Source organism: Zea mays, chromosome 4, assembly GCF_902167145.1.
Source record: "Zea mays cultivar B73 chromosome 4, Zm-B73-REFERENCE-NAM-5.0, whole genome shotgun sequence".
NCBI classification, from domain to species: domain Eukaryota; kingdom Viridiplantae; phylum Streptophyta; class Magnoliopsida; order Poales; family Poaceae; genus Zea; species Zea mays.
This window is the reverse complement of record NC_050099.1, coordinates 135946743-136018286: the sequence shown is the minus strand read 5'-3', so window position 1 is coordinate 136018286 and position 71544 is coordinate 135946743. Positions and strand designations below refer to the sequence as shown.

At 46.8% G+C, this 71544-nt stretch overlaps 3 protein-coding genes across 7 annotated transcripts; all 3 read left to right on the top strand.

Moving 5' to 3' along the window:
- Positions 1–22668: 22668 nt before the first annotated feature.
- Positions 22669–25898, top strand: LOC103653714 (uncharacterized). Of its 4 annotated transcripts, none has more exons than XM_035967341.1 (5): positions 22669–22984; positions 23079–23136; positions 23218–25302; positions 25364–25483; positions 25565–25893. In XM_035967341.1, exons 3-5 carry the CDS (start codon positions 24191–24193, stop codon positions 25683–25685), a joined length of 1353 nt encoding a protein of 450 aa, XP_035823234.1. In that variant the 5' UTR covers positions 22669–22984; positions 23079–23136; positions 23218–24190; the 3' UTR covers positions 25686–25893. The 4 variants fall into 4 exon arrangements, 3 of the variants coding, with proteins under 3 accessions (XP_035823234.1, XP_035823236.1, XP_035823235.1); XM_035967342.1 differs by having other exon boundaries at positions 22869–22984; positions 23082–23136; positions 25565–25843; XR_004857824.1 differs by having other exon boundaries at positions 23218–25483; positions 25565–25898.
- Positions 25899–26113: 215 nt separating this feature from the next.
- LOC100274026 (uncharacterized) lies at positions 26114–43061 on the top strand. 2 transcript variants are annotated; one of them, NM_001148411.1, is made up of 4 exons: positions 26114–26777; positions 36401–36640; positions 36995–37073; positions 42525–43049. In NM_001148411.1, exons 1-4 carry the CDS (start codon positions 26250–26252, stop codon positions 42797–42799), a joined length of 1122 nt encoding a protein of 373 aa, NP_001141883.1. In that variant the 5' UTR covers positions 26114–26249; the 3' UTR covers positions 42800–43049. The 2 variants fall into 2 exon arrangements, 1 of the variants encoding a protein (NP_001141883.1); XR_004857543.1 differs by lacking the exons at positions 26114–26777; positions 36401–36640; positions 36995–37073 and adding exons at positions 37702–39188; positions 39353–42370 and having other exon boundaries at positions 42525–43061.
- A 24500-nt stretch (positions 43062–67561) lies between these two features.
- Positions 67562–68442, top strand: LOC100277318 (uncharacterized). Its single transcript, NM_001150918.2, is given in 1 exon segment — positions 67562–68442. A coding segment is annotated over 1 exon segment (603 nt). The 5' UTR covers positions 67562–67703; the 3' UTR covers positions 68307–68442.
- The last annotated feature ends 3102 nt before the right edge of the window (positions 68443–71544 follow it).

Sequence of the window (71544 nt, the reverse complement as noted above, 5' to 3'; positions counted from 1 at the left end):
AAGGTAGGGGTGTTTTCTCCTTAGGATTATTTTCTTATGACTTTTCAAAGTTTTCTCTGTTTTTCATTAATAATTGTGAGTGCAATTTCCTTTCACTGGACTATGGTTCAACAGATTTTTCTTGTGAACTACATAACTTAGGCATGCTAGGAAAAATATGGTTGCCCTCTGGTTTCCATTTTCAATCCCTTTTCTTAATTTTCCTAAGTTTGAGCATAAACAAGCTTTAGTGAATAAACCTTCCTTTACCTTGTATACTGGGGTGTTTATTAATATTAAACAGTGTAACTATTAGGTTAGTGTCTCCACTATTTTTCTTAACCCTGGTCTAACAACATTTCTATTTTCCCTTTAATATTAAGGTTTGGACAGTTTTCTTATTTAAATCAAAACTCTGGAAAGTATTACATGAACTATGGGGTTTATCATTTTTTCCTGATAGTTTATATTTCACAAAGTCTAGCAAAATTGATTTGACTAATTTTGGATGATTATTTTTTAAGTTATGCATTTATTAAGTTTTCTGCAATATTTAAAAGAAAGGTAAATTCGAAATGGAAAAGAAATACAGATTTGCGCTGAAGTCCTTGGGTTTTCTTCCCCTTTTCTCTCACAAAACAGCCCTCGGTCTACTATTTGCATGAGTCACTGACCTTGCACAAAACCCCCTAGACTTAACATAAATCTAACACGCGATCTCTGGCTGGCTGAAACAGTAACTGTGGTAAAAATCACAGCGGCGAGGCTTACCGGCGGCAATAGAGCTCCGGCGGGGTGGTCAGTGACGTTGGGGAGGTCACGGCGGTCACGTCGGTGTGCGGATCGGCGTCAGAGGTGATCGGAGCTGCTCTGGCCACGAGCGCAGGCGGCGGAGGTCGTCGGCGGCTCCTGCTTCGGCCAAACCACGGCGGCGGGGTTCAATTAAAGTGCACGAGGAGCTCCACTGGGTGATGTAGAGGCCATGTGCGCAATGAATTGAGAAATGGTGCAGAGGGTTACCCGGTCCACGTGCTCCGACGGGGTTACGAACTCCGGCGAGCGCGATTGCACTATTCTGGTGGGGCTGGTCCTCGGCTCAAGCTCGGGCAAGCTTCACGGCCTCCGGGGGAAGCTATCCGAGGGCTCGGATCGAGCGGAGGTGGGCGGAAAAGGGTTTGGCCACGGTGGTTGCCCTCGGACGGCTCTGGCGGGTCACGGGGAGGTCACCGGGGCTGCGGGCAAGCTAGGGAGGGTTAGGCGCGGTGCGGGGGAGGCAACGGGGAAGATGGCCATGCACGAGGGTGGGCTTTATAGCCGTTCGCGGGCAAGGTACGGGCGTGGGCACGGGGGTGGCCGACCACGCGCGGGGGGCGCGCGCGGCAGCGGCCAGTGCGCGCTTGGCCGGTCAGACAAGGTATCGAGCACGTGGCAGCATTCATTCTGGTCACTTTCAAGCGTCGATTGGCCCGTGATCTCTTCGTATCTACCCAAAATCCCTGTATAAGATTTCTTCCTTGTAGTATACCCGTTGTATCTCATGCAGTGCTCAAGTGGATTTGACCTCGGGTTGGCAAGTTACGAGGAGGTAAAGTTGTGTCTGTCCGAGCTGTCCACACCGAGACAAAAGCCATGTCAGGTCGGGTCAAATGACTTAGGGTTGGGTTCAAACTTTTCCAAGGTGTTCTAGGGGTCTTTAGGCGCCATTTTGTCAATTGGGCCATAAGGTTTTGAGGTTGGGAACAAGGTGAACATGTTTGATCTTTGAAAGAGGGTCGGTTTTGAACTTGAGAAAAACCTGAATTTTCTTTTATGTCCTTCTCTTTGGTGACCTTTTTGGGGTTTTCTGAATTCTTTTTGGGGTCACTCTCTTTCTATTTTTTGTAGGGTATTAAGTGTACTACAACTTTTATAATTAGTCCAAGTCATGACAATGTGATTTACATATACTTTTTGCCATAATCCCCTCTAGGGCTCCATTTGCCTATAAGGGATTTGAATTAGGGTTTTAGTCATTCTCTTCTCTTTAGTGCATGATAAGGCCAAGGCATGACTTCCAAGATGGGTTACACCTACTTAGGATCTTGATCCCCAAGTTTGGTGTCTTGTGCTCAAACTAAACTACATGTGATGATGGGTTCAACAGTGCAGGCTTGAGTGAAAACCCTAAGTAACACCTGGGGTGTTACAGATATCTTTACCAAACCACTAGATGAGAAAACTTTTACCAAACTTAGGCATGAGCTAAATATTCTTGATTCTAGGAATTTTGATTGATATTTTGCAAACATAGCTCATGTATATACCTTTGATCATCTCTTTCATGTGCTATGACTAATGTGTTCTTCAAGTGCATTTTTATGCTAAGTCATAGATTGAAAGGGGAAATGGAGTCTTCGGTGAAGACAAGGCTTCCACTCCACTCCATCGAATTATTCATCATTCGTCGTCGCTCCACACCGCTCTCCAATTTGGTATAATCTTCACTCATATATTATTTGCCAAAGGGAGAGAAAGTAAAAGGGCTTATATTTCACTCATAAGTATCCGTTTTTGGCGATTCATGCCAAAGGGGAAGAAAGTATTAGCCCAAAGCAAAAGGACCGCACCACCACCAATTTCAAAAATGAAGTCTTTCAATTTTGTATTAAAAGAAAGTTTCTCAATTGGTATCTTATTTTGATTGAATTTTCAAATTGGTAAAACCCTCTTGAACACTAAGAGGAGAATTTCATTAAGGGGGAGTTTTGTTTAGTCAAAGGAAAAGCATTTGAAACAGGGGGAGAAAATTTTCAAATCTTGAAAATGCTTCTCAAAATTTTATTCATTTACCTTTGACTATTTGCAAAAAGACTTTGAAAAGAATTTCCAAAAGAGTTTGCAAAAACAAAACAAGTGGTGCAAGCATGGTCCAAAATGTTAAAATATGAAGAAAGCATCCATGCATATCTTATGAAATGTATATTGGTTTAATTCCAAGTAACTTTTGTACTTACCTTATGCAAACTAGTTCAATTATGCACTTATATATTTGCTTTGGTTTGTGTTGGCATCAATCACCAAAAAGGGGGAGATTGAAAGGGAAAAAGGCTTACACCTTTTCCTAATTGATTTTGGTGGTTGAATTGCCCAACACAAATAATTGGACTAACTAGTTTGCTCTAGATTATATGTTCTACAGGTGCCAAAGGTTCATCTACAACTATTCTAAATCGATTGTCCAGAATACCGTAGATTATTCCGGACAGGAGAAGCTTTTTGGAAAAATAGACTAAGCGCGGACCGTCCGGGCCCTTGCGGCGGACCGTCCGCGACACCAGGATGACCCTCGGACAGAACCAATGCAAAAACCCAAGTCTACACTACGAACCGTCTGGAGGGCAAGCAAGCACCGTCCGAGACCACGCGCGGACCGTCCGGCCTCAGGCGCGGACCGTCCGGTAGGTGAGGAACCAAAAAACCCGAAGGTGACGGGTTCGGTAAAATGAATTATAGCGTCCTCGCGGACCGTCCGGGGTGCACGACCGGACCATCTGCGACTGCCTTTATCTGACATCTAACGATGCATTAAATGCAAAATAGTCGTTGATATAGCCGTTACTGCTGACCGTTGCGTTTTCAGCCGTTGATGTGCAGGGGGCGGACCGTCCGGACTAGGGCGCGGACCGTCCGCGGTTGGCAGAGATGGAGCAACGGCTAGGAAGTGGTTGGTGGCTATAAATACAACCCCAACCACTTCCATTCACTTCACCCAAGCATTCCAATCTTCAACATTCAATACTATAGCTAGCAATCCATTCCAAGACACAATCAAAGCCTCCAATCTCTCCAAGTTCCACAATTGAGACAAGTGATCATTAGTGATTAGTGACTTGAGAGAGAGAGTGATTCGTGTGTTATTTGTCACTCTTGTCGCTTGGCTTTTGCAATCGTGCTTTCTTCTCTTCCCATTCTTATTCTCAAGACACTTGTAATCAAAGCAAGAGACACTAAGTTTGTAGTGGTCCTTGTGGGGTCTAAGTGACCCGTTTGATTAAGGAGAAAGCTCACTCGGTCTAAGTGACCGTTTGAGAGAGGGAAAGGGTTGAAAGAGACCCGGTCTTTGTGACCACCTCAACGGGGAGTAGGTTTGCAAGAACCGAACCTCGGTAAAACAAATCATCGTGTTATCCTCTTTATCTCTTTGTTGATTTGTTTTCCCTCTCTTTCGGACTCGAATTTAATTCTAACGCTAACCCCGGCTTGTAGTGTGTGCTTAAGTTTGTAAATTTCATATTCCGGCTATTCACCCCCCCTCTAGGCGACTTTCAGGAGGCCCTTCGCTACACGGCCCGGCTAAGAAGCGGTCGTGATTTGGTGGAAGAGTTCATCGTCTGCGGAGTGTGGCCGCTGGCGCACGAGTGGGGTTTGGGTGGAATTAGACCTCACCGGATGCGACACTAGGGGATAAGATGGTGCAGAGCCCAGCCTTCAATGTTGACTTGCGTGGGTGGGATGCGACCGCCTTCGTGTGAGAGGTGGAATCGGAGGCCATTAAGATTGTTGGAAGTATGTATCGAAGACTGGGATGCTAACAAGTTGGGATATCCGCGGTTCCAACGTCAGGTTGAACCATGTTTTTGAGTTGAATAGCTTGCCATACGATCCCTACCTAGAGGGGGACTCTACTGACGCCGACAATGATCGAGGAAAATAGGTGAAGACCCGGCCTGAAGAGGGCACCTCAAAGGGGAAGGTTGTGGTTGCAGCTCCCCGAAAAAGGAAAATAGATTTGCAAGGTACGGGGGATGATAAGACGGGGCCAAGGGCCTCTAGGATTTTTGTTGAGGAGTTAATGGGGATGTGTGTGGGTCCCGGGGAGGTGATGTCTTCGCCCGAGCTCCGGGAAACATCTCCGCATATGCTGAAGGTTACCGGGGGTTGATGGCATAGGAATGACCCTATACCCGGGCCACCGATGATGACTTACATCCTGTTTGGCTCGTGAGCTGAGAATCTTTCTTTACGAGAGAAATATTGGTGATGTTGTGTCAACAGTGATGGAGAAAGATCACCAAGATGCCCAGCGGAAGAAACGGAAGGCCCCTCTTCGGCTGGTGGACCCATGCCGAGATGCTAAGGTGGTGCGGCTCAATGTGAAGGGAGCTGCTCCGCCTGTGACGATGACTCCCCCCGCAGTGCTGGCCATCGCTATGAAACTGCCTTCGCCGCCGCGCGTGACTGAGACGACGGTGTCGGGGACCGAGGGGACGGGCCAGGAGTTGTCAATGGACGACTACCTGGTGGGCAGAGTCGCTATGTTTGATGCCCAGACTGGGCTGCCGCCTACTGGTGAGTTGAAAACTTATGCTTCTTAGTCAGGTGATTATATATTTTCTAACTTGTTTTTGATGTAGGGGCGGAGGCTGGGCAACTGGCGTTGGTACCGTTTACGGTGCCTGCTGACCTCGTGGGTACAGCGAAGGGTGACACAGGGACTTCATTGGACCCATGGTCAAAATTTTGCGCCACCACTGATGGCGGAGGCGAACTTGCCTCGGCGGTTGCCGCTTCTGGCGTAACTGGGTCTGTCGCGCGGCAGCTGCGATATGTGAGTTTTTTTGCTGAATTTGGAAAATTGAGATGTCAGGTGACGACCTTCGTGGACCAGGTTGCTTTGGGGGCACTGACCTTGCAGCTGATTTCTGAGAGGAAACGACTTGTGGGTGGGGTTGAGCTCATTCGGAGGCAGCATACCGAAGCAATCACGGACAAGTCGGCGGCCGAAAATAAGAGTCGAAACCTTCTCGAGAAGGTGACAGTGCTTGAGAAGGAAAAAGAGGACCTCAGCCAACGACTTAGTGATTAAAAAGAGGATGTAGAGAACATCCATGTGGAGGCCCAGCCTGCCCGCAAGCGTGTTGCTGACTTGAAGCTAGAATTGAATAATATGCGTGGCCACCGCGAGAAGACGGAGTCTGCCACCCGTGCTAGGGTGGATCGGGCGCACACGCTTTTTGTGGATGTGTACCGTGACCTCGGCGCGTAGACTGCCCCTTCGACAAATCAGTGAAAGAGGTGGGGACCCGCTTCTTGGGGTGGCTGTAGGATGAGCTAGAGTCGTTCCCGTCCATTGTGATGGGCCTCATGTCCTATGCGTCTCTTGTGACCTGTGAAGGGGCTTCGAATGCCTTGTCCCGCGAGGGATGTAGGAACTTTGAGGCCTTCGATTGAGTCAATGAGGACTTCGATGTTGGTGTTTTGCAGATCGAAGATGACGTGTTCAAGCGCTCTGCGGGGGCACTTTACGATAGGATGTGGGGCCCTCATGGACGCGGTGTCATCCGAGAGAGGGTCGACCGAGCGCGGGCACAAGTATGTTTTGGGTTTTGGTGAGGGTGGTGTGTGTGTTCGTTGTCTAAAACGTTATTGTGTTATCTTCGCAGGCGATGAGGGATGAAGAGGTGGAGGACCTCGCCGGCCTCGAGAGCTCGGTGGCTCGAAAGGATGCTGCGGTGGAGGCGGGAGCGGAGGAGCTATCCTTGCTTCAAGAAGGTGGCGCTGAGGGTCCTGCAGCGGCGGGTGCTTCTACGCAGGTTGAAAAAATGTAATAGGAATAGTTTGTTAGTGTTCGTTTTGTGCATGATACTGAAGGTCGGTTGCTGCGCAGGTTCCGGCGACTAGGCCTGTGCAAGCAAACCTTGATGATAACACGAATGATGATATGTTGGTGTGTGGAAATGTTGTGATTCTTAGTAGTGACGCATCTGAGGAATCTGATGTTGGGTCGTGGTCTTCGGAAGGTGAAGAACTAGGGAGCTTGTTTGCTTGGATAGATGACGAATCTTCGGAAGATGATTTAGATTATTTTGTGGCGCTAGATTTAGCTGTAGCGGAGTCTCCTTTGAAGGTCGCCCCCTTGAGGCAGCGACGACTTCGGTCAGGGTAGCCCCTGGTGAACCGCAGGGGTGAAAAAAGATTGGGGTATCGAAACAAAGTGTTGGGATGGTAGGAGAGTCTTCGCAAGGTGTTGGATTCTCCCGAAGACATCGCCGAATGGGGATGAAGAGGTCGCGCCTTCGCATTGGACCGCGGTTGGATCATGGGACCCGTCGTGTCATACTTGCGCCAACGGACGGGTCATGCTTCGGGGAGGGGGATCTACGGGATCTTTTTGATGACGAAGAGTTGAGATTGATGCTATTCAATTTCCGCGAAGCCGGTCTTATTCCGAAACAAGAGACAATGTAACAATGCATGTTGTCATCGTCGTTCTTTGGGTGATGATAAGCGAAAACGCTGCCCTCGCCTCCCTTCGCCAAAGGATGGCTGTGGGGACATGTATATGGACTATTTTATCATGCGCAGTGCGCATCTTGTAATTGAAATATGATGTGTCTTCCATTGTGGTGCATGTATATGCGCTAAGTTGCAAATGTAGATGTCTTCGCGCGCTTGGGTGTCGTTAATACATTTATATTGATACGGCTACAACGTCAGGCGACTGTTGGTAGGGTATTATCTTCTGTCTAGGCGATGACTTCGCCTTTTTGTGATGCGTCTGTTGTGTGAATCCAGCTGCACCCTTAGGCAACTTTTGTGTGGATAGAACTATGTGTCTCGGGGACGACTTCGCACCCATAGGTGTTGTCACGCACTTGTTGTGCTGATCTAGTTGCGCCCTTATGCAACTTTTGCTTGGATAGAAATATGCGTCTCTAGGACAACTTCGCACCATTGGGTGTTGTTTCGCACTTGTATTGATCTAGTTGCACACTTGGGCGACTTTTGCTTGGACTATGCCTGTCATACGCAACGACTGTTGAGACTGGTCGTTGCGGTGACTGTTTTAGCGTCGAATGTCGAAGACCGACTGCGCGGTCTTTTTCGACATCCCATTGTCATGGTGCCTCTTCTATTTTGTGGGGGGATTTTTGTGGCAATTTATTACATGGCTCCGCCTCGTTAAAAATCTCACCCCTACGAGGAAAAGAGTGTGGGCCCGACTAAAATAATGTCAGTGGAAGTTATAAAAGCACTAAGGCCTTGGGATTTGGTGTCTTAGACTTAAATTTTTCTTAGGTTGTCTACATTCCACGAATGCTCGAGGTCTTCGCCAGATTGTGATTGGAGTCTGTAGGCATTTGGGGATGTTTTCTTCTTAACAATGAAGGGCCCTTCCCATTTGGGCTTGAGTTTGCCTCGGGACTCTATTCTGGTTGTTTGATGAGGACAAGGTCCTCTTCGTCGAACTCTTTAGGACTAACAGTGTTGTCGCGCCATGCCTTTGTTTGCGCTTGGTATCGGTTCAATGCTTCGAGGGCGAGAACACGATCTCCATCGATAAAGTCCTTGGTGGTTGACTCATCGACATCTAGAGTACTCGTGGGATTTGATCATGGTGATCCATGCTTCAGTTCTTGTGGGGTCATTGCTTCAGATCCGTACATCAAGCGAAAAGGAGTGAACCCGATAGCTCTAGATTATGTTGTGTTCAGCGCCCATATGACTTTGGGAAGTTGGTCTGCCCATTTGCCCTTCTTGTTGTCAAGGAGTCTCTTCTTTATGGCGCTGAAAATCATACCGTTGGCACGTTCTACTACTCTGTTGGATTGTGGGTGGTAGACTGATGCGAACAATGCCTTCGTGCTGATAGAATTGCAAAATTCCCTAAAATCTTGATTGTCGAATTGCTTTCCATTGTCAACTATTAATTTTGAGGGGACTCCGAACTGACAAACAATATTTTGCCAGAAGAATTTTTGCGTTGTCTTTGATGTTATTGTCAACATAGGCTTCGATCCACTTGGTGAAATATTTAACGACAACGAAGGTGGATTTTAAATGGCCTTGCGCCGCTGGTAGTGGTCCAACGATGTCTAGTCCCCAACGCTGTAGTGGCCAGGTGTGTGCAATGAGCTTTGTGAGCTGCGAAGGGGCACCCGTTCGAGGTGAGAATTTTTGGCATGCTTCGCACTAACGGGTCATCCGGTTGGCCACACACACGATGGTTGGCCAATAGAAACCTTGGCGTATGACCTTGGCAGCGAGGGCTCTCGGTCCCGAATGTGATCCGCATATACCCCTATGGACTTCTCGAAGAAGCTCTATGCCTTCGGCTTCAGTTATGCATTTTAACATGGGTTGTCTTATCCCTTTCTTGTATAGTTGTCCGTCAATTATAACGAAGTCTCTACTTCTGTGTTTTAATCTTTTGGCTTCGCTTTGGTCGGAAGGATGGTAGTGGCCTTGGAGATAAAGGGTGATGGGTCCTCGCCAGTCTTTGGCCATTATTTGATTTACTATTAGGTGACCATCGGCGTCTTATGTTATATGCAGGCCCTCGGGGTTCCTTACAGCTGGTGTGCCGATTGTGTGAAAAAATACGTCAGATGGCAAGGGTTCACCCTTCGTTGCTGCTTTGGCTAACATGTCAGCCTCTTCGTTCTTGTTCTGCTCAATGTGTTGCAAGGTGAATCATTTGAATTGTTTTTTCTAGACTTCGTACATCAGAGAGATATTGCATGAGTATTGGCTCTTTGGCGAAGCAGCCTTCTTCGATTTGGCTGGCTACTACCTTAGAGTCAGTTTTGACGATGCATGTTGTCACTCCGAGGGCTCGCAGCTTGCGAAGGCCTAAGATGACTGTTTCGTATTCGGCAATGTTATTTGTGCATTTGTCTGAGTCTAGTGCGAAACGGAGACGCACGGCGTATCTGTATTTGAGTTCGGTGGGCGATGTAATGATTGCTATAGCGCCGGTGCCAACGTGACACCATGCTCCATCGCAGTGGATGGTCCAGATAGTTTCTGCATGAAACCTGGGATTTGATTGTTGTCCTGGGTTCGGAGGTGATGTTGTAACCAGAGAGTTCAGTGGCCCATTTAGCTATTCTGGCAGACGCCTCTGGTTTTCTGAATAACTCTCCAAGACCCCAATCTGAAGTGACTTCGTACTTTGTGTGCCACAAAATAATGTCTTAGCTTACGAGAAGCCATGATGACGGTGTACGCTATTTTTCTAACTCTGTCATGTTGCATTTGGAGGTGGTAAGTACTTCGGAGACAAAATATACCAGGCATTGGTGTGTCTTGCCCTCTCTGCTCCTTTCTTGGACCAAGGCTACGCTGACTGCGCTGAGTGATGTTGCAATGTAGAGTAGCAGGGGTAAGACTGGGTCTAGGCTAGTTAATGTTGCCAGATCAGACAGATATTATTTCAAAGACTCGAAGGCTGCGACTTGTTCTAGGCCCCAGGTGAAGTCCTTTGCACCGCACAACGTTTTAAGGAAAGGAAGGCTTCACTCGGCGAATCGCGAGATGAATCTGTTCAGTGCAACCAATCTGCCTGTCAGCCAATGTATGTCTTTTGTTGATTGTGACGGTGCCATGTCCATGATAGCCTGGATTTTGCTAGGGTTGTCTTAAGTTCCTCTATGCGATACGAGGTAGCCAAGTATCTTGCCTTGGCGGACACCAAAAATGCATTTTTCTGGATTCAGTCGGAGTCGGGCAGCACACATGTTGGTGAATGTTTCTGCGAGGTCTGATAAGTTGTCTTCTTTGTTTTTGCTTGTAACAACTATGTCATCAACATACGTGAAAACGTTGTGGCCCATCTGGTCTTCAAGGATTTTTTGGTGAGTCGGGAGAAAGTTGATTCGACGTTCTTGAGTCCTTCGGACATTTGCACAAAACAGTATGTGCCAAAGGTGTGATGAAACTTGCTGGCTTTGTCTTCTTATTTCAAGTAGATCTGATGATAGCCCGAGAAGCAATCTAGGAGAGACATGACTTTGCAGCCAGCTGCATGATCAACTATCTTGTCGATTCGTGGTAAAGGAAAATTATCCTATGGGCAGGCTTTTGTTGAGGTTTGTGAAATCGATGCACATTCTCCATTTCCCATTCTTCTTTTGCACCATGACGACATTGGTGAGTCAGGTGGGGTAAGCAATTGGCTCGATAATTTTCACTTATAATCGACGGTGCACTTCGGCTTTCGCAGCTTCTGTCTTTTCATCGGACATTTTTCGCAGTGTCTGTTTCTTTGGGCGCACGGAGGAGTCGATGTCCAGACTGTGCTCAATGATTGTGTGGCTGACCCTGACTAGGTATAAAGCAGACCATGTGAAGACATCCTTGTTGCGGTTAAGGCAGGAGAGAAGTCTTGCTTCTTCGTTTGGCAAGAGGTCTTCACTGATTAAAATTGTTTTCTTGGGGGTTGCAGGGTCGAGGGGGACTGTCTTGGTTCCAGTGTTACTCTGCAGTTGTGTGTTAACTTTTTTGTTTTTGGTTGTGCGAGGACTGTTGGTGTCTTCACATTCTGTCGTGAGGCAATGCACATTGCGCTGGCTTGGGACGAAGTCTCTTTCTATGTTCTTGGCTACGTGTTGATCTCCATATATTGTGATTACACCTTGAGGGCCTAGGACTTTAATGCATAGGTAGAGTCCGTGTATTGCTGCCTCGAACTTATTGATGGATCCTCGCCCCATTATGGCATTGTAAGGATAGACCATGTCAAGTATGTCGAAGGTGACTTGCTCACTTCGTGCATTGGGTGCAGTGTCGAAAGACAGTGGCAGCTCTATTTTGCCGATTGGAAATGTGCCTTTGCCTCCGAAACCGTATAAAGGGTTATCTGCAGACTTGAGTAGGTTGTGGCTGATGTCCATGCAGTCGAAGGCGTGCAAGAAGATGATGTCGGCCTGACTGCCATTGTCGATAAGTACCTTGTGTAAATCCCATCCTGTCACCCGACAGTTGATCACCATGACATATGCATGTGGCACACTGCGTAGGTCGACGTCTCTTGTGTCGAAGGTGATTGGTATATGAGACCATTTTGTCTGAACCACTGGCCCAGTGAGGGCTACATGATTGACTATTCGGTAGTGGTCTTTCTACTGCCGTTTAGTGTCAAAGTCTGCGCTCGAACCCCGGTAATCATGTGAATGACCCCATGAAAAGGTTGATCACCGAAGTCCTCTTGTTTCGGTACTGGTGGGAGTGGTGGAGTATTTTGGTGATGTGGTGGTGGAGGAAGGACTTGGATCTCTTGGTGTTGCTGGTACATATGGTTTTGCTGGTGGGGGTAGAATGGTTCATTGTGGAATTATTGCTGGTGGTATTGTTGGGGGTGGTAGGTGTGTGCAACGACTTGTTGGTTGTTAGCTAGTTGATTTTTGGCCATCCTATCTTTGGTAGCCTTGGTTTCAGGGTAGTCCCTGGTGGGGTGCGTGGAGTCTTCGTCGTGAAAAAGGCAGTAGAACCTTCGCGGTTGCGGGACTCGGCCTTTGCCTCTGCCTCTAGGGTTGCTGTCATGACCCTGTTGTGTGGGGTACTCTTGGCAATGAGCGGGTGTCTCCAGTCTGTTGTTGACTAGCAATGGTGTTGACTTGGGGCTAGTTGCGGTTTGGTCGACCGGAGTCGGACTGCGCTGATCTGACCCATGTCCTACTGGATTGCAGAGTGTCCTTGGGTTTCCGCTGTGATTCGACCTTTCACTGGTGGAGCTCTTCGGACCGGGCATGCTTTCAAATAACCGATACAACTCTTGCAAGTTTTTGGGTGGGTCGCTTAGGTAGTGACTGTATAAGATGTCGACGAGAAGGCCACTGATTGTGTAGTGGATGGCTATGTGGTCATCGACAGATGGCAGTTGTGACTTCAGCAGGAGGAACTTTTTGTAGTACTCCCGAAGGGTTTCTTTCTCCTGCTGTCTGCAAAATGATAATTCAGCCAGGGCATCTATGTCCAGCCTGTATCCTTGGAAGTTTAACAAGAACTTGTTGCAAAGTGTTTTCCATGACTCGATTGATAGTGTCGGCAGTCTAGTGTACCATGTCAGGGCTGGGCCTTCGAGTGCTATGATGAAGGATTTGGCCATGGTGGCGTCGTCCCCTCCGGATGATGCAATCGCAACCTGGTAGCTCATGATGTATTGTGTTGGGTCTATGCTACCGTTGTACTTGGGGTAAGCACCTGCTCTGAAGTTGTTGGGCCAAGGTGAGGCCTAGAGTTGTGGTGCAAGTGGGCTTCACTCGTTAAGGTAATTTATCCCCTGGAAAGTGGGTGGAGTGATGAGAAGGTTCTGCTACATGTGGTGTGAGCCTTCGCCTTGCATATATGCAATTTGTTGTTCTAGCTCTCTGGCCTTCTGTTCCTTATCTAGTATCATCTGCCTGACCTTGGCTTGCATGGTGATGCGCTGGCGCTTGGCTGCAAGTATTCTTTTTGTTTCTATAAATGATTGTTCTTGATGCGAAGGGCTCGCGGTTTGAGTTGGTCTTCGGCCGAAATGCCTAAGATTTTGTTGTCTTCGACGATGTCTTCTGCCTCTAGGGGTGAAACCTGGCAGGGGTGCCTGAGGTAGTCCCTTAGAGCTGCAGGTGTGTGTGGTGCCCTCTGGCGTAGGCAGATGGTCTTGGCATTGCCTTTTGTTGTTGACGACCTCATCGTCGAAAGCCTCCTGAGGGATGTCGTCCGCAATGGGAGCCTTGCCCTTCTTTTCAGCCAGAAGGGCCATCTTTGCTGCATCATCGATGGCAGTGGCAACCTTCGAAGTCGCTCTCTTGGGGGCCATCGCGGGAATGGTTTTTCGTAGCACAAACGGTGGGTGCCAAATGTTGGAACTTGCTAACTCGTGATCAGCCTAACTCAAACAGTGGGAGAACATGAAATAGTTTGATGCCGATTAACACAGAGTATTAGGGCAACAGTGATTTTTCCGTCCCTTGCAATGGTGTTGTACGGGGGTACTTATAGGTAACCAAGGGACAACTCTACCATGTCAAAGACAGTTGTGCCCTTGGTTACCTACGTTATCCCCAGAATATTCCCCCTTGGGGGGTTATGGCTCGTCATTACAACACGATTAATTACAGGCATAGATAGACACACTAACAACTCTGCCCTTACAGCGAATTACAAGTGGGACCCTATAGCGTGGGCCGGTTATACACAAGCCCCCTATTACAATAACGAGTGGGTTACAACACATGGTCTTCGTGTTCCACGTGCTCAGCCTTCGGAATCAGCGACAGCCTTTGTCCTGACCCGCCACGACAGAGGGAACACCCAAGCCTTCGCCCACTCTTTGCGCTCCCTCCGCAGTGGGACTCTCACTATTTAGTCTTCGCTTGAATCCCTTTCGACATGTTCCGCTTTTGTCGTGTCGTCGATCGAGCGAGGGGACGTTCTGCTTTCGCCCCAACAATTTGATATCCTCGTTGATACTTTTTTAATAGCGAGATTTTCTAGCTCTCTAGTGATGTGACTGATGACACTAGAATCCATGTACTAAATTAGATCAATCTGATGATAACCTATGATAGAGCCAACAAGTTTAAATCCAGAACAAAATTTTCATCAGACATATGCCAGTACTCAACAGTTGTGAGTTTTTTCTTGAAGCAAACTTGGTAGATGAGGTGCTTTCCCCATCTGTCACTATTGATTCGAGTTGCTAGGGCCACACCCCCTATTGTTACCATGCCCATAATCTCCACATCCACCACGACCACCTAGACATATTTTGAAACCACCTCATTCTTGTTAGCACCATGTTCTTGGGTCATGACATTGACAAATCTCCTATCAGAGGCGAGACCAGTATGGGTCTTGAAATATAGAAGCCAATTGAACAACTCACTAAATGTGATATACTCTTTCTTGTCACAAACAACAAATATTAGTGGAAGATAGTCATCATCGAGGCCTATGAGAATGTACTCCAACAATTCTTCATCTTTTAAAGGTTAGTCAACTGTTGTCATCTTACCACACAACGATTTCATGTTATTTGCTAGGGTCAATCATAAATTGACGATTCTTGCTCTTGTTTATGAAGAAAATGTGGCTTGGATCTTTGTTTAAGCTTAAACTATGATTTTGATATAAGAAACTTGAATTTGCATGTCATTTGATGTAGAGATGGCAATGGGTAAAAACTCACTAGGCATCTATTGCCTAAACCCATACCAACAAAGAAAATCAGCCCAATAAAAAAACACACTCTTGATAGGTATGAAATTTTGCCCAAACCCATGCCATGCGGGTTTCAGGTACTCAACGGGTTTCCTATACACACTAACATTAACATGAAAAATAATTCGTCGTGTAGATGACATTCAATATATTAATAACCAAGGATAAAAACAAGTGATGGCTAACTTTAGTTTAAACTTTTTACAAATGGTTCATTTCAACTAGAACATGTGCAATCAATAATCTTATGAGACATATTTGTAAGTTATGTTAATTTTAAGACATGTTTTCAAAACCCCTGGGTTTGCGGGAATGGGTATTGCAAGAACAAACCCATACCCATATATCTGTTGGATTTCCTTTTGAACCCATTAACAAACTCATGTCTAGAGAAATTAGCTCAAGTCCATTCCCTAATAGAGCTAAACCCTATTAGGTTTAAGGTATTGGGCATCGGGTACCCATTGCCATCTCTATTTTGATAGCAACAAGAGTATATAGCTTAGGACTTGTTGATCTCTAGCTTCCCAATCTTCATACTTTAGATTGTCTACCTCGATCTCTTCTTCATTGTCGCCCTTCTAGAAGATTTTGTCCACCGACACCTTGGTGTCACCGTCCAGCAAGCTAAGCAGCTTTGCACCGTGGAAAGCAGCCCTAACCTGCACCCATAGCGCATGGATAGACTTTGTCACCTTCTTAGAGACGGGTAGGCCAAAGAGAGGATTCACTAAGGTAGATGATGATAAACTCCCCATGGCTCTGATTACCATGTAAAAGTGCAGAGGCATTTGGACGGATCGCCAACAACTTAAACTCTAGTCTACATGTGTTGTGTGTTGATTTAGTGGATGAGGAACAATCCCTCATGGTGTTGTACATATATGTGAGCCAGTTATGAGAGTTCTAAATAAATACAATACAACTTTAAACTACATTCTAGTCTATCTAATCGGAACATCTAAAATATCTATAACACCCGATTACAACTCCTTATCATATGCAATATCTCTTAACAATGCCGATCTTGCATTCATATGCATTCCCATCTCCCGCCTCCCACGTGTCGACCCATCCTATCGCACACGATTGTTGTAAACATGGGTGCAATATAGCTACATACAAACTAGAGAAGTACAATTGCTAACATGCAAAAGCCTCAACTGCAACGTACGTTAGCAGCAGTTGCAAACATCCAAACAACACAAACTGCAAAAACAACCATTATCAGTAGTTGCAAAACTTATGTGCAAAGAAGTTGCAAACCCATACTCAATTCGGTTACAATACCTAGCCACGGTGCAGAACAGTCAACGAACTAAGGTCACTTCTAGTGAATTTTAGCATCACACCATAACAGAGATGGATGATTCTAAAACATTATAAAACATAACAAAATTGCATAGATACAATAGTTGTAACTTAGAAAATATAAATTGAAAAGAACCTTGATATTATAATGGATGAAATAAGTGCACACCACACAACAATTGCAACTGAAAAACACATAAATTACTTTACAAGTCAAAATATAATTGTCAAAGAGATAAAAGCAAAGAACCTTGATTGTATAATGAATAAAATATGTGCATACTATACCATAATTACAACTCGCAAAACATATAAATTGCAGTATATATCGAAACATAATCATCAAACAGACAAAACCAAATAAATCTTGATGTTGAATAAAATGAGTGCAAACCATATCATAACTGTAACTCGGTTAGAAATAGTCCCAATATACATAGGTCATATTACGTTATGTATTACAAGTAAACTCGGCTGTAATTTAGTTCCAACTCATGCTACCACTCCATAGTTACAACTTCCGTATATATGGATTACAATATTTCAGCATAACAAATTACAAGTATCACATAGAAACATAGTTGTAAAATCAAATATAGTCTAATAACAATTTCATGTATAAATTGCAACTACGTCCTCTACCTAACTTCGCTTTTTAGTTGACGTGTTCAATTTCTAAACCTGCCTGATAAAAAAATATGTAGTTATAAAAACTAATACGATACAGTCGTAACTATGCATCATAGTGCCCCATGTGACAACACACTAATCGGTCAACATATATATCGGTTGAGCCATTAATGAGCTAGCTCGTGAGCGATGAGTAGTGTCTAGTGTGTTTGGTTTCACTCAACTAAAGTTTAGTCCTTGTTATATTAAATGTTTGAATGATAATTAAAACATATACAACCTCATTCAATATGGGATCTCTTAAGGGATTTATAAGGAACTAAATGAAAAAAAATACAAGAGACAGATTCTTCACGAAGAGCTCGTCTCTTCACGACTTTCTATACACGTTGTCTCTTAGTTGCATTGACGATCCAAGGTCTACCATGCAATCTCTTAGGCCAACTCCAGCACTTCATCCAAAGTTTACCCATTAGCCCTGTTTTGCACTATTCTATACTGTAAATTGCACTGTTTCCATAGTGAAGTTTTAAATATGGATATAAGTACGAGTAAGAGGCTGGAGATAGTCTTATTTATCTTTTATATTTGAAAAACCAAACTGGTGTCTTATGGTTGTACTTATCCTTATGGATTTTTAAGTACAATATAATTATAAATTAATTACATATATAAATACTAAAAGATATATATACTGAAAGACGCGATAAATTTATTTAAACCAATTAAATCTATACTTAGGGGGTGTTTGAATGCACTAGAGATAATAGTTAATGTCTAAAATTAGCTATAGACATCCAAACACCCCTTCAACTGTTGGTTATTTTTAGTAAATTAGTTAATATTTAGCTAGCTATTTGTTAGAGCAACTCCTACATATCACTTAAAACACCCCGAAAAATATTTTTTTGGCAAAACTTCACGTTTTCTGTCCTCCAACAGTCTCTTCATTTTTCCCCCCAAAACCATGTCAACCCCGAATATGAGGTCCTCCTCCCCACATTTTTTCACCTCGACGATTCCTCCCCTATCGACCGTGCGCGCGCGAAATCAGACTCCCGCGAAAAGTTGCTCGCGCAAGGTTGTGTTACTGCACGTGGGTGCGGGAAGCGTCCATGTCGTCCGGCTTGAGTGGCAGAGGTGGTACCAGTGGGGGAGGATTGAGTGGCGGTGGAGGAGGAGGCCGAGGCGGTAGCGAGTATTGGCAGTTGGATATGCAACCTGCTGGATCTGCTCATCCGAATGAGCCGGTGAACTCCATAGGCGACAGATTCCCCCAAATGCATGTGACCGGCAGCGGTGAACTCGACCTCAACGGCGGGGATACCTTGCGTGGAGGTGGAGTAGCTTTCCACTCGTGTGTGCCTGGACAGGCGAGAGTCGTCGCAGATCCGTTAGATTCATCCTTGTTCGGCGGCAGGGAGTTCTTCGACCTAGGTACTAAAGCCAGAGGCGCCTCTATTGTGCGTGCTCTTGGAATCGACCTTTTGTGTGCTGATATGTCTGACGTCCACTTTATCTGTGATGAGTTATTGATTCCTTTCACTACATATGTACTACTTTATTTTGTTTCCTGGTATATGATGCTATCTGAAAGGGGCCCAATATAGTACATGTGCATGCAGAACATCTTCATCATCAAACTTGAAGAAGAGTACTGCATTTCATGTTTCTGAATACTTCTAGGGGTGAATCATTAATATTTAACTGCATGAGATCATTGGTGGGGCATTAGATATGACAAAATAAATAATGGTACACAATGGTTACAGGTGCTTTTGCTAATATATTAACTTCGATCATTTTTAGGCATCTTTGCTCTTACAGTTTAAGCATTAAATATATGACTCACTTTTCTATATTATTTTGGGATGGGCGCACTTCATATGAATCAAAATGAGACTCTACATAGAGTATATAAATCATTCTAGAGTATATAGTTGCGCATACTCTAGAAGACAGACCTTCAGAATTTCTCCTCTTTACTAGTCAAACAACAAGGAGTCCCACTAGATTGCCCAGACACCAACCTCTTGAAAGAACCATGATTCTTATAAATCATTCACAGGTCTTCAGAGTATGAATTTTATGGCTCCAGAATATTGGTTGTTCAGATTTGTCTGAATTTTGTTGGTCTCAAAATGAATCTGGTATGACCATGTTGTTGCTCCCAAAAAGATTTGTCTGAATATAGGCAGCATATATGCAGTATCAATTTATGCTTATTCTGTTCAGTGCTCACTGCTTAGTGGAACCTGCATATATGCAACATATTGTATTTTGTACCATACTGTGGTCTGTAACAATTTATACTTAGTGGAGCCTGCCTTGACTTTAGAATACCATTTGTTTACATGTAGTTTTAGGGAATGGATACTTTTCTAACATGATGACAGATAACGACATTGACGGCGAATTCGATATTAATAGCAATACATGTCCTGATAATCAGTCACAATCAAGGCAAGTTGGACCAACAACCCCCACATCAAGGCCAAACCATAAGCGATCAAAAAATTTCAGTGATCAAGAAGATGAAGTTTTGGTTTCGACATGGTTGAATATTAGTATGGATCCTGTGGTAGGTAAAGATCAAAAAGTTGGGAGGTATTGGTCTCGTATCTACGAGTATTTCAATGAACATAAACCATGCCAATCACAACGTACCGTTAATTCTCCAATGCACCGATGGGAGACAATTTAGAAATGTGTTAACAAGTTTTGTGGTTGTTTATCAAGGATCCAGTTAAGACGTCAGAGTGGTACTTCAATGCAAGACATGGTAATTAATCACCGTACATTATCATATTTTCTTGACTAGCTTTGGTATGTCTACTTAACACATGCAAATCTTTTGGCCAGGTTGCCCAGTCATGTGCGTTGTATAAGTCTGAAGATGAACATCAAAAAGCTTTTCAATTCATGCACTGCTGGAATAAGCTGAGAATTCAACCCAAATGGCTTGCTAAAGTTGATGATTTGTATGCTGCTAAAACTTCAAACAAGAGGCATAAGACCACTCGTGATGGTGATGCTAATGGAACACCACCAAATGGAACTAATGAATCTCAAGTTCAAGTAATAGAGAATAACCAATTGACAAGGCCAAATGGGAAGAAAAAAGCTAAAGCAACACTTTTACAAGAGAAGAAGAAAAGTGTGACTGCGGCAATAGAACATTTGTGGGCTGGAAAGAAAGAAAGTGATGCTGAGAAAGATCTGAAAAAAGAGGAGAGGTTCAATAAAGCGTTTGCACTTGAAGTCGACCGAGTTAACATGGAAAAGGCACTTCTCAAGGTGAGGAAAGAGGAGATTGAATTACAGAAGCAAAGTGACGAAGAGAGGATAATGGCTATGGATCTTGGTGCATTGACAGAAGAGCAAAAGACCTACTACATGAGGTTGCAGGCTAAGATTATGGGCTAGCTTTCAGATGCTTAGGTAAAAATGAATTGATTTTCAATAACTTCTTCCTTGTGACTGCAATTTAATTACACAAGTACCTATCTACTTGCAGGTTCCAGGTGGTATAGTGTCACTGCTAGTAGTTGAATTGTGAAGTTTAGGTGTGTCAGTGTCAGTTTGTGCTTTCATGTTGTGTTCGAACAGATTTAAGTTTGTGTTTTTTCTCGAAAATTAGTGTCACTGCTACCTGGTTCTTTACTGTTTTATGTCATGTTCGTAGGATCTCTTTGTTAGCTGTTGTGTTCTGTATGCTTTAATTATATCACATATATGACTTGAAAAGCATTTCTGATCTCATAGCACAAATAATTATCTGACTGCACACATAATGTGCACATAATTTTATTCATTGTATAATTCACCTTTGGAGCTTCACCATCTGCTAGGCATGCAAATAAAGACTATCGATGCAACACATTGATATCATTGTGTGAACCAGCCATCCCAAAGAAAGCATGCCAAACCTAAAGATCTTTATCGGCAACAGCTTCAAGTATAATTGTAGGTTCATGCACATGTCCGGTATACATACCTTGCCAAGCAGAAGGACAATTTTTCCACCTCCAATGCATACAATCAATAGAACCAAGCATACCCGGAAAGCCTCTGCTTTCTCCAATGGCCAGTAACCTTGCCGTATCATCTTCGTTAGGCGTTCTCAAATATTCATCTCCAAAAACCTCAACAACAGAACAAACAAATCTTCGTAGACTCTCAATTGTAGTACTCTCACCTATACGAACATAATCATCAGTAGCATCAACAGCTACCCCATAAGATAACATTCGAAATGCTGCAGTAATTTTTTGCAGACTAGAAAGGCCTAGAGTGCCAGCTGCGTTCCTTTTCTGAACAAAGTATTGATCATGTTGTTCTACGGCTTTCCAAATATGTACAAATAATGAACGTCTCATTCGAAACCTGCATGTGAAAATAAAAACACATATATGTACTATTAATATTTTTAAAGTATCATATAAATAAAATCAATAGAGTGACATACCGTCGTCGAAAATAATAATGCCCATACGTAGGATTGTCTGAAAAATAATCTTGATACAACCTCTGATATCTTGCTTGTCTATCTCGCTGAAGTACTCAGTGCCCCTTTATAGAACCACATTGTTTTGTTTCGTTATCTGACTCATCCGCATTCATGGCCATATGAGTACTAGAGAGAAAGAATTCGTCGTCGTCATCATTTGAAGATGAATCCAGCACCAATTGCATTGGCAGACTTCGTCGACTCATTGCAATCTGACTAACAGGACGTTCAAAGACCCGGAAAAAAAAACAAATCTACGAACATGCATGATCAATGAGGACTGACCAAGGAAATGAATGATATGCGATAATGTACTTCAATTATGGTTGTCTAGTTTTTCTACAATCTGCTGGAGGATGGCGGCGCATGCACATCTAGATGACGGTGCATGCATATCTGCTCCAAGATGATGGACGATGGCGGCGCATGCACATCTAGATGACGGTGCATGCACATCTGCTGGAGGTGCATGTCAAGAAAAAAGAAGAGCAACAAATGCTTTTGGGCTGCAAAACATGCCCGATTATGGTTACGTAGGCCCACGTTTGGTTGTTTCAAAAATTTAAAGATCAATGTTTTAGCAGTCTGCCGTGGGTTTGGATGTTTTTAGGAAAAAAAATTATAACATCCCTCAAAATGATGTTTTTGGCAACAAATTTTTAGCAATCTGTTGGAGTTACTCTTAGCTAGCTAATTTCACTGGCAATTTTTTAGTTAACTAATTATTAGTTCTAGTGTATTCAAACACCCCCTTAATACTATAATAAATACATTATAATTAATAGTTAGCCACTAAAATTAGTTGAGACATCAAACATATTTTTAGTAAATTAGTGAATAGTTAGTTAGTTATTTGTTAGCTAACTAATTTTACTAATAATTTTTAGTCGGCTAACTAATAGTTATAGGTCATTCAAACCCCTTAATATTTAGTCGAGCCAATGAGTTGGAGCCCAGCAGAACGCGGAAACGGGAAACCTGCCGGCCCGTTCTTCCCCTGGCCTTCTCGAGTCCTCTCCCTGCTCGCTGTCGCTGCCCCTGTCCCTGTCGAGTTTTTTACTATTTTGTCACCCTCAAATGAGTGGATTCTCTGTAATGTTATCTTCGTTATGGGCTTCTCTAAAACATCTCTCTTAAATGCTAGGCTTCTCTCAAATGTTCTAAACACATAATTTAGATTAGTTTTGTTTGTATTAATCTTATAAATTTTAAAAAAGACTAATCTACCCCTCCCAAAACTCATTTCTTGCCTGTTCTCCACGGGCCACTCCACGGGCTCACTTTTCACGCGTTTCTCCAAGCCGCTCGACTAGGGTTAGGAGACTGGCTCCATGGCGGCGGCCGGCGAGCAGGCGGCCAGCAAGCAGGCGGCGGCCGGCGAGCAGGCGGCGGCCGACGACCAGGCCACGGACCAGCGCGCGCGGGCAGGCATCGTGCGCGCGGCGAGGCACGAGCTGGCGGGCGCTGAGCGCGCGACCCCAGGCGAGTTTGCTGCAGGGCGTGCGTCCAGCGAGCTGGTGGCCACGGGCTTGCTGGCGACCGCGGGACAGCACGCCGCACCTGGTATTGGCTTATCTGATGCTTCAGGTTAGTGTGCATGACTGTGATTGTGACTGGTAAATTTGATTTGGGGTATAGGTTGATTAAATTTCAAATTTTGTTTACACCCTAAATGCTATAGTAGCCTTGGACGAAGAGGAACCTGTTGGAATCGATTGGAGTTACAATGACACTCACTGGTATGTTGCATTTTGCAGTTTAAATGTTCAAATAAAGTTTAACTTTCTTTTTCCTTCAATGATCGTTCAATGTTCAAATAGGCTTGGTATGGATGAGCATACTGGTTTAGCTGGGATAGATCTTTCTGCACTTCCGTTGGTGGATTGGGATTCATTAGAAATTCAAGAAGAAAAGGAAGAGGAAGGAATAATAGAAATCTGCAATGAGCAACAACTTTATGGGCTGCTGGGGTTAAAGAAAGATGGTGGTAGTACAACACAAATGGTTACTGAGTCATTCTCAAATTCAAGGGCTGCTACAACAGATGCTTCTGGAATGCTTAATATGCAGATTACCCAAGCAGTAGCTATAGATGTGACTGATCATATTTCAGAGGAGAGAACAATTGCATATGACGAGGATAGCCCATGTATGAAGTTAGGCACCCCGTATCCTTCTATGGAAAAATTCAGATTGGCTATGAGACAATATGGAATAAATAAAGAGTTTGAATTGGGTATTGAGGCAACTTGTCCAAACAGGTATAGAGGGTTTTGTAAGTCTGATGGTTGCCCTTGGACAATTGTTGGTCACAAACAAGCAGACAACATCACTGTCATGGTTACAGTGTTGAACGATGTCCATACATGCACATCTAGCAGCAGGAGAAAGACCACTACACCAACCTGCAAGTGGGTAGCTTCAAAAGCTGTCGTCATTCTTAGAGAGAATCCTCAGATGCGTTGTGTAGAACTGCAAAAAAAGTTAGAAAAAGATTACAAGTGCAAAATTGGCTATGACACAGTTTGGAGAGGTAGAGAAAAGGCATTGGATTTGTTGTGTGGCTCGTGGAAGGCAGAAATTTTAAAAAGGTCACCTGATAGTGTTGTTGAGATTGACTGTAAGGTGGTTAGTGGTAGGGTATATTTTCACCGATTTTTTTGTGCACTTGGTCCTTGTATTGAGGGGTTCAAATCTGGTTGTAGACCGTGGCTTGGTATTGACTCTACCGCCCTAAATGGTCGCTGGAATGGTCATCTAGCTGCAGCAACGGGCGTGGATGGTCATAACTAGATGTTTTCACTTGCATTTGGATTCATTGACTCTGAAACGACAGAGAATTGGGTTTGGTTTATGACTCAACTGAAAAAGGCTTTAGGAGAATGTCCTTTACTTGCTATTTGCACAGATGCTTGTAAAGGTCTTGAGATTGCTGTTGGGCAAGTGTTTCCACAAGCTGAACAAAGGGAATGTTTTAGACATCTAATGCAGAATTTTATAAAGAGATATAGTGGTGAAAGTGGTGGACATATGTGGCCTGCTGCAAGAGCATATGACAAAGAAGCTTATGAGAAACATTTGGATATTATTTATAGGGGTATTCCTGATGCTAAGTTGTGGTTGAAGAAGCATCATAAGTTAAAGTGGATGAGATCAGATTTCAATCCCAACATTAAGTGTGATTATGTCACAAATAATGTAGCTGAAGTTTTTAACAATTGGATCAAAGATATAAAGGACTTACCCGTGGCGGACCTTGCTGATAAGATTCGAGAGATGATTGGTCTTCTTATGTACCGGAGGAGAGAAATTGGAGAAAAACTCGATGGAAAGATACTACCGGCTGTCCTAGCAATATTGAGAGCCAAAACTAGAGGACTAGGACACTTATCTGTTGTTAAATACGACCACTTTACTGCTGAGGTATGGGATAATTGTAACCATCGGTTTGTGGTGAAGGCACAATTGCATGAGTGTTCATGTCTTGAGTGGCAGCACACTGGTAAGCCATGTCAACATGCTTTGGCCTTGATAACAGCTCAAAAGGCTAGAGATGTCAAAATGGAAGACTTTGTACATGAATATTACTCTGTGCAGAAGTTTAGAAATGCATATGCAAGAATGATTGAGCCAATTCCTCACAAGGACAAGTGGCCTAAATTAGACTTGCCAATTGAGATTGCTGCACCACTTAGTAAAAGGAGTGTTGGGAGGCAAAAGAAAAATAGGATAAAAGGTTGTCTCGAAGGTGGAAGTGGTGGATCAAAATCTGGTCCAAATATATCTGAGAATGAGAATGAGAAGACTAAAAAAATGATTAGAGGCAAAGCACGATGTTCTGGTTGTGGAGAGTTTGGACATAGGAAATCTAGCTACAAATGTTCGCTCAATGGAACTAAGAAAAGGTAACTTTTTCATTATTTTCTTAAGCTTGTTTATTTTTATTAAGTATTTCTACCAATGCAGGAAGAGAAAGATAAGAAAAAACACAACCAAAGGATGGACACCTAAAGATTTGTTACCAGGTAGTCCTGTTCCAACAAGGGAGCAAATCATGCAAGAGAGTCCTGGAATTGTGACAAGAGGGTAAGAAATTTTACTAGTTCTGTTCATGCATAATTAGTTTTCATGGGTACAACTTTGAAAGATAAAATGTTACATGTGTAGACGTCTTGCTTTGTTGATGGAAGAAGGAGCATCTCAGGATATTTCTCCTCCAACTGTACAACCTAGTACACTCACGAAGAAGATGACTCCAAAAAGAGCAAAAAGAAGCTTAGATATCTGACATGTTAGAAGTGAAACTAGTGTTGGTTCTTGACGTGTGAGGTTATTTTGTAACTATGATGTGCACTAAAGTGCATTTATTTTGCAACTCTGATGTGCACTCATGCAACTTGGATGTGCCCTTATTTTGTAATTATAATGCCCAATACACTCATATGGATGCTAATTATACTTATGATCAATGGATGAATGCTATGTAGTTGCCCAAATTCTATTTTTGTTGTTTTCAGCTCATTTTGTGTTAAATATATGACAGGTTGTATGTTAAATATTGTTTGAGAGAAGTCAGGGACAAAATAGACATTTTATGTACCTGTTGGTTCATTAGAAGCTGAGAGACAGTGTATAATGACATTTGAGAGAAGTCCAGCAGCTGAGAGAAACGTTTTAGAGAAGTATGTGGCGAACATGACATTACAGAGAAGCCATCGTTTCATAGTGACAAAATAGTAAAAAGCTCGTCCCTGTCTCGGGTATCGTCGCTGGTCGCTGCCGCAGCCTTCGTCCTCCCTCTCCCACTCCCGATCGCATCCACCCTGGAACCCTAGCGGCCCAGCCCGCGACCATGGCGCGGCGGTCGACCCCTCTCCTACGCCGCCTTCTCGCCCCGTCACCTTCCCTCCCCACTCCCCTAGCCGACGCCGTATCCCGCCGCACCGTCACCTACATGCCCCGCCCGGGGGACGGCGCTCCGCGCGGCGTCACCCTCATCCCGGGCGACGGCATCGGGCCCCTCGTCACGGGCGCCGTGCGGCAGGTGATGGAGGCGATGCACGCGCCGGTCTATTTCGAGACGTACGAGGTCCACGGCGACATGCCCACGGTCCCCGCCGAGGTCATCGAGTCCATCCGCCGCAACAAGGTCTGCCTCAAGGGCGGCCTCGCCACCCCCGTAGGCGGTGGTGTGTCCTCCCTCAACGTGCAGCTCCGGAAGGAGCTCGACCTCTACGCCGCGCTCGTCAACTGTTTCAACCTCCCTGGCCTGCCTACCAGGCACGACAACGTGGACATCGTCGTCATTCGGGAGAACAGTGAGGGCGAGTACTCGGGGCTCGAGCATGAGGTCGTTCCTGGCGTCGTGGAGAGTCTCAAGGTATGGAGAATTCCATGTATTGCTCTACAAGTAATAATGCAGTGTGTGGCACGCTGGCAGGCCAGCTAATATGTGCATACGGCTAAATGTGCTAAGCTTATAGATACTGTGACAACGTTACTGAACCTACTGGTCTAATTGCTGGTAGAGTTATACACACCCAGTCTCCAGACTAGCTGGTGAACACAAGCATGATGATCGAATTTCATCAGGATGTTGAATCTGCAATCTTATTTATTTTATTTGGGAAAATTAATCTGCAATCTTTTTGGGTGGCCATAGGTAGATTGACATGCTTAGTATACTTGTTTAGTGTTTCTGTTTGGCAGGTTGATGGTTGAATCTTGAAATATAGTAACTGGTGCATTTGGACATTCAGCTGAGAAACCAATGTGTTTCTGCATTTGTTATGGAAAAACCTGCTGCGTTTTTGTCAGTTCATTTATTATGTGTCCAGCAAGCTGATCTACCTGCTGTGAATATGAGGTTTAGATATTGGTGCCATTGGATAGTTGATAGTGATACAGCATTTCATGGTGACTTACTTAAGTGTAGCCCGAAGTCAAGTGAGAGACACTTATAGTTTATTTAGATCTTTTATAAAGCTATTGGATGTTTGTGAAGGGTGCATGTTATTGCTATCCCTGTCATTCTTAATGGTATGGAAACAGTGCAACAACAACAACATAGCCTTTTGTCCCAAACAAGTTGGGATAGGCTAGAGATGAAACCCACAACAAACAAGGATAGGAAAAAAGACCGAAAGGGTAAAATAAAGACAGTGGAGTTAAGGGTAAGTAGGGGAAAAAAGACAAAGATCATGGTTTGGGCACATTGATTGCTAGTCTCCAAGCGTCCCTATGCTTCCTTAAGATCTCTTTTAACCGCCTCGTCCCAAGTCATTTTAAGCCAAGCCCTGCCTCTTTTTACATTATCGACTCGCTCTAAAACCCCTCTACGTATTGGCGCCTCAGGAGATCTCCTTTGTACATGTCCAAACCATCTCAACCAATGTTGAATCAATTTCTCCTCAATTGGTGCCACCTCGACCCTATCTTGGATATCTTCGTTTCAGACTCTATCTCTTCTATAACATACGCATTTTTGCTACACTCAGTTGTTGGACATGTCGCCTTTTTGTCGGCCAACATTCAGCACCGTATAACATTGTCGGTCGAATCGCTGTCCTATATAACTTACCTTTTAAGCTTGTGTCACCCTCTTGTCATAGAGGACGCCAGAAGCATGACGCCATTTCAACCAACCTACTGAATTTTATGCCTAATATCTTCATCAATGTCACCGTCCTTTTGTATCATTGATCCTAAATATCGAAATGACTCCTTCCTAGCCACTAGTTGCCCATCAAGGGTAACATCTCCATCCTCATGTCTAGTCACGCTGAAAAGGCACATCATGTACTCGGTCTTGATCCTACTAAGTCTAAAACCTTTCGACTCCAACGTGTGCTTCCACAACTCTAGCTTCCTATTAACCCCTTCCCTACTCTCATCAACTAACACCACATCATCAGCAAAGAGCATACACCAAGGGATGTCCCCTCATATGCCCCTTGTGATCGGTCGGAAAGGGTCGGAAACGATATCGTCTATATGAAAACGATTGCTGGTCGGTCAAAAATTTTTGGTTTCGGTTTTCATCTCTTCATCCATCACCAAAGAAAATAAATAAGCACTCCATGTTGATCCCTAATGTAGTCCTATTTTAATTGGAAAGTCACTAGTGTCACCGTCACATGTTTGGACAAAAGTCATCGCATCCTTGTACGTATCCTTGATGAGAGTAATGGTATGGAAACAGTGAAAGTGGTATATTTTTCTCAAGAAATACTAATCATTATTACTAATCTTTGATTAATCTGTACATAAAGAGATTTTGTATGAATGATAATGTAGTTAACGGTACTATAGTAGCAATAGTATTTGTGGTTCATTTGTAAATATTGTTGTAGTGTCTGTTTCAAAAAGTGGTGTTAGGCACCAGGTATAACAGCATCACCTCGCTTAGCATGTAGGAGTTTTGCGTAGTATTTTTAGAGTGAGTTTGGTATTGATCTATAAAAAATGAAGTATTGGAGATGGAGGAAGATGAATCATGGCCTTGGAACGCATAGATGTGTAATAATGTCAATGTCTTTCTTCTATTATTCCTTATTTTCTCTATTTAACATGATATCACTCTAATTGATCGGAAAAAATCCAATCTCTCAGGATCGCTTAGGCAGTGCCTAGTGTTTTTTTTTGAAACATTGGATACTATAGTAATAGGAAAATTTAATGCCTATTAGTCTATTACTCTTTGTTAATGATATCTTGACACCTGAGCTCATAACTTGCATGTTATAGTTTAAAGATAACTTGCATCACCTTATTCTCTAAGTTCTCCATGTCATGCTAATCAAAATACAATTTTAACTTGCTACCAAGCATGGAGTAGTGAATGCAATTTTCACTAATAAAATATAGTAAAATTCAAAGGGGTGTTAAGTATCATTCATTCATCCAGCCCCCCCCCCCCCCCAAGCTAACTGTCAGTAATGTAGAAACATATAGGGACTGGAGTTCCTAGTATGTAGCCCAATTTATGGCCTAGTTGATGTAACATTAGAAAATTGGCAAAAATATCACAGTATTGTGCAACATATTTTGTTAACTTGATTTTTTTAATTTGTTTCATGACATTTTTCTTTGATGTAACAAATGGTGGACCTAAAGTCCAAGTATTGATTTAACTTTTGATGTTTTGTAATGCTGTCGTTATGACTATGCCACTATGATACCCTGTTTTGACTTGACACTTGGCAGTGAATACTCCCTTTAGGTTATTTGTAACTGAATTTATTAAAATTCTCCAAAGAATTTGAATTGCAATACCTTCTAATAAGGATTTCCTTACGTGGAAGCTACATTTCCTAAAATAAACATGTTCCTAATAAACATTAAATAAAATGATTTCTATTTAGTCATCTATTTGTTGAATCATATATTTGAGTTAAAAACATTTCTTGAAATAAAATTATACATTTATTTATTCCAAAATAACAATGGATATTTATCCTTGAATTAACTTTTGATTTTGTAACACATTCAAGGTACTACTTATTTAGAGGGAATAATATTTCATATTTTGAGGCATTTGACTAAAATAAATAATTGATATGTAAAATAAAATAAACCATGCATTTCATGCTGAGCTCTTCTTTGATTGTGCATCTAATTTGGTGATCAAACTGTATTTGAATTTAAATTCAAAATAAAGGAAAAAATTAAAACAAGAAAAAGAAAACATGAAAAAAATATGAAAAGAGCCGCCCTGGGCCAAGATCGCCACCGGCCCAACTCCCACCGTGGTCTGACAACCAGCACGGCCCACTCTCTTCCCCTCTCTTTTCTTTATTCTGGAGTAGACCTGATCATAGGTCGGGTCAGGCGGGTTTTGGGTCGGGCCGTGTAAAACCCGACAGAAATAAACTTGGCCCGTACCCGCCTGTGGCCTGGCTGAAAAACGAAAATCAAGGCCCGCGCCCGCCCGTGGGCCGACCCGACAGGTCACGGGCCGACCCGATGACCCGCCCAACATGACAATTTTATATAATCATACTCAGATCAGTCTCAAAAAATACTTATAATCATATTGAGATGCCACACAGTCAGAATTTCGCCATCACATAACAGTCACAGGACAGATATGAGTTCATTTCATGACATTAAATTAAGAATGGGAGCACATAACATATAGATCACACATTAAGTATCACATTACAGATTTGACCTTAATCACATGTCACAAAGCCAAAATTACAATCATTGAACCAGACAGTCAGACACTTATAAGTGATGTACGTAGCACATGAGATGACTCGTGACGAATAGGTGAAATCTTGGTGAACCTTCATGTTCTGGAAAATATTCAAAATTGAGTAAAATATAAAATGAGTCCATGTCAAAATGAGAACAAAAAGCTATAAACAAAGATGTGAATTCAGTAGGAACAAGTGAATTGACTTGTAGTGCTCATATTCAGAACCTGAGCCATCTTCATCAACAGGCGTAACCCATTTCCATTTTTAATATTTTCAGTTCCTTCTGTGCTAGTGAAAGCTACAAAGACAATTATTAGTAGCAAAATTAGACAACAAATGAACTAAATAGATAGATCTTTGTTTTAACATTTACCTTCATCCATTTTTTCACGGTGCCAATCCTGTAAACACATCAAAGCTTCAATAGTTGTAGAATCAAGAGAACTCCGAGTATGGGTTATAACTTTGCGGCTTAAGCTGAATGCCGACTCTGATGCAACAGAAGACACTGGAACAGCAAGAATATCACGAGCCTTTAAGGCAAGCTCTGGATAGCGTGCTGATGTCTTGCTCCAATAATCTAAAACATCCAATTTCTCATGTATATATTTTGTTGGCTCAGCCAAATGAAGTTCCAGCTGTGTTTTCTCTTCATGAGTTCGACGAGTACTCAAAAAGTTACCATAATCACTGGACATATCACCATCTACACCCACACCAGAAGCCTTGTTTGAGGTGTCATTATCAGAAGAATAAATAATACCAGGATTGTATTTTTGACAATCAGATTTCCAATTATCATAAGTGAAACTCACTCTACCAGGACTGTTACAAAGCGCTTCAATGACCTCCTTCCTTTCTTGTTCAAACATAGCCATAATGTCCCTTTTTATAGTGTGTCGACCAACATGCTTACACTGAGGACAAGCTAAACTGAGCAAATTTTTTAAAACCATGCTCTTCTACCACAGTAAATGGATGTGCGCCACCAAGAAGAAAAAGAGGCACTGCAGTTCTAACAGAGGCCAAATCAATCTTGTAGTTTCTAAGAGCAACTGAGCCACCATCATTCTTCTCAGTTTTTAAGAAATAGTTGCCTATTTCAGCCCTAACAGTGAGATGTTTTGTTTTAAGATGCCTCAGCATAGATGTCCCATTATTTGACCAAGCACAAACTTTTTTCTTACAATGCAAGCACTCAGCTACTTCAGGTCCACCTTCTGGTGAAACGATCTTGAAGTCTTTCCATACCTCAGACTTGCGAGAACTTGCTGGGTTTGTAGATGAATCAACATCTGATCTTGATCTTTTTTGCCCACGTTGTTGTGCTCTTGCTCCAGCTGCAACGCTTTGCCTCTGTTCTTCTTCAGTTTCTTGTTGACCAGCTCCTTGTATTTGCTCCTGCTGTGTGGGATTTCCTCCACCATCAATTTCTTGAAGCTCTACCTTATCTTCACTTGTAGCCATAGGGCTCCGCGGGCTTGCCATGGTGGGATTATGATCTGAACTTGAAGTATTTATTTTATAAGAACACATAAAATAAGTGAGAAGGAGAAAGAATAGTAGAATACGTACTAGAATAGGATGTATGGATTTACCTGGAGTTCTAGAGTCTAGACTAGTAGAAATTTCAGCCTTGAGTCCGTGACCGTGAGGATGGCCACCAGCCTACCTACTTCACCTTGAGGCCTGTTGTGCCCCCATCTGAGTTATCGAGAGGTCAAAACGAGTAGACGACCATGGATCTGGAATCTGTAGGTTGTCTCCCCGATGGTGGACTGGTGGTGGACGGGTGTCTGGTTTTGCGACGTCTGTTGAATGAGGGAGGATATTTGTAGGGTTAGAGATGAGAACCGAGAGAATATATATACATACTTATTTTCTGTCGGACCGTCGAGTCAGCCCGCGGGTAAAAATGGCGGCCTGGGTCCGGCACAGACTTTTTTGCCGGTTTGGAAAATATGGCCAGAGCCCGCTCGTCGACATGGCCCGACCTAACCGGGTCGGGTAAATTTTGGGCAGGTCGGGTCGGGTCAACCGGGTTGGGCGGCCCATGAATAGGTCTATTCTGGAGTCACTTCCATACGACCCTGCATGTCTGTCGGTATCCACACACGCCCTAGATGGTGGATGAGCGTCGACATCTAGGCCCTGCAACTCATCCACTCTCTCTTCCCACTCACAACTCAGGTGTACACATAGGTCCGCCTCATCAGACTCACGAACCCGGCAACCGTGTGAGCTCGCTGATGCGTGGGACCCATACCTCTGCCCTCATACCACGCGCCTATATTCCTTTGCAGGAGCCGCTGCCTAGTGGCCCTGGGCATCCAGATGTTAAGGCCCATAAAACCCATATATGCTTGTCTGCCTATATATATGCTACAGTTTCCGAGGGGGTATCTATCTCGCCTAATCAAGGTTAGTTACACTAGGACCGTCTTCAACGAAGCCAAGCCTGCCTGCTCGCAAGTTGCAACCATGAATCACCCTTCGTAACAACCTCCGTTGAATCCGGGGTTCGGTTACCTTTACCAGGGCTATAAAGTCGTGCGGCGGACCCCTCTCTCCCCATCCCAGCTCCATAGACCGTCGTGAGTCGCCATTGTGATAGGGAGAGGCTGAGGGCCGAGCAGGAGCGCCACCGAGTGCCGCCATCATCGACCCACGCTTGCGTTGATGCTCGAAGTCCAGGGAGTAGTCGAGGGTGGTCGTAGGAGTATGTGTATCGTGTGCGAACAAGTTTTTGGGCACGAAGGCCCTTGGTGGCGCCGCGATTTCTCGCTGGAGTCGGGGCGCCACCGTGGTGCACCACCATGCCATGGTCAACCATCCAATCGCCATCCCTGTCTCAGGTAAGGTTTCTGGATCGTTTCGCTATGTCTCCCGCAACGTGTAGAACGTATATTACCATGGTTTAGGGCTCTGGAGCGCCGAGTGAACGCTCGCCGGCATGTCGCCGCCGCGGGCGTTGTCGCTCAAGCCATCGTGGGAGGTGAGGATGTCCTCTGGACGTCAGATCGTTGATGGAGGGCTGAGATTAGACTAGGCGTACCGATTCAACCGATTGAATCTGTGCCGCGGAATAGATGGGGTAGATGAGATCGATCTTCATAAAATCTAGGCTGCTGGTTTCACAAGGATCTCGATCTAACCTAGGCTGTCGGATCAAGATCAGACGACTAGAACAAGCCTCAGTTCATTCAGTCGTGGTAAACTTCTTTAAGAACCCCTGTAGTTTTATCAAATCAACCCGCCGTCCACTTATGTTTACAGATCATTACGGTTAGGTCCCATATTTAGCAAGTTTGACCCTTATCTGTTCCAGAATTGAACCCGCAGTCCAAGGAATATCCGAAATTATATGATAAATCTAGAAAATGATTTCTAATAGAAAAAATAAATATAAAAACTTAGAAAATCCATATCTAATCCATTTTAACTCCGAATTTAGTGGTTCTCGAACCTATGATCTCGTAGCGACGCGTAGAATATTATTACGCAATTTGTTCTCATGTTTGGTGTAATGTTATTTTCATTGTCTAGCTGTATGTATTTACGATAGAACGAGGTTACGACGAAGAACCTAAAGCCCAACTTTTGGATCAGCATCTGGACAACAAGGTTATCACAAGTATATGGCAAGTTGTGTCCTTGATCACATTCTTTTACCTAATAATGTTCATGATAATCACCGTGACATGCTTAGGTTAAGTTGATGGGACCTAATAGGTTACCTAATTTTGTTTACCCTACCCCTTGCAAACAAATGAATTATTGGGTAGTCTTGCTATTATTCCACCTGGTTTTTGGATTAATGATATATATGAATTATGATCATGCTTATTTATTATTGTCAATGGAATTATTTATTGTCCATGATAGGATTATTTTGTTAATTGGAACATAGAGCTTAACCTGAGAAAACAGTGCTACCACAAAGGTGGAATGTGACACCCTTGACCAATTAATTAGGAAAGCTAGTGAGAGATTACCTTACTCGAAAGGGGTAAGCGGGGAGGCATCACTGCAGAGTATAGTTGTCGGGTACCCGAGAACAAGGTGCCCGAAGAAGGCCCAAAAGTCCTCCCAAGGACGGCCCACTAACCGACCGACCCACTTGCCGAGCAACCCGGCGGGGCGGGTATGCCGACCAACCCGCCCGCCGAACAACCCGGCGGGGAGGGACAACCGACCAACCAGCCTGACAAGCAACCCGGCAAGGCGGAATTGCCGACCAACCCGCTCGCCGAGCAACCCAGCGAGGCAGGGTTGCCGATCAGCTTGCCTGCCGAGCAACCCGGCAAGGCGGGGCAACCGATCAACTTGCCTACCGGGCAACCCAGCAAGACGACAACCGGCTCTCGGATGAACACCTCTACAGGGGGGAAGAGACGACCTAGTACTATCAAGCCACGACGACACGATGAAACAGATCATCAACAAGCTGTGTCTATACCGTGGGAGCAGTACCAGAGGGTCTCTATCAAGCACGACGCTAGGTGCGTATCCCCGCTGACTCGTGGGACCAGTCAACCCCAGTCGCAGGGACCTCAGCATCGGGGTCTCTACAGTGACGCATACACCAGAAGGGACGGGGAAATACGCGGTACCAGGCATACACCTATGCATGATGAAAGATGACGCTAAGGGGATGGAAAAGGGCCTATACTTCCTTCGTCCTGAAACTGTAGCGGGTTTTCTCAAGCTAGTGGAACTTTGTAAAGGCATCACAGTGGATCCCTAGCCATTCACCTTGGAAGTGTCTAAGGGTCTAACTAACTCTGGCTTCACGGGAAACACTTCTTATGGGTAAAGATGTGCAACCTCTGCAGAGTGTACCGTGCTCACGGTCATGAGCGGTTCAGGACTCTCGCATGATTAATTGATAGAACTAAACTTAACCTGTCATTCATTGCATTGCATTATGGGAATTATTAATTGTGATTAATTATTGAATTGGGTTGGTATACACTTAAACTTAGTAATTGCTAATAAAATTTTGACCAACTTATTAAAAGCAATGCTCAGCCTTAATTATTTTTCTTGGTAAGCCTTACACTACACTTTTTCCCACACTTGCTGAGTGATGACCGTATGAGAGTTCACTCTTGCTATAATCACACCAGGTCAAGAACAGGTACCCCTAGAGGAACATGAAGGATGCTACGATAAGTTTGTGAGAGGTCTAGGCCGTCGTCTCCTAGTCAACTATGGTTGTGGAAGATCGTTGTCGTCATATGATGTAATTTAGTTATTTTGTACAGAACCTCTATTAAGTAATAAAGATGCGACAATATTTTTTGTACCATGAGTCATCATATGTATGAGACTTCATTATAGCACACATTTAAGACGCGTTTGGGTTTGCCTTTAAATCTGGGTGTGACATTATTGTTGTTCAAAAGTCAGATATCTTGAAAGCCTACATTTTACAAGTTGTAATGTACTCCCCCCGTTCGAAATTACAAGTCATTTTGGCTTTTCTAGGTACATAGCTTTTCCTACGTATCTAGACATAGAGTAGTATCTAGGTGCATAACAAAAGTTATGTATCTAGAAAAGCCAAAACGACTTATAAAATTAAATGGAGGAAGTAATAAACCTCTGTCTATAGTTGGAACACATTGCAAGTTCTTTCCGTGCACATGCTTATGGCATGGCGATTTTTCCCACTATGCCATATGATCATATCTATTGTAATTTGAAAGTGCATGCAATATTGCTGCTCCTTTCTATTTTGCCATCTAAAAGGCATTTCTCCTTATTACTATTTACTATAACTTTGTTGATTTGCTAGGTGATAACAAAATTCTGCTCTGAAAGAATTGCAAAGTATGCTTTTGAGTATGCATACCTTAACAATCGAAAGAAAGTGACAGCAGTGCATAAAGCCAATATCATGAAGCTTGCTGATGGTTTGTTCTTGGAGTCTTGCCGTGAGGTTGCAAAGAAGTACCCTGGAATTAAATATAATGAAATCATTGTGGACAACTGTTGTATGCAGCTTGTTGCAAAGCCTGAACAATTTGATGTTATGGTACGTATATTCACTCTTATCACTTATATACGCAGTTTCTCACCTAGGAGATGTTGGATGTGGTTTTCTTACTCTACAAAGGAGAAGGACAACAACTTTTCCTTTTATGATCTTGGATATGTCACATGCTGTATACTTAGCAATCGTATACTGGTCTTTTGTGGACTATTTGAATACCAAATGAACTATGCTCTGCTAATGTGATATATAGTTCCTATTGTTGCCAAGCTCACATTTCCCTTATTTTTCTCTTGTTCTAAAGGGCTTTTTTTCCAGAATAATATGAAGATTTCAAATGATTTAATTAGATTACCTGTGGAGTTTGAACATACTTTTCTTTGGTTCCTTTTGTAGGTCACCCCAAATCTTTATGGCAATCTGGTGGCTAATGTAGCTGCAGGTATTGCTGGAGGCACTGGTGTCATGCCTGGAGGTAGGGTTTCAACTATGATTTATGAATCCTACATATGCAAATAACATACTTGGTTTTATGTAAAGTTGTATTTGTTAAGGCCCATAAGGCCCATATTGCCTATATGCCTATATATATGCTACAGTACCCGTGGGGGTGATCATCTCGCCTAATCCAAGGTTAGTAACATGGTATCAGAGGAGGTCACGAAACCCTAATTTTTTTTTAGCCGCCTTCGCGGCTGTTTCCCGCCCAGCCACCGTCGCGGTCCTTCCCCACCCAGCCGCCGTCGTGGCTCTTCATCTTCCTCATCTAGCCGCCGCCGTCGCGGATCCGGCTGCCCCTGCCTCTGCTCCGTCGCGCGGATCGCCGCAGTCGCGGATCCGCCCCTTCCTCTGCTCCGTCGCGGATCCGACTGCCCCTGCCTCTGCTCCGTCGCGGATCCGACTGCCCCTGCCTCTGCTCTGTCGCGGATCCGGCTGCCCCTGCCTCTGCTCCGTCGCGGATCCAGCCGCCATCGCGGATCCGGCCGCCCCTCAGCCTCTGCGCGCGAGGCGCCGCGGATCCGGCCGTCCTGTCCCGCGCGGCCGCGGATCCGGCCTTTGCGGCGGCCGTCCCTGTGCGCGCGGATCCAGCCGCGCCGATCCGGCCGCGGATCCTGCCGTCCCTGTGCGCAGCGTGCTCCCCTGTGCTCCTGCGCGCGAGGTGCCGCGCGCTCTGCGTTCCTGCTGTCCCTGGGTCCCTGTGCAGATCTGTCTGCTCTGCATCTTCAACAACAGGGACGCTGTCTGCCTGCTGTCCCTGCGCCAATCGAAGATTTGCGCAGATCCGCCCGCCGTTCCTGCGCACGGCTTGCTCTGCGCAAGATCCGACGTCCAGGGAGTGCGCAGATCCGGCTGCTGTCAAATCCTGCCGCATCTGCCGTCCCGCTGTCCCTCGTCACCATCGCAGTCACCTCGTCTTGTGGGCAGGGCTGCAGATCTGCGCCGTTGCTGTCTCTGCGTAGGTGGCTGCCATTGCGGGCAGAGTTGAGGTGGCCTTGATTATCTGCAGCAGGGTGACAGCTGCTGTCCATCTCGGTTTTCGCTGCCCAGGATCTTCGTCAAGTCGTCCAAGTCGGGCTGCTGTCAGTTGCGGCTCCTCTGGTTTGTTTGGTTTCACTTATTTCCATTGAATTCAATATGACGACAAATGCTATTGTGGTTAATATCACTCTCGATGGTCAAAATTATCCGGAGTGGGCTTTCTGTGTTGAGACTGCACTCCGGGGACATGGATTACTCTTCCATTTAACTGATGCAGCACCTGTTCTTGCTGATGATCGTCGCAATGCTGCTGATATCAAAACATGGCAGCTTAATGATGGTAAAGTGATGGCTGCTATGGTGAACAGCGTCAAACCGTCTATGATTATGAGTTTGTCTAAATTCAAAACTGCTAAATCCATCTGGTCTCATTTGAAGGAGCGTTTTGTTCAGGATAGTGGTGCTCTATTACACACCCTTATGCAGCAGACACATGTTATTGAGCAAAATGATATGAGTATTGATGAGTACTACTCAGCCTTTGATCGCCTGATGAGTGCTTTGACATCAATGGTGCCTGCTTGTACTGCTGATCCATGTCCGGCTCATAAGTTTATTGAGAAGTTCTTCACTTACAGATTTGTTATGGGTGTTCGGGCCGAGTTTGATTCTCTTCGTGCTCGTTTACTTCAGGGTTCTGACACTCTCACAATGGCTAAGGCGCTGTCTGATTTACTTGCTGAAGAGACTCGTCTTAACTCTCTTTCCTCTAATGGTGGTAATCCTCACAGTGTGTTGGCTGCTGCCCAGAAACCTAAGAATATTTTTAAGCCTTGTGATCATTGTGGCAAGACCAATCATCGATCTGAGCTTTGCTTTGTCAAGTTTCCTGAGAAGTTGACTGATTTCCGTGCACGACGTGCTGCTCGTGGTCGTGGTCCAGGACCATCTAATAGAGGCTCAGTTGCTGTTGCTGCCACTTCGTCCGCTTGTACTTCAGAGTCGGCCTGGGTACTTGATTCAGGAGCTTCCTTTCATGTCACATCTGATCAGTCAAAGTTGGCTTCTACTACACCTGTCACAAATGGTGCTTCAGTGCAGACAGCTGATGGTACTGTATGCCACATTACTCATAAGGGTTATCTTTCAGATCCACACTTTACAGTACCTAATATTTTCTTTGTTCCTGAGCTATCTATGGACCTTCTTTCAGTAGGCCAAATTACGGATCATAATTGCTTTGTCGGATTTGATGACTCATCTTGTTTTGTACAGGACCTTCGTACAGGGGAAGTGATTGGGACTGGCCGTCGCCGTAGAGCTGCTCCTCGCCTCTACATCTTGGACTCTTTGCGGCTTCCTTCCTTGGCTACATCTCCAGCGCATGTGCTTTCAGCTACCCTTGCTTCTGTTGCGTCTTTTGCCCAGTGGCATCATCGTCTAGGTCATTTGTGTGGATCTAGATTGTCTACTCTAATAAAGTCAGGTTGCTTAGGTCATACTTCGGTTGAGTCTGATTTTCATTGTAAGGGTTGTCATCTTGGAAAACAAATACAACTTCCATATTTTACTAGTCATTCTCATTCTGTTCAACCCTTTGATTTGGTTCACTCTGATATTTGGGGTCCTGCACCTTTTGTGTCAAAAGGTGGATATAAATACTATGTTGTTTTTATTGATGATCATTCTCGCTACACTTGGATTTATTTCATGAAACGCCGCTCTGAGCTGATTTCTATTTATAAAACCTTTGCTCGTATGATTCACACTCAATTTTCCACTCACATTAAAACCTTTCGTTCTGATTCTGGTGGTGAATATTTATCTGATAATTTCCGCCAGTTTTTGACTTCAGAGGGTACTCTTGCTCAGCTTTCTTGCCCTGGTGCTCATGCACAGAACGGTGTGGCTGAACGCAAACATCGTCACATTATAGAAACTGCTCGCACTTTGTTGATATCTTCTTTTGTCCCGTCACATTTTTGGGGTGAAGCAGTTTCTACTGCAGTTTACCTCATCAATAGACAACCGTCATCCAAACTCTCTGGCAAAACACCTGGTGAAGTTCTTTTCGGAACTCCTCCACGATATGACCACCTTCGAGTTTTTGGATGTACGTGTTATGTACTATTATCACCTCGTGAACGTACTAAATTGACTGCTCAATCTGTTGAGTGTGTTTTTCTTGGATATAGCCCTGAACATAAAGGCTATCGATGTTATGATTCATCTTCTCGTCGCATGCGTATTTCTCGAGATGTGAGCTTCAATGAAAATCGTCCCTTCTTTTACAACTCTTCCACTCATTCTTCTTTTTATTCCACAGAGTCTACCTCCTTCATGAGCCTTCCTCCCATTTCCGAAACTTCATCAGTATCACCACCTACTGTTTCTACTCCAGATGTCCTTATTCCCATCACACCACCTTCCACTTCCACAACATCTCCGTCTTACTCTTCCAAACCACCTGTCACTCAGACTTACATTCGTCGTCCTCGCTCTACTCCCGCGGCCAGTCCTGATGACGATCCTGTTGATGATACTTGTACTAACAATGATGACTCTCATGTTGTTTTTAATCAGGGGTATCATCTTCGTGACCGTGGCACTATTGCAGCTCCAGAACGTTATGGGTTTTCCCGTGCTGGTGCAGTCATTGCTGAACCATCATCTTATAAAGAGGCGTCTGGTATACCTGAGTGGCAGCTTGCTATGACTGATGAATTAAATGCCCTTCATCGCACATGTACATGGGATGTTGTTCCGTTACCTGCTGGTGTTGTACCTATCACGTGCAAATGGGTATTCAAGGTTAAAACCAAATCTGATGGGTCTATTGAGCGATATAAAGCTCGTCTTGTGGCCAGAGGTTTTCAACAGACACAGGGTATTGACTATGATGAGACTTTTGCACCTGTGGCCCATCTGACTACTGTCCGAGCTTTACTTGCTGTTGCAGCCTCATCTTCTTGGACTATCTCTCAGATGGATGTCAAAAATGCTTTTCTTCATGGTGATTTACATGAGGAAGTCTATATGCATCCACCTCCTGGGATAGAGGTTCCATCAGGGCATGTATGTCGTCTCCGTCGAGCCTTGTATGGTCTCAAACAAGCTCCTCGTGCTTGGTTTGAGAGATTTGTTTCTGTCATCAAGGCTTGTGGTTTCTATTCTAGTGATCATGATCCTGCATTGTTCATTCATGTTTCTTCACGAGGACGCACGTTGTTATTACTATATGTTGATGACATGTTGATTACAGGCGATGATCCAGACCATATTGCTCATGTGAAGGCGTCTCTGAGTAAGGAATTTCAAATGTCTGACTTGGGGGCACTCAGTTATTTCTTGGGCATTGAGGTTTTGCAGACTCAAAATGGTATTTATCTTTCTCAGGCCAAGTACATACAAGATCTTCTTGATCGTTCTGGTCTTAGTGATACTCGCACTGTTGCCACGCCTATGGATCTACACTTATCTCTTCGTCCGACTGATGGGACACCTTTGGAGGATCCATCTCGATACAGACATCTTGTTGGCAGCTTAGTTTATCTTACTGTCACCAGGCCAGATATTGCTCATGCGGTTCAGATCTTGAGTCAGTTTGTCTCTGCTCCTACATCAGTTCATTATGGGCACTTACTTCGTGTGCTTAGATATTTACGGGGGACAAAAACACAATGTTTATTTTATGACTCAAATTCCCCACTTCAGCTTCACGCTTACTCTGATGCTACCTGGGCCAGTGATCCTACAGATCGTCGCTCCATCACTGGTTACTGTATTCTTCTTGGATCATCCCCTATTGCTTGGAAATCCAAGAAGCAAACTGCTGTATCTAGATCTAGTACTGAAGCAGAACTTCGAGCCCTGGCTACTACTACTGCTGAGATTATCTGGATTCGTTGGCTCTTGGCTGATCTAGGCGTTTCTTGTGACTCGCCTACACTTCTTCGCTGTGACAACACTGGAGCTATACAAATTTGTCATGATCCAGTGAAGCGTGAACTCACAAAACACATTGGTGTTGATGTCTCATTCACTAGATCTCATTGTCATCAGAAGACCATTGATCTTCAATATGTGCCTTCAGAATTACAGCTTGCGGATTTCTTCACAAAAGCACAAACTACGGCACAACATCAGTTTCATCTAATCAAACTCAATGCTTCAAATCCTCCACTTCCGCCTTGAGTTTGACAGGGGGTGTTAAGGCCCATAAGGCCCATATTGCCTATATGCCTATATATATGCTACAGTACCCGTGGGGGTGATCATCTCGCCTAATCCAAGGTTAGTAACAGTATTTGCATCTGGACATCATTTGATGTTTCTTTGGTTTGTTTACTGCATCGAGCAATATGTTTTTGTTTTCATTAACTTGTGCAATTTTAATACTGTATAGATTTGAAAGGCCTGTGAATCTTTATGTGCTGCATCTTTTCAGGCAATGTGGGTCAGGACCATGCTATCTTCGAGCAAGGTGCTTCTGCAGGAAATGTTGGAAATGAGAAAATTGTGGAGAAGAAGAGAGCTAACCCTGTTGCGCTGCTGCTATCTTCTGCCATGATGTTGAGGCACTTGCAATTTCCATCATTTGCTGACCGTTTGGAGACGGCAGTTAAGCGTGTCATAGCAGAAGGCAAGTACAGAACCAAAGATTTGGGCGGCACCAGCACAACCCAGGAAGTGATAGATGCTGTCATTGCCAAACTGGGTTAAACACAAACCGTGTGTTTAATACAATTTTTTTCCTCATGGACTAGGTAACTAGTCCTTACTAAATGTTTGTTCTTGGTATAGGTTTAGACTTTAGACCACCATTTTGTTCGGCAAATTCTTGTACAATCTTCAGGTATCTTGTTTCTGGCCTGGTTTGGGTGTGTGGTGTAACTGAGCAAACTCGTATTAATTTTTACGCAAATTTTTGTGACCTTAATTCTTAACTGGAAATAAGAGAAAAATATGGAACAGTTCTCCTTTCTGCTTGCTGTCATGATATTATGTATCCTTCCGTATTTCGTGGTCAGTAGCGCGACCTTTTTCTTCCTGGTTGTCTGGTTGGCTCATGGTTCTTACCGTTCAACTGCTCTTTTGCGTTGGTTGTAGGGCCTGTTTGTTTAGGACGACTAAATTTTAGTTAGTTGTTTTTAGTCTCTAAAGCAAATAGGGTGTCTAAAAGTCTAACTAATGTTTAGTCCTCTTGTTACCATGGGGTGACTAAAGGTGTTGGGTTGTGGGACAGCTGGAACAACTCAGTGTCCTTTCTCGTGTATCCAATTGTGATGTGATAGATAACTTGGGATGATATTAAGATGGTATTCTCAACCTCCATCCAATTGTGATGTGATAGATAACTTGGAATGATATTAGGATGGTCTTGTCTCAACTTCTAAACCGGAACTAAACAACATTATTTCTCTTATTTTGTCTCGTCCTGTCATTATAAACAGACACCTAAAAATGACTAAAGTGACATTTTTATTGCATCTACCCTTCTCTTTTCATGTCCCCTATTAAATAGGGGTAATGCGGTTTTTATGCATAGCAATTAATGTTCTTTAGTCAGAATACTTTAGGATACTCAAGTGACTAAACTTTAGTCACGATACTAAGGCTGTCGGGTACCGTAATTAGGGGTACCCCCAACACTCCTACACACGACTAGTAACCACCATCAGCACAAACCGCAAAGACTGATGGGCGCGGTTCAGGTCAAGGCTTCGTCTACCCAAGGGGTGCGATCTCGCCTCGCCCGAGCCCAGCCTCGGGCGAGAACTGTAGTCCCGGACGAAGTTACGTCTCGCCCGAGGGCCTCCTCAGGCAGTGGGCGCACCCTCGGCATGCCCGAGGCCCAGCTCGGGCAGGCTTCGTCGAGAAGCAACCTTGGCCAAATCGCCTCTCCAACCGACCGTATCGCATGCGCATTCAATGCGAGGATCGCTTGACACCTTATCCTGACACACGTGCCTCAGTCGGCAAGGTCGAAGTGACCGCAGTCACTTCGCCCTTTCGCTGACCGACCTGACAGGAAAACAGCGCCGCTCGCTCCGCTCCGACTGCTGTGCCACCCACCAGGGTGAGGCTGACAACAGCCAAGTTCAGCCTCAGGCGCAACAGGAAGCTCCGCCTCGCCCGACCCCAGGGCTCGGTGAAAGGGAATTAGGCTTACACCTAGTTCCTATATAATTTTGGTGGTTGAATTGCCCAACACAAATCTTTGGACTAACTTGTTTGCCCAAGTGTATAGTATATACAGGTGTAAAAGGTTCACACTTAGCCAATAAAAAGACCAAGTTTTGGATTCAACAAAGGAGCAAAGGGGCAACCGAAGGCACCCCTGGTCTGGCGCACCGGACTGTCCGGTGTGCCACCGGACAGTGAACAGTACCTGTCCGGTGCACCAGGGGACTCAGACTCCAACTCGCCACCTTCGGGAAATTCCAAGGCGACTCGGCTATAATTCACCGGACTGTCCGGTGTACACCGGACAGTGTCCGGTGCGCCAAGGGAAGTCGGCCTCAGGAACTCGCCAGCCTCGGGTTCGCGCGGCAGCCGCTCCGCTAAAATTCACCGGACTGTCCGGTGTGCACCGGACTGTCCGGTGTGCCAGCGGAGCAACGTCTCTCTGCGGCGCCAACGGCTCCCTGCGGTGCATTTATTGCGCGCGCAGCGCGCGCAGACGTCAGGCACGCCCATGCCGGTGCACCGGACATCAAACGGTACATGTCCGGTGTGCACCGGACACTCAGGAGGGCCCACAAGTCAGAAGCTCCAACGGCTAGAATCCAACGGCAGTGATGACGTGGCAGGGGCACCGGACTGTCCGGTGTGCACCGGACTGTCCGGTGCGCCATCGAGCAGACGCCTCCAGCCAACGGTCAAGTTTGGTGGTTGGGGCTATAAATACCCCAACCACCCCACCATTCATTGCATCCAAGTTTTCCACTTCTCAACTACTACAAGAGCTCTAGCATTCAATTCTAGACACACTAAAGAGATCAAATCCTCTCCAATTCCACACAAAGCCCTAGTGACTAGTGAGAGTGATTTGCCGTGTTCATTTGAGCTCTTGCGCTTGGATTGCTTCTTTTCTTTCTCACTTGTTCTTGAGATCACAACTCCATTGTAATCAAGGCAAGAGGCACCAATTGTGTGGTGGCCCTTGCGGGGAAGTTTTGTTCCCGGCTTTGATTTGAGAAGAGAAGCTCACTCGGTCCGAGGGACCGTTTGAGAGAGGGAAGGGTTGAAAGAGACCCGGCCTTTGTGGCCTCCTCAACGGGGAGTAGGTTTGCAAGAACCGAACCTCGGTAAAACAAATCTCCGTGTCTCACTTGCTTATTCGCTTGGGATTTGTTTTGCGCCCTCTCTCTCGGACTCATTTATATTTCTAACACTAACCCGGCTTGTAGTTGTGTTTATATTTGTAAATTTCAGTTTCGCCCTATTCACCCCCCCTCTAGGCGACTATCAATTGGTATCAGAGCCCGGTGCTTCATTAGAGCCTAACCGCTCGAAGTGATGTCGGGAGATCACGCCAAGAAGGAGATGGAGACCGGCGAAAAGCCCACTACAAGCCACGGGAGCACTTCATCGGAAGAGTCCCGCACCAAAAGGAGGGAGAAGAAGAAGAGCTCCTCCAACAAAGGGAAGGAGAAGAAATCTTCTTCTCATCACAAAGAGAAGAAGGAAAAATCTTCTTCCCACAAACCGCATCGGAAAGGCGACAAGCACAAGAGGATGAGGAAGGTGGTCTACTACGAGACCGACACTTCATCAACATCGACCTCCGACTCCGATGCGCCCTCCGTCACTTCTAAGCGCCAAGAGCGCAAGAAGTATAGTAAGATCCCCCTACGTTACCCTCGCATTTCCAAACATACACCTTTACTTTCCGTCCCATTAGGCAAACCACCAACATTTGATGGTGAAGATTACGCTAGGTGGAGCGATTTAATGCGATTTCATCTAACCTCGCTCCACAAAAGCATATGGGATGTTGTTGAGTTTGGCGCGCAGGTACCATCCGTAGGGGATGAGGACTATGATGAGGATGAAGTGGCCCAAATCGAGCACTTCAACTCTCAAGCAACAACAATACTCCTCGCCTCTCTAAGTAGAGAGGAGTATAACAAAGTACAAGGGTTAAAGAGCGCCAAGGAGATTTGGGATGTACTCAAAACCGCGCACGAGGGAGACGAGCTCACCAAGATCACCAAGCGGGAAACGATCGAGGGGGAGCTCGGTCGGTTCCGGCTTCACAAAGGAGAGGAGCCACAACACATGTACAACCGGCTCAAGACTTTGGTGAACCAAGTGCGCAACCTCGGGAGCAAGAAGTGGGACGATCACGAAGTGGTAAATGTTATTTTAAGATCTCTCATTTTTCTTAATCCCACTCAAGTTCAATTGATTCGTGGTAATCCTAGATATACTAAAATGACCCCCGAGGAAGTTATCGGGCATTTTGTAAGTTTTGAGTGCATGATAGAAGGCTCGAGGAAAATCAACGAGCTTGGCGACTCATCCGAAGCCCAACCCGTTGCATTCAAGGCAACGGAGGAGAAGAAGGAGGAGGCTACACCAAGTCGACAACCAATCGACGCCTCCAAGCTCGACAATGAGGAAATGGCGCTCGTCATCAAGAGCTTCCGCCAAATCCTCAAACAAAGGAGGGGGAAAGACTACAAGTCCCGCTCCAAGAAGGTTTGCTACAAGTGTGGTAAGCCCGGTCATTTTATTGCTAAATGTCCTATATCTAGTGACAGTGACCGAGGTGACGACAAGAAGGGGAGACGAAAGGAAAAGAAGAGGTATTACAAGAAGAAGGGCGGCGATGCCCATGTTTGTCGCGAGTGGGACTCCGACGAGAGCTCAAGCGACTCCTCCGACGACGAGGACGCCGCCAACATCGCCGTCACCAAGGGACTCCTCTTCCCCAACGTCGGCCACAAGTGCCTCATGGCAAAGGACGGCAAAAAGAAGGTTAAATCTAAATCCTCCACTAAATATGAATCCTCTAGTGATGACAATGCTAGTGATGAGGAAGATAATTTGCGTTCCCTTTTTGCCAACCTTAACATAGCTCAAAAAGAAAAATTGAATGAATTGGTTAGTGCTATTCATGAAAAGGACGACCTTTTGGATTCCCAAGAGGATTGTCTAATTAAAGAAAACAAAAAACATGTTAAGGTTAAAAAGGCTTATGCTCTAGAAGTAGAAAAATGTGAAAAATTATCTAGTGAGCTAAGCACTTGCCGTGAAATAATTGACAACCTTAGGAATGAAAATGCTATTTTAAATGCTAAGGTTGATTCTCATGTTTGTGATGTTTCAATTTCCACTCCTAGAGATAATAATGATGATTTGCTTGCTAGGATTGAAGAATTGAACATTTCTCTTGCTAGCCTTAGAGTAGAAAATGAAAAGTTGATTACTAAGGCTAAAGAACTAGATGTTTGCAATGTTACAATTTCTGACCTTAGAACTAAAAATGATATGCTGCATGCTAAGGTTGTAGAATTAAAATCTTGCAAACCCTCTACATCTATTGTTGAGCATGTATCTATTTGTACTAGATGTAGAAATGTTGATATTGATGCTATTCATGATCACATGATTTTAATTAAGCAACAAAATGATCATATAACTAAACTAGATGCTAAAATTGCCGAGCACAACTTAGAAAATGAGAAATTTAAATTTGCTCGTAGCATGCTTTATAATGGGAGACGCCCTGGCATCAAGGATGGCATTGGCTTCCAAAGGGGAGACAATGTCAAACTTAATGCCCCTCCTAAGAACTTGTCTAACTTTGTTAAGGGCAAAGCTCCCATGCCTCAGGATAACGAGGGTTACATTTTATACCCTGCCGGCTATCCTGAGAGCAAAATTAGGAAGATTCATTCTAGGAAGTCTCACTCTGGCCCTAATCATGCTTTTATGTATAAGGGTGAGACATCTAGTTCTAGGCAACCAACCCATGCTAAGTTGCCTAAGAAGAAAATTCCTAATGCATCAAATGATCATGCCATTTCATTTAAAACTTTTGATGCATCTTATGTGCTTACTAGCAAATCCGGCAAGGTAGTTGCCAAATTTGTTGGGGGCAAACACAAGGGCTCCAAGACTTGTGTTTGGGTACCTAAAGTTCTTGTTTCTAATGCCAAAGGACCCAAAACCGTTTGGGTACCTAAAGTCAAGAACTAAAATTGTTTTGTAGGTTTATGCATCCGGGGGCTCAAGTTGGATACTCGATAGCGGGTGCACAAACCACATGACAGGGGAGAAAAGGATGTTCTCCTCATATGAGAAAAACCAAGATCCCCAACGAGCTATCACATTCGGGGATGGAAATCAAGGTTTGGTCAAAGGTCTTGGTAAAATTGCTATATCTCCTGACCATTCCATTTCCAATGTTTTTCTTGTAGATTCCTTAGATTACAACTTGCTTTCCGTTTCTCAATTATGTCAAATGGGCTACAACTGTCTATTCACTGATGTTGGTGTCACTGTCTTTAGAAGAAGTAATGATTCAATAGCATTTAAGGGAGTGTTAGAGGGTCAGCTATACTTGGTAGATTTTGATAGAGCTGAACTCGACACTTGCTTAATTGCTAAGACTAACATGGGTTGGCTCTGGCATCGTCGACTAGCCCATGTTGGGATGAAGAATCTTCATAAGCTTCTAAAGGGAGAGCACATTTTAGGATTAACAAATGTTCATTTTGAGAAAGACAGGATTTGTAGCGCATGCCAGGCAGGGAAGCAAGTTGGAGTCCATCACCCACACAAGAACATCATGACGACCGACAGGCCGCTTGAGCTACTCCACATGGATCTATTCGGCCCGATTGCTTACATAAGCATCGGCGGGAGTAAGTATTGTCTTGTTATTGTGGATGATTATTCTCGCTTCACTTGGGTATTCTTTTTACAGGAAAAATCTCAAACCCAAGAGACCTTAAAGGGATTCTTGAGACGAGCTCAAAATGAGTTCGGCTTAAGGATCAAGAAAATAAGAAGCGACAACGGGACGGAGTTCAAGAACTCTCAAATTGAAGGCTTCCTTGAGGAGGAGGGCATCAAGCATGAGTTCTCCTCTCCCTACACGCCACAACAAAATGGTGTAGTGGAGAGGAAGAATCGAACTCTATTGGACATGGCAAGAACCATGCTTGATGAGTACAAGACACCGGACCGGTTTTGGGCCGAAGCGGTCAACACCGCCTGCTACGCCATCAACCGGTTATATCTTCACCGAATCCTCAAGAAGACATCATATGAACTCCTAACCGGTAAAAAGCCCAACATTTCATATTTTAGAGTTTTTGGTAGCAAATGCTTCATTCTTATTAAAAGAGGTAGAAAATCTAAATTTGCTCCTAAAACTGTAGAAGGCTTTTTACTTGGTTATGACTCAAACACAAGGGCATATAGGGTCTTTAACAAGTCCGCTGGACTAGTTGAAGTCTCTTGTGACGTTGTGTTTGATGAAACTAACGGCTCTCAAGTAGAGCAAGTTGATCTTGATGAGATAGGTGAAGAACAGGCTCCATGCATCGCGCTAAGGAACATGTCCATCGGGGATGTGTGTCCTAAGGAATCCGAAGAGCCTCCAAGTACACAAGATCAACCATCCTCCTCCATGCAAGCATCTCCACCAACTCAAAATGAGGATGAGGCTCAAAATGATGAAGAGCAAAATCAAGAAGACGAGCCACCTCAAGATGATAGCAATGATCAAGGGGGAGATACAAATGATCAAGAAAAGGAGGATGAGGAAGAACCAAGACCGCCACACCCAAGAGTCCACCAAGCAATCCAACGAGATCACCCCGTCGACACCATCCTCGGCGACATTCATAAGGGGGTAACTACTCGATCTCGGGTTGCTCATTTTTGTGAACATTACTCTTTTGTTTCCTCTATTGAGCCACACAGGGTAGAGGAAGCTCTCCAAGATTCGGATTGGGTGGTGGCGATGCAAGAGGAGCTCAACAATTTCACGAGGAATGAGGTCTGGCATTTAGTTCCACGTCCTAACCAAAATGTTGTAGGAACCAAATGGGTCTTCCGCAACAAGCAAGATGAGCATGGTGTGGTGACAAGGAACAAAGCTCGACTCGTAGCCAAAGGGTATTCACAAGTCGAAGGTTTGGATTTCGGTGAAACCTATGCACCCGTAGCTAGGCTTGAGTCAATTCGCATATTATTGGCCTATGCCACTTACCATGGCTTTAAGCTCTATCAAATGGACGTGAAAAGTGCCTTCCTCAATGGACCGATCAAGGAAGAGGTCTATGTTGAGCAACCTCCCGGCTTTGAAGACAGTGAGTATCCTAATCATGTCTATAGGCTCTCTAAGGCGCTTTATGGGCTCAAGCAAGCCCCAAGAGCATGGTATGAATGCCTTAGAGATTTCCTTATTGCTAATGGCTTCAAAGTCGGCAAGGCCGATCCTACACTCTTTACTAAAACTCTTGAAAATGACTTGTTTGTATGCCAAATTTATGTTGATGATATTATATTTGGGTCTACTAACGAGTCTACATGTGAAGAGTTTAGTAGGATCATGACACAGAAATTCGAGATGTCGATGATGGGGGAGTTGAAGTATTTTCTAGGATTCCAAGTCAAGCAACTCCAAGAGGGCACCTTCATTAGCCAAACGAAGTACACTCAAGACATTCTTGCTAAGTTTGGGATGAAGGATGCCAAACCCATCAAGACACCCATGGGAACTAATGGGCATCTCGACCTCGACACGGGAGGTAAGTCCGTGGATCAAAAGGTATACCGGTCGATGATTGGTTCATTGCTTTATTTATGTGCATCTCGACCGGACATTATGCTTTCCGTTTGCATGTGTGCAAGATTCCAATCCGACCCTAAGGAATCCCACCTTACGGCCGTAAAACGAATCTTGAGATATTTGGCTTATACCCCTAAGTTTGGGCTTTGGTACCCTCGGGGATCCACATTTGATTTACTTGGTTATTCGGATGCCGATTGGGCGGGGTGCAAAATCAATAGGAAGAGCACATCGGGGACTTGCCAGTTCTTGGGAAGATCCTTGGTGTCTTGGGCTTCAAAGAAGCAAAATTCGGTCGCTCTTTCCACCGCCGAAGCCGAGTACATTGCCGCAGGACATTGTTGCGCGCAATTGCTTTGGATGAGGCAAACCCTGCGGGACTACGGTTACAAATTAACCAAAGTCCCTTTGCTATGTGATAATGAGAGTGCAATTAAAATGGCCGACAATCCCGTCGAGCATAGCCGCACTAAGCACATAGCCATTCGGTATCATTTTCTTAGGGATCACCAACAAAAGGGGGATATCGAGATTTCTTACATTAATACTAAAGATCAATTAGCCGATATCTTTACCAAGCCACTTGATGAACAATCTTTTACCAGACTTAGGCATGAGCTCAATATTCTTGATTCTAGAAATTTCTTTTGCTAAGCTTGCACACATAGCTCATTTGAATACCTTTGATCATATCTCCTTTATATGCTATGACTAATGTGTTTTCAAGTCTATTTCAAACCAAGTCATAGGTATATTGAAAGGGAATTGGAGTCTTCGGCGAAGACAAAGGCTTCCACTCCGTAACTCATGCTTCGCCATCACTCCGAGCAACTCTCTATTCCTTGGGGAGAAATGAGCATCAAAGAAAAGGACTTCATCCTTGGAGGAGAGAGTAAAAGCTCAAAAGCAAAAGGACCGGATTTCGTCTTTGGTATAATCTTAACTCATTTACTTATGACCAAAGGGGAAGAAATTACTCAGGAGGGCTCTAATGATTCCGTTTTTGGCGATTCATGCCAAAAAGGGGGAGAAATGAGCCCAAAGCAAAAGGACCGCACCACCACCAATTTCAAAAACTTAGTGCTTTCCAAAAGTATTTATCAATGGGTATCCTATTGTGTTCAAAAGGGGGAGAAAGTAGTATTTCAAAAATGGTATATCAAAACCCTCTTGAACACTAAGAGGTGGATCTCTTTTAGGGGAGTTTTGTTTAGTCAAAGGAAAAGCATTTGAAACAGGGGGAGGAAATTTCAAATCTTGAAAATGCTTTTGCAAACTCTTATTTATTTACCTTTGACTATTTGCAAAAGATCTTTGAAATGGATTTACAAAAGGTTTTGCAAAAACAAAACAAGTGGTGCAAACGTGGTCCAAAATGTTAAATAAGAAAGAAACATTCCATGCATATCTTGTAAGTAGTTTTATTGGCTCAATTCCAAGCAACCTTTACACTTACATTATGCAAACTAGTTCAATTATGCACTTCTATATTTGCTTTGGTTTGTGTTGGCATCAATCACCAAAAAGGGGGAGATTGAAAGGGAATTAGGCTTACACCTAGTTCCTATATAATTTTGGTGGTTGAATTGCCCAACACAAATCTTTGGACTAACTTGTTTGCCCAAGTGTATAGTATATACAGGTGTAAAAGGTTCACACTTAGCCAATAAAAAGACCAAGTTTTGGATTCAACAAAGGAGCAAAGGGGCAACCGAAGGCACCCCTGGTCTGGCGCACCGGACTGTCCGGTGTGCCACCGGACAGTGAACAGTACCTGTCCGGTGCACCAGGGGACTCAGACTCCAACTCGCCACCTTCGGGAAATTCCAAGGCGACTCGGCTATAATTCACCGGACTGTCCGGTGTACACCGGACAGTGTCCGGTGCGCCAAGGGAAGTCGGCCTCAGGAACTCGCCAGCCTCGGGTTCGCGCGGCAGCCGCTCCGCTAAAATTCACCGGACTGTCCGGTGTGCACCGGACTGTCCGGTGTGCCAGCGGAGCAACGTCTCTCTGAGGCGCCAATGGCTCCCTGCGGTGCATTTATTGCGCGCGCAGCGCGCGCAGACGTCAGGCACACCCATGCCGGTGCACCGGACATCAAACAGTACATGTCCGGTGTGCACCGGACACTCAGGAGGGCCCACAAGTCAGAAGCTCCAACGGCTAGAATCCAACGGCAGTGATGACGTGGCAGGGGCACCGGACTGTCCGGTGTGCACCGGACTGTCCGGTGCGCCATCGAGCAGACGCCTCCAGCCAACGGTCAAGTTTGGTGGTTGGGGCTATAAATACCCCAACCACCCCACCATTCATTGCATCCAAGTTTTCCACTTCTCAACTACTACAAGAGCTCTAGCATTCAATTCTAGACACACTAAAGAGATCAAATCCTCTCCAATTCCACACAAAGCCCTAGTGACTAGTGAGAGTGATTTGCCGTGTTCATTTGAGCTCTTGCGCTTGGATTGCTTCTTTTCTTTCTCACTTGTTCTTGAGATCACAACTCCATTGTAATCAAGGCAAGAGGCACCAATTGTGTGGTGGCCCTTGCGGGGAAGTTTTGTTCCCGGCTTTGATTTGAGAAGAGAAGCTCACTCGGTCCGAGGGACCGTTTGAGAGAGGGAAGGGTTGAAAGAGACCCGGCCTTTGTGGCCTCCTCAACGGGGAGTAGGTTTGCAAGAACCGAACCTCGGTAAAACAAATCTCCGTGTCTCACTTGCTTATTCGCTTGGGATTTGTTTTGCGCCCTCTCTCTCGGACTCATTTATATTTCTAACACTAACCCGGCTTGTAGTTGTGTTTATATTTGTAAATTTCAGTTTCGCCCTATTCACCCCCCCTCTAGGCGACTATCACTCGGCCTCAACCTCGGCCTCGGGAGGAATCGCGTCCTCACCCGACCCCGGCCTCGGCCTCAGGAGAAGTCTCCGCCTCGCTCGACCTTAGGCTCGGACCGACCGCGCCACGGGGGATACATCATTACCCTACCCCTAGCTAGCTCAGGCTACGGGGGAACAAGATCGGCGTCCCATCTGGCTCGCCCCGGTAACAAGTAATGATGGCTCCCCGCGTGCGTCCATGACGACGGTGGTTCTCAGCCCCCTACGGAAGCAAGGAGACATCAGCAAGATCCCAGCAGCACCGACAGCTGTACTTCTACAGGGCTCAAGCACTTCTCCGACGGCCACGTTATTGCCTACGCAGGGCTCAAGCACTTCTCCGACAGCCACGTTGGCATGTACACAGGGCTCAGGCACTTCCCTGCCAAACACGTTAGCGCCTAGCTACACCCCCAACTGTACATCTGGACCCTCTCCTTGCATCTATAAAAGGGAGGTCTGGGGCCTTCATGCGGGAGGGTCGCGCGGGAGAACGAGCTAACGAACAGGCTCACTCTCTCTCTCTCTCTCGCGCGCGCGAACGCTTGTAACCCCTACTACGAGCACCCCCTGGCGCGGGATAACACGAGCCGCGTTTCTCCCTTGTGTTCCATCTCGCGCCAACCCATCTGGGCTAGGACACGTAGCGACAAATTTACTCGTCGGTCCAGGGACCCCCCGGGGTCGAAACACCGACAGTTGGCGCGCCAGGTAGGGGCCTGCTGCGTGTTAACGAACAACTTCTCGTTGAGTTCCAGATGGGTAGTCTTCAGCAACCTCTTCAGCCCAGGACGGTGCTCTGCTTCGGGAGTCTCGAGTTCATGTCCCTCGACGACAGCTACGACATGGTACTCCTCCCCCCGCAGCACGACAGCAACCACGACGGTCGTCAGCTCGCCCGGCGGCGGCGAACTCGACGACGTCTTCCCCCCGTGGCGGAGGACAGCATCCGGGTTTGTCCCGCCACTCTCCTCGCCGCAGGAGGAGGAGACAGGGCAACCGTGGCCAGGCAGGAGGCGGCATCTCGTCGGCTGTCGAGCGGGTCGACAACGCCGGCACCCCAGCGGGGGACATGTCGGGCGTTGTCCTCGCGCTTGAGACAACGACGGGTGTCGTTTCCCCGCAACGTGCCAACCCCAAGCGGACAGATGACGCCAGCACACTCGCGAAGGGCTTGCTGGGCGTTAGCCTCGTACCTGAGATAATGGTGCAGTCCGTCCCCGACGCGACTTCGTCACTGTCCATCGATCAAGAGGTACCGTCCGTTTTCCACCCTGTGCCTTTTAGATTCAGCTTCGATCCACCAAGCGACCCCGCTTCGGTGAGCGCTTTCGTAAAAGCATACCCTAACCCTCTAGGGTACCATATCTGGTCATCTTGGGACCGACTGACGGTCGTATCAACCTATGGGCCTCTGGGTTCCGAGGAAGAGGACGGTCCCGACTCTGGTTGGGATTTCTCTGGGCTCCGCGATCCTAGTGTCGTGCGAGACCTCATGACCGCATGTGACTACTGCCTCTCCGATTGCTCCGATGATGGCCACAGCCTTGACGACGAAGGTTGTGGCCCAAGTCGCGAATGTTTCCACGTCGATCTAGGGGGTCACGACGAAGGCAACCACCTCGGTATGCTAGAGGATGATGATCCCCCTAGGCCTACTTCTCGCGTTGACATCCTGCGGGAGCTAGCTGTGGTCCCAGTCCCTGCGGGGGGTCAGGACACACAGCTCGAGCAAATCCGCGAGATGCAGGCCAAGCTCGACGAGGAAGCAGGGCAACTTGTGCAGCTCCGGCAAAACATCGAGCAGGAGTGGGCAGGCCGGGCACTCGCCGGAGAAGCACGTCATCAGGCCCGGGACGTCCAGCGCCGTATCGTTGACGATGCCAGGGTAAGGCTGCCCCCGGCCTCCAGCGGGGTCGGCCGGAATCTGGCTGCAGCGGCAATACTACTCTGAGCGATGCCGGAGCCATCCACCACCGAGGGGCGGCGTATACAGGGAGAACTCAAGAATCTCCTGGAGGATGCCGCGGTCCGATGGGCCGAAAGCTCTGCCTCCCGAAGGCAAGGGTGCCCCCCGGAGCATCGCGCAACGACTTCCAGACTCATGCGGGAGGCCTCGGTCCACACCGGGCGCACGTGGGACGCGACGCCTGCAGCCCCGGGTCGCCTCGGCAACGAGCACCACCGCTACGACAGCGAGGAGGGTCGGAGCCCCTCGCCCGAACCACCAGGTCCGCAAGCCTTCAGCCGGGCCATACGACGGGCGCCATTCCCGACCCGGTTCCAGACCCCGACTACCATCACCAAGTACTCGGGAGAAACAAGGCCGGAGTTGTGGCTTTCGGACTACCAGCTGGCCTGCCAGCTGGGAGGGACGGACGACGACAACCTCATCATCCGCAACCTCCCCCTGTTCCTCTCCGACGCCGCCCGGGCCTGGCTGGAGCATCTGCCTCCTGCGCAGATCTCCAACTGGGACGACCTGGTCAAGGCTTTCGCTGGAAACTTTCAGGGCACGTACGTGCGCCCTAGGAACTCGTGGGATCTCCGAAGCTGCCGCCAGCAGCCAGGGGAATCCCTGCGAGATTACATCCGACGGTTTTCAAAGCAGCGCACCGAGCTGCCCAACATCACCGACTCGGATGTCATCGGGGCGTTCCTCGCCGGCACCACCTGCCGAGACCTGGTGAGCAAACTGGGTCGCAAGACTCCCACCAAGGCGAGCGAGTTGATGGACATCGCCACCAAGTTCGCCTCTGGTCAGGAGGCGGTCGAAGCCATCTTCCAGAAGGACAAGCAGCCTCAGGGACGCTAGCAGGAAGACGTCCCCGAGGCGTCCGCCCAGCGTGGCGCGAAAAAGGCGAAAAAGAAGTCGCAAGCGAAGCGCGACGCCGCTGACGCGGATCTCGTCGCTGCTGTCGAACACAGGAACCCTCGGAAGCCTCCCAGAGGGGCCAACCTGTTCGACAAGATGCTCAAGGAGTCGTGCCCCTATCACCAGGGTCCCGTCAAGCACACCCTTGAGGAATGCGTCATGCTTCGGCGCCACTTTCATAAGGCCGGGCCCCCGGCGGGAGATGGCAAAGGCCGAGACGACAACAAGAAAGAGGGCGATAAGGAAGAGGAGTTCCCCGAGGTCCACGGCTGCTTCATGATCTACGGTGGGCGAGTGGCGAATGCCTCGGCTCGGCACCGCAAGCAGGAGCGCCGGAAGGTCTGCTCGGTGAAGGTGGCGGCGCTAGTCTACCTGGACTGGTCCGACAAGCCCATCACCTTCGACCAAGGCGACCACCCCGACTGCGTGCCGAGCCCAGGAAGGTACCCGCTCGTTGTCAATCCTGTCATCGGCAACGCCAGGCTCACCAAGGTCCTCATGGACGGGGGCAGCAGCCTCAACATCATCTACGCCGAGACCCTCGGGCTCTTGGGGATCGATTTGTCCATGATCCGGGCTGGTGCGGCGCCCTTTCACGGGATCATCCCCGGGAAGCGCGTCCTACCCCTTGGATAACTCGATCTGCCCGTCTGCTTCGGAACTCCCTCCAACTTCCGCAGGGAAACCCTCACGTTCGAGGTGGTCAGGTTCCGAGGGACCTACCACGCGGTGCTGGGGAGACCGTGCTACGCCAAGTTCATGGCCGTCCCCAACTACACGTACCTCAAGCTCAAGATGCTAGGCCCCAACAGGGTCATCACCGTCGGATCCACGTACCGACACGCATACGAATTCGACGTGGAGTGCGTGGAGTACGCTGAGGCCCTCGTCGAGTCCGAAGCCCTCATCGCCGACCTGGAGTGCCTCTCCAAGGAGGTGCCTGATGCGAAGCGCCACGCCGGCAACTTCGAACCGGCTGAGGCGGTTAAGTCCGTCGCCCTCGACCCCAGCAACGACGCCTGCAAGCAAGTCCGGATCGGCTCCGAGCTCGATCCCAAATAGGAAGCAGTGCTCGTCGACTTTCTCCACGCGAATGCCGAAGTTTTTGCGTGGAGTCCCTCGGACATGCCCGGCATACCGAGGGATGTCGCCGAGCACTCACTGGATATCCGAGCCGGTGCCCGACCCGTGAAGCAGCCTCTGCGCCGTTTCAACGAAGAAAAGCACAGAGCCATAGGCGAGGAGATCCACAAGCTTATGGCTGCAGGGTTCATCAAAGAGGTATTCCATCCCGAATGGCTAGCTAACCCTATGCTTGTAAAAAAGAAAGGTGGGAAATGGAGAATGTGCGTAGACTACACTGGTCTAAACAAAGCATGTCCGAAGGTTCCCTACCCTCTGCCTCGCATCGATCAAATTGTGGACTCCACTGTTGGGTGCGAAACCCTGTCATTCCTCGATGCCTATTCAGGTTATCACCAAATCAAGATGAAAGAGTCCGACCAGCTCGCGACTTCTTTCATCACACCTTTTGGCATGTACTGCTATACTACTATGCCATTTGGCTTGAGGAATGCAGGTGCGACATACCAAAGGTGCATGAACCACGTGTTCGGAGAGCACATCGGCCGAACGGTCAAGGCTTACGTCGATGACATCGTTGTCAAGACGAGGAAAGCCTCTGACCTCCTCTCCGACCTTGAAACGCCATTCAAGTGTCTGAGAGCGAAGGGCGTGAGGCTCAATCCCGAGAAGTGTGTCTTCGGAGTCCCTCGAGGCATGTTCCTAGGGTTCATCGTTTCCGAGCGGGGCATCGAGGCCAACCCGGAGAAAATCGCGGCCATCACCAACATGGGGCCTATCAAAGATTTGAAAGGAGTACAAAGGGTCATGGGATGCCTTGCGGCTCTGAGCCGCTTCATCTCACGCCTCGGCGAAAAAGGCCTACCCTTGTACCGCCTCTTAAGGAAGTCCGAGCGCTTCACTTGGACCCCTCAAGGCCGAGGAAGCCCTCGGAAACTTAAAGGCGCTCCTTACAAACGTGCCCATCTTGGTGCCCCCCGCTGCGGGAGAAACCATCTTGATCTACGTAGCCGCAACCACTCAGGTGGTCAGCGCCCCGATCGTAGTCGAGAGATAGGAAGAAGGGCATGCACTGCTCGTCCAGAGGTCGGTCTACTTCATCAGTGAGGTGCTATCCGAGACCAAGATCCGCTACCCACAAATTCAGAAGCTACTGTATGCAGTAATTCTGACGCGGCGAAAGTTGCGACACTACTTTGAGTCTCATCCAGTGACTGTGGTGTCATCCTTCCCCCTGGGGGAGATCATCCAGTGCCGAGAGGCCTCGGGTAGGATAGCAAAGTGGGCAGTGGAGCTCATGGGCGAGACAATCTCGTTCGCTCCTCGGAAGGCCATAAAGTCCCAAGTCTTGGCGGACTTCGTGGCTGAATGGGTCGACACCCAATTGCCAACAGCTCCGATCCAACCGGAACTTTGTACCATGTACTTCGATGGGTCGCTGATGAAAACAGGAGCAGGTGCTGGCCTGCTCTTCATCTCACCCCTCGGGAAACATCTCCGCTATGTGTTGCGCCTCCATTTCCCGGCGTCAAACAACGTGGCCGAGTATGAGGCTCTGGTTAATGGGTTGCGCATCGCCGTCGAGCTAGGGGTTCGGCGCCTCGACGCTCGTGGCGACTCGCAGCTTGTCATTGACCAAGTCATGAAGAACTCCCACTGCCGTGACCGGAAGATGGAGGCCTACTGTGACGAAGTTCGACGCCTGGAAGACAAGTTCTACGGGCTGGAGCTCAACCACATCGCTCGACGGTACAACGAGACTACAGATGAGCTGGCGAAAATAGCCTCGGGGCGGACAACGGTTCCCCCTGACGTCTTCTCCAGAGACATACATCAACCCTCCGTCAAGATCGACGACACGCCCGAGCACGAGGAGGCCTCGGCCCAGCCCGAGGTATCCTCGACCGCCGAGAGTGAGGCCTTGCGCATCGAGGGAGAGCGGGATGGGGTTGCGCCAAACCGAAACTAGCAGACCCTGTACCTGGAATATCTCCTCCGAGGAGAGCTACCCCTCGACAAGGCCGAAGCTCGGCGACTGGCGCAGCGCGCCAAGTCGTTCGTCTTACTGGGTGATGAAAAGGAGCTCTACCACCGCAGCCCCTCGGGCATTCTCCAACGATGCATATCCGTCGCCGAAGGACAGGAGCTATTGCAAGAAATACACTCGGGGGCTTGCGGTCACCACGCAGCACCTCGAGCCCTCGTGGGAAACGCCTTCCGACAAGGTTTCTACTCGCCGACCGCGGTGGTCAACGCCACTAGGATTGTACGCTCTTGCTAAGGGTGTCAATTCTACGCGAGACAGATGCACCTGCCCGCTCAGGCCCTGCAGACAATACCTATCACCTGGTCGTTTGCTGTGTGGGGTCTGGACCTCGTCGATCCCTTGCAGAAGGCACCCGGGGGCTTCTCGCACCTGCTGGTCGCCATCGAAAAATTCTCCAAGTGGATCGAGGTCCGACCCCTAACCAGCATCAGGTCCGAGCAGACAGTGGCGTTCTTCACCAACATCATCCATCGCTTTGGGGTCCCGAACTCCATCATCACCGACAACGGCACACAGTTCACTAGGAAGAAGTTCCTGGACTTCTGTGAGGACCATCACATTCGCGTGGACTGGGCCGTCGTAGCTCACCCCATGACGAATGGGCAGGTGGAGCGTGCCAACGGTATGATTCTGCAGGGACTTAAACCGAGGATCTACAACGACCTCAACAAATTCGGCAAGCGGTGGATGAAAGAGCTACCCTCGGTGGTCTAGAGTCTGAGGACGACGCCGAGCCGAGCCACGGGTTTCTCGCTGTTCTTTCTAGTCTATAGGGTCGAGGCTATCTTACCCACAGACTTAGAATACGGTTCCCCGAGGGCAAAGGCGTACGACGACCGAAGCAACCAGACCAGCCGAGAAGATTCACTGGACCAGCTGGAAGAGGCCCGGGACGTGGCCTTACTACACTCGGCGCGGTATCAGCAGTCTCTGCGACGCTACCACGCCCGAGGGGTTCAACCCCGAGGCTTCCAGGTGGGAGACTTGGTACTTCGGCTGTGGCAGGACGCCCGAGGGCGCCACAAGCTTACTCCTCCCTGGGAAGGGCTGTTCATCATCGCCAAGATTTTGAAGCCTGGAACATACAAGCTGGCCAACGATCAAGGCGAGGTCTACAGCAACGCTTGGAACATCCAACAACTACGTCGCTTTTACCCTTAAGATGTTTTCAAGTCGTTCATATACCTCGCTTTCTTTACATACATAAATAAAGTCTAACCGTCAAGGAAGGGTCAGCCTTGCCTCAGCAAAGCCCGACCCTCCCTCGGGGGCTAGAAGGGGGGAACCCCCTCTGCGTCAAAATTTTCCTCGGAAAAAGTCTTTTGCCAGAACGTCTTTCGCGCTTTTCGACCGCTTCGATAGCGGGACCCTGAAAACGATGAGAGTACACGTAAGCGGCAAGGCCGACCGAGCCGAGGGACTCCTACGCCTCCGGGATACGGATACCTCACTCATCACCTTCCGCGATAAGTAACTCACGCTCGGATAAGCGATTCTGCTACCGAACAAGTCCTAACGCTTGAAGATTTTTCTGCCAGAACGACTTTCGTGCCGTTTCGACAGCTTCGATAGCAGAACCCTAAAAACGACGAGAGTACACGTAAGCGGCAAGGCCGACCGAGCCGAGGGATTCCTACGCCTCCGGGATACGGATACCTCACTCATCACCTTCCGTGAAAAGTAACTCACGCTCGGAAGAGGGATTCTGCTACCAAACAAGTCCTAACACACGAAACGAGAGGAAAGAAAACGCAGCTTTATAATACGACAATAAGATGTTTAGGCCTCGGCGGCCGCAAAAAACATACGCATACTATAGACAAACTGTTCCTGCAGGTTCAGACATCGACAAAGGGAGTAGCAACACCCTCGGCGTTGTTTCCACCCTCGCGGGACCTAGCCTAGCCTTGGACGGCGATACGGGCGGAAGGATTTCCACCCCATGGGAGGACGCCAGCACCGCGCTTGGGCCCCCACGGCCAGGTTCTCCGCAAGGGTTCCGGCCCGAGCAGACGCCTCGGCTGGCCGCTCCGTAGCCAAAGCCAACTGTCCCCCGAGGACCTTAGCCCGACTCACGGCCTCGGCAGCGTGACTCCGGGGTTGGTCCCGCTAGCGGACGACCTGGCCAAGCTCCAGCCGCCGCTGCTGCACCTCCTCGGCCAGGGAAGCCACGTGCTCCCGGGCCGACGAAGCCTCTTTTCGAGCCGACTCCACCTCTGTCCACGCCGACATCACTGCCTCTGGCTTTGGCTCATCGCAGAGCGGCCGAAGGTTCTATAACTGAGCAAGAGAGGCCTTGAGTGGCAAGGCCGACCGAGCCGAGGGACTCATACGCCTCCGGGATACGGATACCTCACTCGTCACCTTCCGCGTAAGGCAACTCACGCTCGGTTAAGCGGTTCAGCTAGCCGACAGGCGAGTCCTAGTGCTTGAAATGAGGGAGAAACACGGTATTATGCCCAAATACCCAGATATTCAGGCCTCAACAGCCACAATGAACAAACACCCATACTCAGGGTGCCATTACAAACGGAACTCCGGTTCTACTCCCGCGGGTATGAACTACCTCCACACCAGAGGGCCTGCGGGACAACAAAGTCCAGGTGGCTCGCCGGCGACCACTGCACCAACAGTGCCAATCGAGCACAACGATCACGGGTCAGTCAGCCGCAGGAGGAGGCGCGACGGTTGATGTGTGAAAGTCGCCTAGAGGGGGGGTGGATAGGCGAAACCTGAAAATTAAAACTTTATCCCCCAACTAAATCCCTTGATTAGTGGTTAGAACAAGATATACAATTATCGGAGTATAAAAACTAAGTCCTTGCTTGTAAAGAGTATTGCTTTCAAATAATGCGGAATTGATAAATCAATACTACTAATAAGTCTATAAGAATAAATCACGAGGGCTTAGATAAGAAGAGCAATAACACAAGTTCTTTCTTGCAAAGTGTTGCTTCACCAAATGAGAACTTAACTCAAAGCAACACCACATAATATTAGCAAAGAGTAGTGCAAGAAAAACTTAGAAAGGGAAAGAACAAATAAATCACAAGTAATAAGCACACGAGACACGGGTGATTTGTTTTACCAAGGTTCGGCCCTCGAAGGCCTAGTCCCCGTTGAGGAGTCCACTAAGGACGGGTCTTTTTCAACCCTTTCCCTCTCTCCACCGATCACTCAAGATCGGCGAGCTCTTCTTCTTCTCAAGGATCACTTAAGACCCCGCAAGGATCACCACACTCTTTGGTGTCTCTTGCTAGCTTTTACAAGCCTCCAAAACTTTAGAGGAAGTTCAATGGGAGTCAAAACTCCACGCGCAAATAAACACAAAGATGTAGCACACACTATCTCTCAAAGAATCTCACAAGGCACTAGTGCTTAAACTCAAATGAGTAGCTCTCTCTTTCTTGCTTTCTCTTTTGTGGCACTTATGTTGGTTGTGGTGGTCTAAATCTTGTGTATAGAATGGATCAATGAATATATGTGGTTGGGAGGGCTTGAGTATGTCAACTAGATGACTTGAAATGTTGCTTGGGCTCCCTCCTTTGAAGTGGCCGGTTGAGGTGGTATTTATAGCCACCAACCAAATTGTAGCCGTTGGAGAAGGCTGCTCGCGATGGGCGCACCGGACAGTCCGGTGCGCCACCGGATAGTGTCCGGTGCGCCACCACGTCATCTTCTCGTTAGGCCCTGAAGTTGGTCGACCGTTGGAGGCTTTGTCCTCATGTGGCACCGGACAGTCCGGTGCAACACCAGATAGTCTGGTGCCCCTCTGACCGCTGCTCTAACTTCTACCGCGGTACTGTTCATCCGTCAGAGTCGACCATTGCGCGCAGATAGATGTTGCTCCGCTGGTGCACCGGACAGTCCGGTGGCACACCGGACAGTCCGGTGAATTATAGCGGAGCTGCGCCTGGGAAACCCAAAGGTGAAGAGTTCGAGCTGATTCACCCTGGGGCACCGAACACTGTTCGAGCCTTCAGTTTCCTTTTTGCTCCTTTCTTTTGAGACCTAACTTGTTCTTTTGATTGGTTTGTGTTGAACCTTTGGCACCTGTAGAATGTATAATCTTGAACAAACTAGTTAGTCCAATTATTTGTGTTGGGCAATTCAACCACCAAAATCAATTAGGAAAATGTTTGACCCTATTTCCCTTTCAGTGTGGCCAAAAGTGGACCGGCAGTAATGGCGGCAGCAGACGAGCGGAAGCAGCGGTCAAATCGCCTCCAGGCTCACGTCCCCTCCTGAAGCGGCAGGGGAGCCCTCTCCTACGGCGTGAAGACGACGCGCCTGTGTTCCGTTCCTCGAACGACCCGCGCACGCGGTCGCCCCGCGAATCGCCCGTCCCGTCGCATTAACTCCTCGGCAGGGCAAGCGACACCTTTGGCAGGCGAAGCGGGCGTCGTTTCACCTCCGCCATGATGACCGCGTCAAAAAAGGTGCGCCACACCGTTTAAATTCATATCCTTTTCCTCTTCCCCTTTCTCTCTTTTGCTACAGGGACCGGGAAAGAGGATATTTCGAAAGGGATCCTTCTCCGCGAAGGAAGCGGGCCCCGAGCCCATTACTGATCAGGGGTTTGAAGGCTAGCCCCTCGGAAGGGTTCGACAGTCGCCCTAGAGCACTCGGGCTCTGCGCCCACTACTGATCAGGGGTTCGAAGGCTGGCCCCTCGGAAGGGTTCGACGGCCGCCCCAGAGCACGTAGAGTGAGGGATGACTCTGGGTACGTCCGTTACATGGTCAAGGCTCGGGCTACGCTCCCGAGGTACCCTAGGACATTTCCGAGACCAGCAGGAGCGATTTTGTAACGAAATCCCATCAGAGGGAGGCATCGAGCCCTCGGACCCTATCGAATGGGTCCGGGTCCGGCAAATCACCTGCAGGTACTTTTGGAGCGCGCCTCTGGGCCACTAGCCGACCCTTATCGAACGGGGCACGGGCGTCCACTCGGATCACCCGTTAGCAACTCACTGGAGACACCATGTTCGGCGCCCTCCGAGGGCAACATGGCGCTCCCCCCCTTCCTCCTTGCGGAAAGGCGACGAAGGGGCGTATAGTAAAAGTCGAGACAGTCCTTGATCGTCCTCTCGCTCCGTGCAGAGGCTCGGGGGCCGCTCTCGCAACCCGGCTATGGCCAAACCGTTGACAGCGTCAACAAACCAGCCTAAAAACTCGGAACCTGACCATGCACCCGGGCTACAATCAGGTCGCATGAGTGAACAACCAGGCCAGCCAAGGCATCACGAAAGGCATTAAGACCTCAGAGGAGTCAAACCACTCCTCCGAGGCCTCGGGGGCTACACCCGGCGGGTGCGCTCGCGCGCACCCACCGGAACAAAGTATAGCCGAGAAAGGCCGGTCCCCTCGCAAAAAAGTGCGGCAAAGCCTCCAAGCGAGTACCAACACTCCCTTCGAAGCTCGGGGGCTACTATCGGGTACCATAATTAGGGGTACCCCCAACACTCCTACACACGACTAGTAACCACCATCAGCACAAACCGCAAAGACTGATGGGCGCGGTTTAGGTCAAGGCTTTGTCTACCCAAGGGGCGCGATCTCGCCTCGCCCGAGCCCAGCCTCGGGCAGGAACTGTAGTCCCGGACGAAGTTACGTCTCGCCCGAGGGCCTCCTCAGGCAGTGGGCGCACCCTCGGCACGCCCGAGGCCCAGCTCGGGCAGGCTTCGTCGAGAAGCAACCTCGGCCAAATCGCCTCTCCAACCGACCGTATCGCAGGCGCATTCAATGCGAGGATCGCCTAACACCTTATCCTGACACACGTGCCTCAGTCGGCAAGGTCGAAGTGACCGCAGTCACTTCGCCCTTTCGCTGACCGACCTGACAGGAAAACAACGCCGCTCACTCCGCTCCGACTGCTATGCCACCCACCAGGGTGAGGCTGACAACAGCTAATTTCAGCCTCAGGCGCAACAGAAAGCTCCGCCTCACCCGACCCCAGGGCTCGGCCTCAACCTCGGCCTCTGAAGGTGGTCTCCGCCTCGCCCGACCCCAGGGCTCAACCTCATGAGGAATCGCGTCCTCGCCCGACCCCGGCCTCGGCCTCAGGAGAAGTCTCCGCCTCGCCCGACCTTGGGCTCGGACCGACCGCGCCACGGGGGATACATCATTACCCTACCCCTAGCTAGCTCAGGCTACGGGGGAACAAGACCGGTGTCCCATCTGGCTCGCCCCGGTAACAAGTAATGATGGCTCCCCGCGTGCGTCCATGACGACGGTGGTTCTCAGCCCCCTACGGAAGCAAGGAGACGTCAGCAAGATCCCAGCAGCACCGACAGCTGTACTTCTACAGGGCTCAAACACTTCTCCGATGGCCACGTTATCGCCTACGCAGGGCTCAAGCACTTCTCCGACAGCCAAGTTGGCATGTACATAGGGCTCAGGCACTTCCCTGTCAGACACATTAGCGCCTAGCTACACCCCCACTGTACATCTGGACCCTCTCCTTGCATCTATAAAAGGGAGGTCCGGAGCCTTCATGCGGGAGGGTCGCGCGGGAGAACGAGCTAACGAACAGGCTCACTCTCTCTCTCTCTCGCGAACGCTTGTAACCCCTACTACGAGCACACCCCCCTGGCGTGGGATAACACGAGCCGCTTTCTCCCTTGTGTTCCATCTCCCGCCAACCCATCTGGGCTGGGACACGCAGCGACAAATTTACTCGTCGGTCTAGGGACCCCCCGGGGTCGAAACGCCGACAAAGGTTATGTACAATCTTGAGCCCTTGGACTGGTTTTCCAAATACACATGTAAGGGACTATATGATATAGCATTGAGCCTCTAGATAATAAATGCAGTCAAGACACAATATATATAGAGAGTCGTATAGAGAAGGTGAAGAGCATGTCTCTTGATATTTTTTCACTTGGCCCACTAGTGACCCATCAAGAGACCCATTATTTAATTGGGTGTTACATGCCCTAAGAGCAAGTTTATTATTATAATATACCCGGCTGATAGCTATAAGGATACTTGTAGCCAACTACTTTTGGCTGCATGTATATTAGTTAGCTTTTCACTATTAATAAATGGTCTACTTATGTATCTTACAAAGTTTCTTGATTATCGTGTCTAAACCAGTTGTAAGTTTACAACCCGCTTTTCCTCTCTCTTCTCAATATCAGCATTTAGCCTACTGTAGACTATTATTATACTTGCTCTATAGGAACCAAACAAGACAATATTTTTGTTATCGCCTGAACAACACCTTTTGTATGCCTGAAACTAATAAGACCATGTCCAATAGTTCACTTATATGGTCGCTCAAAACACTGTTTTGCATTATAGACTGCACTATTTGCAGCGTAAAGTTTAAATATTAGTATGAGTATGGCTATGCTGCTAGAGATAGCCTAATAGCATGACCCGTCGCCAGGCCTTATCTCGTCAGACTCTCTTCAATGCTTACCGCAGCCGCCCCCCTTCACGACTGTAGAGGCTGCAACATCACACCAAGAGATAGTTCATCGGTACCCCCTACATCCTCCACTATCTGTGACAGTGATAGCTGCTAGCACAGTATACCACCAAATGTGTGGGTGCGACAGTAGCCACCCTAGCGTCGATGTGTGTGCTAGAAAGTGTTTGCTAGTGGAGTAAAAATTTGTAATAAATAAGAAATATGTATAAAAAATGATATTTTATAGAGGTAGTGATTTATAGCGAGAGAATTTAGAGTAAATAGCTTATAAAGGGTAGAGATATAGGGGAGAGAGTGTGCTGATGTGGCATACTAATAAGAAAACATCGACCTTGCAAAGCGGCCTGACAAGTTTTTGTATTCGCCCAAGCCCGGCCCATCCACCATCCGCTGCTACTCTTCATCACAAACCCTAATAAATCCATCTCCGCCTCTGGTTCGTCCTCCATCTCCTCCCAAATCGCGGCACCAAGCACCCGACCGCTTTCCGCATGGCTTCCCACATCGACTTCCGCTGCTTGGATGAGGGCCTCGGCGGCGAGCGCGGCAAGCGCAAGCGTCGCGAGGATGCCGAGGCGGCGGCCGCGGATTCCATGGACCTCGATGCCGACGCGCACCGGCCGTCTAAGCTCCGCGCCATGCCTTCCCTCTCCGACCCCTCGAAGCCGGCCTCCTTCGGCCAGCCCACCTACGACGGCGTCATCGCAGGGCGGTTGTCGGGACGGCGGTGGAAGGAGGCCCGCACCCGGCGAGCGTCGGCCGTGGCGGTGTCGCGGAAGCCGACCCCGCTGGAGCAGCGCGTCCGGGAGAAGTCGCTGAAGCGCGCGTACCAGGCCCGCAAGGCGGAGCTCAAGGAAGAGATCCGGCAGAACAAGGTGGCCAAGCGGAAGGCCCGCGAGGAGCGTGAGAAGCGGAAGCAGGAGAACGTGCTCCGCACGGGCACCAAACTGCAGAGGGTCACCAACCCAAAGACGATCCAGAAGATCGCCAAGTCCAAGAAGCGCAAGCAGCTCAAGGTCGTCCCCGACGAGTTCCTCGGCGGCAAGAAGTCGGTGGCCAACCGGCGCATGCAGGTGCCTGGACTCGAAAATTGAATCTGACAGGCCTCGATCTCTCTGTATCTGTTCTGTGGCGGCGTTGAGTTGGCAAGGTTAGTTCGACGACGATTTTGTACTTGCTTCTGGTTATGTAGTTTGAAGCGTGATTAAATTAAGCGATTAAAATGGCGTGCAATAGAAGTTATCAAGTTCTGATATGAGATTTTACTGCCGCATAGTCAATTTTGTTGGGATTATGGGCTTTCGATATGAGGTTGCCAATACATCTATCCATCAGTGACCTTTGTATTAACTGCCTGTGGTTTGTTGCACTTGATCGTCAATCGACGTCACTCGATTGTAGGTTCATAGGTTGCAGACTATTGTCCAGAGGCTGGTGGATTTCAGAGTCGGAATCCAATATGGTTAAAGGCTCTGATCTGCAAAGTCAAATTCTGCAAACACCATAGTATAGTTTCCATTCTCAAGTCCAACAGGCAAGACACTGTAGTTGCAAAACATTGGCATTTTGTATCAAAACATGAGCTCTGAGCACAAATAGATGCGTTCGAGGAACTATTGTAACATGAACTGACCTATCATTATATTTGTTTATCACAAAATTGCTTGCCACCAAATTCCTATTAAAAGAAACTTGAGAAACATCAGTGTAATATGGAATAGTTTCTTTACTCGCAAAAAGGTACATCAGGGACAAATGAACTCAGGTAGATGGTTTCTACTTCTTGAATGATTTTGAAACATAGGTAGACCTTTAAAAGGAGATATAAGCTATATGCAGCATAGGTGGCTTTTTTAGATGCATGAAATTTTGAAATGATAGCTTAATAAAAGTGTATACTACAGGCCTAATATCCATGCTGGACTGAATTATCATTAAAGGATAGCAATAAAAATGGTGTTATAGAAGTCAATCACTTACAATTGCAACTCCTGAAAGGCTATTATTATTCCCGAGAAACCTGGATTGAACAACTTCGCTAGCATTAGCAAATGACTAGTGCCCAAAACATAGAAACAAGTATTGGGAAGCACTAAGAACCACACAAGAACTTGAGTAAATTTAGATTCACCAGGTCTTGTGGTACATCACCTATGATATTATAAAAACTCAAATCCCTGTGATGGAAAATAGGATGAGCGTAGGATGGAAAGGAATCATCAAACGATGCATAAACCATAGCAGTTCATCAAACCATATTACACAGAAATACACTTGACTAGAGTTTGAAGAAATAAATTCCTTAGAGTGTGTTTAATTTTGCAAGATTTGAAAAGTTTACCGATCCCAGACTATCAAATGTCTTACAATTCCTCAAAAAATCTCAAGAGTTTTAGGACTTATCAACTTGATTGCACTACATAGTTTGAGTCAATTAGTGGATGAAACGTTATGCATATGTCATGTTACTAATGAATGCCAGTGAAGAACTTCCATTTACTATGTCGCCAATTTGCCTGCATGATGGAACAAGTAATTCATTCTCCCATTTTACAACACTTAGCTACTTCAGTTGGACGAGATTAGACAGAGAAGTTGGAATTGGACCTTGAAAAGAATTTCCTTGGAACCGCCTGCAAAATTATAATTCACCTTACTAGTTTTTATCGTTTATAAAATTAGATTGAGCTACTACCTAGTATAGAAACAAGGAAGATGACATTTCTTTACATTGAAAAAGGGTGAAAATATTTATGTAGATCTGAGTATAACATGTTCAAAAAAGATATACATTAGGAAGGGTGAAGCAATTCATAAATTGCTAAGGCCAGTAATTCGTTAAATTACTATTTGCAACGTGTCCAAATTCCATTTACTATTTCTAGATAGGGTTTAGAAGTGGGGGATGAAGGTTTTTATAGCCCCCACAAATCAAATCTGGCTGATTCTGGAAGACTGCGCAAATTCTGGTTGAACAGGCCCTAATACTGGTTGAAGTGGTATTCAATAGAGAACTCTCTGTAAATTCCTGGTAGAACCTGAATTTAAAATTCCGGTTGAACCTAAAATTTTCACAGAGAAGAACCTAATGAAACCCGGTTGAACCAACCCTGATCCCGGTTGAACCGGTATGAACAGGGAAACAAATTTTGAAAAGATAGAGGGAGAAACCAAACGGTGACTTTGCAACTTTTCAAAAACAGAACTTTGAAGCGGATAGAACTAGTTGGTACATACCATCCTTGCCTCGCGAAGGAACTAAGCATACGGGGATCTTCGCCAGAAACCACCTTTAGATCTTTATCTTTCATTACTTGGTTTCCTGTTAGTTCATTTATTTCATTCATGTGCATCCCTTTTTGATTTAAAACAAACATACACTAGGAGCAAACTTATTAGTACATTTTTATTTGTTTTGTTCATTAATCACCAAATCCCTCAAGAGGTTGATTGCACTTGCATCGGCCATTTGAGATGTGTCGAAGCTGAGAAACATATCAAGAGAGTTGAGGCTCATCTTTAGTAGCTATAGACACATAAGTGCTTAAATAATTACTTGTTGACTAGTGTATGCTTTGTGAAGTGATTAAGTTGGTTAGACCACTGCTCATAGCATTTGCTCTAGTCAGGGGCGGGCCCACATAGTAGCAAGGGTATTCAGTTGAATACCCATTATTTTTTGGCAAAATATATATATATATATATATATATATATATATGTTAGATATATACACTAAAATATTACAAAAAACATAAAATATGCAGTTCTGTTCTCAAATTCGGAATCCAAGTCTCGTTTTTTTTCTAACGCACAATCCATTAAAGCAACAGGCTCATTGAACGAGCCAACCAGCACCATGTCTTTCTTGTCTTAGTGGCTATCCTTGGGTCCGTCGCTTCCTTCAAGGCTTCAAGGGCTCAACCACTGGTGGCGGCACGCCGGGTTTGCAGGAGTGGAGGAGCCACGAAGCCAGACTACCGTGTCGGGGGCGGGAGCGTGAAGCGAGTGAGCAACCGATGGCCTGACCTCGACGCCTGCTGTGCCGCTCGCCGAGGCTCAAGGGAAGGAGCTGCTCGTCTGTGCATGTGAATCAATTATATATATCTAAAGGCTATTCTGTGAATCAATTATATATATCTAAAGGCTATTATAATAAGTTTTAGACCCTCAATTATATATGACTAAGGATACTCGGATAGATTTTAGGCTATCAAAACATTTTTTTCTCTAGTAAAATTTCGAATACCCATTGTCTAAATTCTAGGCCCGCCCCTGGCTCTAGTGTTTGAGTGAGATTAGAATAACTTTTATCCTTTGGTGTTTGCGAACAC

Coding starts and splice junctions, on each gene's coding strand:
- LOC100274026 (NM_001148411.1), top strand. CDS start 26,250: ATGGCGCGGCGGTCGACCCCTCTCCTACGCCGCCTTCTCGCCCCGTCA. Junction 26,778..36,400: donor GCGTCGTGGAGAGTCTCAAG/GTATGGAGAATT, acceptor TTGATTTGCTAG/GTGATAACAAAATTCTGCTC. Junction 36,641..36,994: donor CTGAACAATTTGATGTTATG/GTACGTATATTC, acceptor TTCCTTTTGTAG/GTCACCCCAAATCTTTATGG.
- LOC103653714 (XM_035967341.1), top strand. CDS start 24,191: ATGTTTTCACTTGCATTTGGATTCATTGACTCTGAAACGACAGAGAAT. Junction 25,303..25,363: donor CTCAATGGAACTAAGAAAAG/GTAACTTTTTCA, acceptor CTACCAATGCAG/GAAGAGAAAGATAAGAAAAA. Junction 25,484..25,564: donor CCTGGAATTGTGACAAGAGG/GTAAGAAATTTT, acceptor TTACATGTGTAG/ACGTCTTGCTTTGTTGATGG.